Source organism: Vipera ursinii, assembly GCF_947247035.1.
Source record: "Vipera ursinii genome assembly, chromosome: 2".
Lineage (NCBI taxonomy): Eukaryota > Metazoa > Chordata > Lepidosauria > Squamata > Viperidae > Vipera > Vipera ursinii.
The window spans coordinates 145360193-145432281 of record NC_139513.1 but is presented as its reverse complement, the minus strand read 5'-3'; the positions used below and the strand labels follow the sequence as shown (position 1 = coordinate 145432281).

General features: G+C 43.1%; 1 protein-coding gene across 1 annotated transcript; it reads right to left on the bottom strand.

The window, feature by feature from the left end:
- Positions 1 to 19032: 19032 nt before the first annotated feature.
- Positions 19033 to 52910, bottom strand: C1QL4 (complement C1q like 4; the record flags this gene model as incomplete). Its single annotated transcript, XM_083351540.1, has 2 exons — positions 19033 to 19212; positions 52347 to 52910. The coding sequence occupies 2 exons, from the start codon at positions 52908 to 52910 to the stop codon at positions 19033 to 19035; spliced, it is 744 nt and encodes a 247-aa protein (XP_083207666.1).
- Positions 52911 to 72089: the final 19179 nt, after the last annotated feature.

The window sequence follows — 72089 nt, the reverse complement described above, 5'->3', positions numbered from 1 at the left end:
AAATTTGGCAACTCTGACAGGTGTGGACTTCAACTCCCATGCTGGCTGAGGAAGTCTGTGAGTCGAGGCCCATGCCTGTTAAAGTTCCCAAGTTTTAAAACACAGATCTAGAATTAATCGGAATGAAACTTTGCGGATCAGCTTTTAGCGCTGAAGTTAAGAATCCCTGCTAGTAAAACTAGGAATTAATGTGGTGTGTGCTTTTGTTAATAAAGAGTGATATTATGGATGAGGTGGCTGTGGAGCTTGACTGGCTTGTGGTGCTGCAGGGACCCTTTAAAATCACCTGAAGACAAGACGTGTAGGCAGTGCTTTTTTTGTAAAAGAAAAAGGTGCCAGAACTCACACATGTCATACAACCTGTCTTGCTACCCTACAAGGTTCCATCCCAAAAAGGTGCCGGAACTCCGTTCTGAGCGTTCTATGACAAAAAAAGCCCTGCGTGTAGGCCTCATCAGAGAAATAAGTAACTTTCCCGTGTGACTGCAGAGGAAAATGGCTCTGTGCTCTTCAGAGTCCACGACAGCCTCAACACCTCAAAGTGGGGCATCTTTCGGGTGGCTTTATTTTATTTATTTTATTTTTTATTTTATTTTTATTACATTTATATCCCGCCCTTCTCTGAAGACTCAGGGCAGCTTACAAGCTTAGCAGTAGCCTTCACTCTATGTATATGCCTGCTTGTTAGGGCTTTCACACACACCCCAAGCGGCATTATTACAAAGTCAGCTTAATTGCCCCCAACAATCTGGCTTTGTGGCTCTCCAGATCAGTCCCTTCTTTTTAGAGAAAAGCATTCAGTGGCAAATCTGTCTGCAAAGAGGGTTCAAGGGAAGCCATTAGGCGGGGGGGGGGGCTTAACAGGCAGGACACTCTTGCCTCCTAGGGGGAGGTGAAGAGAGCTGGAAGGCTTCATCTCAAGGGGTGGCTCTGATAGGCACTTGCTCCAGATAGTAGATAGTACAGTTTAGTCCTCTACCTATGACCGCAATTGTAAGTAGCCCAAAATTTCCATGGCTAAGCAAGACAGTTGCTAGGTGAGTTTTGCCCTATTTTACAATCTTTCTTGTCACAGTTGTTAAGTGAATCACTGCAGCTGTTATACTAGTAATGTGGTTGTAAAGTAAATCTGACTTCCCCATTGACTTTGCTTGTCAGAAGGTCCCAAAAGATGATCACATGACCCCAGGACACTGCAACCGTCACGAATAAGAGTCAGTCGCAAGTGTCCGAATTTGATCATGTGACCATGGGGATGCTGCAACAGGCATGAATGTGAAAACAGCCCTAAGACATTTTTTTCCAGAGCCATTTTAACTTCATTGTAAAATTACAGGTTAAGGCCTACCTGTAGTACATAGTATGGAAATAGTCTTCCACACCTCAAAAGAGTTTTGGGCCCTTCCAAATGTTGTCTGCTTGGTAGGGCAGGAAAATGGTAGGCTGGGGGCTGACCCTGATCTACCACTCTGCAACATGAGTACTGATTATTAGCCTTCTACCCTCAAATGCTTATGGAATAGGCAAGGCTAGGCAACTTTGGCTGTTTTATGACTCGTGGACTTCAACTCCCAGAATTCCTGAGCTAGCGGGCTCAGGAATTCTGGGAGTTGAAGTCCACGAGTCATAAAAGAGCCAAGGTTGCCTACCCCTGGATAGGTAGTCCTCAATTTACAACTGAGCCTAGAATTTTAGTTGCAAATAGTTGTGGTTGTGAGTCGAGTCACTGCATGACCAGATTTATTTTTACCATCGTTGTCATCATGGTCATTAAGCAAATTGCATGGTCATCAATCTCAATCCAGTTTTTCTTCCAATGGATGGGGTTGTTTTTGCTGTTTTGGGCTGGAAAATGGGGTGGGGGATGGGGGAAATCACAAAATATGATCACCTGGTGCAGGATGCTGCAACCAATTCTAAATGCAAACCAGTTGTCAAGTGCCTGAAATGCAATCACGTGACCATAGTGTATAGGGACGTGGTGGCTCAGTGGGTTAGGACGCTGAGCCTGTCGATCAGAAGGTCGGCAGTTTGGCGGGTCAAATCCCGAGTGCCGCGTAGCAGAGTGAGCGCCTGTTACTCGTCCCAGCTTCTGCCAACCTAGCAGTTCGAAAGCACGTAAAAATGCAAGTAGAAAAATAGGGACCACTCCGGTGGGAAGGTAACAGCGCTCCGTGCGCCTTTGGCGTCTAGTCATGCCGGCCACATGATCACGGAGATGTCCTCGGACAAGCGCTGGCTCTTTGGCTTTGAAACGGAGATGAGCACCGGCCCCTAGAGTCGGAAACGACTAGCACGCATGTGCGGTGGAACCTTTACCTTTACCTTTACCTGACCATAGTGCAGCAGGTATAACTTTGAGGATGGGTCATAAATAACTTTTTTTGAGCCTGCTGTAACTCTGAACACTTGTTGAGCAACCAGTTTGAAGCTGAGGACTGTCTATACATCTTTGCTGCTGCTAGCCTTTTTTGTGTAAATATAGTTTACTTCAAACTTTTTGTAAAGAAAAAGTTTCTGCTACTTTTTGGCATTCCTATGGTGTTTCCAAATTGCAAAGACACAGGGAAAAGACACTGGCGTTATTCCTTAGCTCTTTCATTAAATCTACTTGAGGGCATTGAATTTTCTTCTTGAGGCCTTCCCAAACGCCAAGAATGAATGAGCAATTAAATATATAATATTTATGCTGATTCCTCCAAATATATAAAACTGAATAAACACTCTACCTCAATCGGATGCCCCTGGAATTATTTACAACAACAACAACAACAGCAACAACAATAAAGTTGGAAAGGACCTTGGAGGTCATCTAGCCCAACCCCCTGCTCAGGCAGGAAACCCTATACCATTTCAGACAAATGGCTGTCCAGTCTCTTCTTAAAAACTTCCAGTGTTGGAGCATTCACAGCTTCTGGAGGCAGGTTGTTCCACTGGTTAATTGTTCTAACTATCAGGAAGTTTCTCCTTAGTTCTAGGTTGCTTCTCTCCTTGACTAGTTTCCATCCGTTGCTTCTTGTCCTGCTTTCAGGTGCTTTGGAGAATAGCTTGACTCCCTCTTCTTTGTGGCAATCCCTGAGATATTGGAACACCGCTATCATGTCACCCCCCCCCGTCCTTCTTTTCATTAAACTAGATATACCCAATTCTAGCAACCGTTCCTGATTTGAATCACGATGCCTAACAATAATTCTGATTGGCTGTTCTGGGAGTTGAACTATAATCCCCATAGATGTGGAAGTTGGGAAAAGTAGAAAAAAGGAGATTAAGAGTATATCAAGGCAAACTTTTTGTAGACCATTCCCATAACAAGCCATAATTTCCTGCACAATTGTGTAATAAATTTACCTGCATGGCCAGTGTAGTGGAGTATTATAATTAAAATAATGCTAAAACATTGGTAAAAGTTAATTCCAGTCTTCAATTAAAATTAATGTTAATTTTAGTAATTACATCAAAGAATTAGCAGTTGGTTATGAGAGGTCCTTGAATGAAACAATCTCTCTGGAGAATTACTCAGTAATCCCTTACTCTGTTTACTTAGCAGTAAGTACGTTTTACTTCAATGGGACTTATTCATATGTAAAAATTAATAGGATTGCAGCTGTAGATATAATTCACCATTTCCCAACCTGTTGCTCTTCAGATAAGTTGAATTTCAAGTTTTCTGTTTGCTTTTAAGTAGTCTGATGAGGAAGGAGCTGGCTGCAAGCGGAGCTTTAAACCTGAGAATTAATTCAAGCAACACAGATTATTTTATTTGATCTATTTATTAATATATTTTTAAGAATAGAATTGCCACCTTAACCAGAAGTGATACACTTAAATGTGCTTATTTTGAATTCATAAGCTATGTCTTGTTTGAGATTGAATGAAAAATGGAGTAGCAGCCTCTAGAACTTTTCCAACTTTAAAAGTTTGTTTTAATAAATAGAATGTAAATTAAACCCTGAAACTTTGGCAAGAAGGCAAGGGTTGGGTGTAGAGTGACAAAGGAAATGTAGTGTTTGGTGATAATAATTTGTGTTGAATGGAGAAATAATTCACAGACATACTCTAGGCTCCTGTATATTCTGATAAGAGACCAACGTGTGCGAAACAAGTGTTGAATATAGATTGGGAATATGTTAATACAATTACTTTAACTTTCACAGAACAAGAAGTATCAGTGTTAATTAATGTAATTAACGCTATCCTACAACTGAGCTGCATTTATTTCAATCCTTTTTCTCAGAGTGTTTTCTCACTCTGCATGTAGACATACATGCCTCAAAACTGCTTTACTTTGCTATCTTGTAGCCTTGATCCAGTACATCTGAATTAAATTAAACCTGACTGTGCAATTGTTCTTTATAGACCCCATGCCTCAATCTAAGGAAAGAAAACCATCTAGAATGGGCAAAAGTTATTAAATATATAACTTAAATGGGGGGTCTCTCCCTCTCTGTTGTGTGCTTAACGAAGAGGAGTTTCAAAAATACCGGTAATTTGTTGCAGAAGACTCCTGTTTATCTCAAGACATTGTAAGACTATTCACTCTTAAATAAAAGAAAAAAGAATAAATTTAACATGACATCTTATATTTTGGTCTGCAAGACTTCCAGTGAACTTTAATCCTAAATGGTACAACCAAGATCATTGACTGGTTTTTCTGCAGAATTCTTTCTCACCAAAACCCATTTAATATGGTAGCATCTTTTCTGCCAGCCCAAGAAGATGGATCTGAGAAAGTACGACAGAAAACATAGTATTTTACCTGCTAAGTAGCTATGTTTTTTTTTTTACAAATAAGTAGCAAACCTACACTGAAGTAACACACCTTATACGGTTTAAAAACCAAGGCCGCACACTCCTTGATCTTATTTTATTAGCTTGACATAAACGGTTGTACGCAGAGGCTATAGCAAAGTTAATGTTCTGGAAAGCCTTTTCAGCTTTATAATTGGGTCAGCCAACCCAACCTGGTGCTCTCCAGCTGTGTGAGCTATACAGTAGTTATCTTTATTCTTCACAGCATGAGAATTGTGAATGTAGTAGTTCAAAATATCGTAAGGGCAGCTGGTTAGGCAAGGCGAGCGATTGGCAGCAGCCATGAATTACAGACGGTAAAGTTGCAAGTTTTTGTGCAAAGGGTTGGGGTTTAACCCCAGAGTTCAGTTTGCAGGGAGGGGATAGCATTTGCCAAGTTGGTTTTGTGTGTAAAAAAAACAAAAATGAGCCCAACCTTGCAGTGGAATCCCCACCTCTCTAAATGTCAGTTGCAGATGCAACACATAAAAAAGTAGGACATTGTACAGTTATAGCCACTGTTATATAGCTAGTCTGGACCGCGTGGACCACATGGACGACTCGGACAACTGGTTACAGCATCAGATCACTCTTTATTGAATGGACACACCGGACTGAGACAAAGAGCACTCAGGGTCCTTCATATACACTAGCCAGGTGAACCTGGGACCAATCTGCTCGTCTGGATTTCCCGCCATGGACTATCCAGCTAATCTGGATAGTGTACGTCGCCACCTGGTGGAGTCATTGGCTCCATGCTGTTAAACTCTATATACATAACACCCCTTCCCCCCATATGTAATAAACACAACAATTAACAACACACAGTGTATATCTGATTATTGGACACTACTAGACCCTAAAATACCCCTGTCTCAAAACCTTCACAAACTCCTCTAGATATGTCGGTGACCTATTAGTCCTTGCGGACTGTTTCGGTGTTTGTTCCTCATTCATCTCACACAGGTCTGCAATTTGGTTATCTGTTTCACCCTGATCCCATGCCCTATTGACCCCCTCGTCATTTTGGACATGGCTGTGTTGTTGCTCGCCCCCACCAACGCTTCTGGGTAAATGACTACTATCCGCATGTTTTTCCACCTCCCCTGACCCGAAGGAAATGAGGAAGATGAAGATGGTAGGTCATGTTGAGGTGCCTGTGCTTTTTCTGGGGCCCGCCTCCTCAATTGATCCAGATGTCTCCTGACCTGGTGGCCCTCCTCCACCTTTACAATATATGATACAGGGCCCGTTTTATCAACCACCTCCTCTTGAATCCACACATGGCCAGGACCATAGTTCCTGACCCAAACCATATCACCAATGTGCAGTTGTCTTGGAGTGTTGGGTTGCTCCGTTTGTGCAGCCACTCTGTCTGGGTGCAGTCTGTCCAACTTAGTGATGAGGCAACATCCCCAACGTAACTCAGCAGGACTCTTGCCCGTAGATGTGCACGGTGTGGTGTGTTGTGCTAAGAGGAATTGAGCCAACCTTTGGTGCCAGTCTCCACTAATGATGCGCCTCAATGCGTCCTTAGTCGTTCTCACCATTCATTCTGCAAGACCATTAGACGACGGGTGGAAGGGCGCGGAGGTGACATGCCTAATCAAGTTGGCCCTGGTGAATGCCTGGAAATCAGCAGATGTGAATTGTGGGCCATTGTCAGAGACCAACACATCAGGTAACCCATGAGTTGCAAATAGTCCCCTGAGCACCTGGATAGTCTTAGCCATAGTCATGCTAGTGACAGGGACTACTTCAAGCCATTTAGAATGACTGTCCACAACTACCAAAAACAGCTGACCCTGAAAAGGACCCGCATAATCAATGTGTACCCTTGACCACGGAGTATGAGTTGTTTCCCACTTGGGTACTGGTGCTTGCGGCTGTTCCAGCCTTGACCTTTGACATGTATAGCACCCGGCTACCTGCTCTTCTATGGCTTTGTCAAGACCTGGCCACCACAAGTAACTTCGAGCTAGTGCCTTCATCCTGACTATGCCAGGGTGACCCTCATGTAACGACTGCAAAACTCTCCCGCAGTTTCTCCGGGATGATAACTCTGCTACCCCACAACAAGCATCCTTTATGAGAAGACAACTCATGCCTTCTCATGAAATATGCCTGAAACTCTGGGCCAGGACTCTTTTCTTGCCACCCAGATGCCACCCATGTGAGGACTCTGCACAGTACCTTGTCTGTCCTGGTGCCCACAGCAATGTCCTTCACCTGAAGTGGACAATCTGGTAGATCTTGGATGGCTAGGATCTGCTTCGCTGGTGCTGGGTCCGGATCTGTGGTCATTAATGGTAATCTGCTTAATGCATCAGCATGGCCCATGTCCTTCCCTGGTCTGTGGACCAGTTTGCAAGTATAGGCAGATAAGAATATAGACCACCTTAGCATTCTTGGGGACAGAATTTGAGGTGTTTGTTTATCAGTGGTGAACAGCCCCAACAATGGTTTGTGATCTGTAAAAATAGTGAATTCTCTGCCATACAGATAATCATGGAATTTCTTGACTCCCGTCACGATTGCTAAGGCCTCCTTGTCAATTTGGGCATAATTCCTCTCTGCCCTTGACAGAGTTCTGGAATAATATGCAATGGCCCTTTGCTCCCCATTTGCTTCTATGTGGCTCAATACAGCGCCCACACCATAAGTGGATGCATCACAAGCAATGCATATGGGCTTATTTTCCATAAAATGCATAACAGTTGAATCACTGGACAAAAGCTGTTTAAGATTCCTGAAACTCTGTTCATGGATTGATGTCCAGTTCCATGGGGATTTCTTATCTAATAATCTATGTAAAGGCTCCGCAATTGCTGCTTTGTGGGGCAAAAATGCATGATAGAAATTAAGTAACCCCAGGGATGCTTGCAATTCAGCCTTATTCATTGGGGTTGGAGCCATTTTAATTGCTCTCACTTTAGAGTCTGTAGGGTGTATTCCCTTGGCATCAATCCTGAACCCTAAAAATTCAGTGGATGCCACTCCTATACTGCACTTACCTCTTTTTAGTTTGAGCCCAGCAGAGCGAAATCTGCTTAACACAGCCTGCAGCCTGTCAGCCAAGATCTCCTCAGACTCTCCAGCAATCAGAACATCATCAAAATAAGGACATACCCCAGGAATTCCCTTCAGAGTCCTTTCCATCACTTCTTGGAATATCCCAGGTGCTACAGAGATGCCAAACTGCAAGCGCTTGACTCTAAACACTCCTCTATGTGTCACTATAGTTTGAGCATCCGCTGTTTCCTTGGTAATGGGGAGCTGCTGATACGCTTGTGCCAAATCTAACTTAGCAAAGATGGCGCCGCCCTGGACTGCAAAGAGGACATGTCGGACCATCGGGACCGGGTAAGCGTGCAGATTCAAGGCCCGGTTTACCGTGGCCTTATAATCTGCACATATTCTTACCTCTCCATTTGCCTTTAGTGGGGTTGCAATAGGGGTCTCCCATTCTCCCCCTTCCACGGGCTCTAGCACCCCTTGTTCTATGAGCCTGTCCAATTTGCTCTCAATTTTATGTTTGGGGCTTGATTCGGACCAGTAATACACTGGGGTTTAGCTTGAAATTAATAGGGGGGGCCATTGTATTTTCCCAGCTTTTCCTCGAATACATCTGCAAACGTTTTGCTGACGGATTCGAGACCTTTAGTCTGTATGCTATTTACACCCCCCAGCCAAATACCCAGAGCATCGAACCAATCCAGCCCCACTAGACTAGTCATTTTCCTTTCTGTTACCAGGATGTCCAAAGGACCCTGGAACTCCTTGAACCCCACTAGTAAGTTGGCCATTCCCCTGAGTTTAATGGGTGTGTGCTGAAAATCCGATAACTGTACGTTTGTGGGCTTTAAAAGAACTCTCCGCTTGCTCCGGCTGCAAATGCTTTTAAAAGTCTCATAAGAGATTATGGAAACAGTGGAGCCAGAGTCGAGCTCCATTGTGCAAGGAACACCTTGCAGATGGATCTCTAACATGATTTTGGGTTTAAGCAATTTATGGCTGTCTGTGTGCAACACGGTTACTCGGCTCCCCCGACTTTGGTGACCTGTGCCGCGGGGGCCCAGTACCTTCTAATGCCGATGCCATGGCTTGGAGTTCGTTCAGGCTGTCCCTGTTGCGATTCCGGCAGACGGCTGCAATATGCCCTGTCTTGCCACAGGAGCGACAGTTCACGGAGCGGAATCTGCATGTTGCTCAATGATGGTTCCCTCCGCAGCTGGCACATTTTTGGTTGGATGCGCTGGACGGTCTTTGTTCTCTGCAGCTGCAGCTGCATCTGCATGCGGTGTTTTTGCTGGCCGCTGGGGTTTTCCGATGGCTTCCTTTGTAGTCCCGCTGCGTTGGTTGTCTTCCTGGTTTATGATGCATGGCATCTACTTCTACTTCTTCATCCATCTGTCTGCTTCCGCCGAACGCCACGGACTCCCAATGGACTGTTCCCCCAGGGCTGCTGCTGGAATGGTGTGTTGGTTTGCTGGGGCTAGTGGCCGCTTCATGAGCCATAACTTGGTCTAGGACCTCTCGCAGGTCCATTGGAGGTTTTGCTAGGATTTTCTAACGGAGCTGATGATCTCTTAGCCCGAATATGACCTGATCTCGAATTCTTTCTTTGAGATCGGTGAATTTGCAAGAATGGGCAGCCTGTCTCAGCGCCGCTACATATTGTGCTGTTGTCTCCCCCGGACGTTGGATACGTTGGTTAACCTGGAATCACCAGTAGATTGGAGCCCTCGTTGGCATGAAATGACTCACCAGTTTTTCTTTGATTTCCACGTATGGGATGGTCACGATGGGAGTTGGAGCGCACAATCCGACGGCTATATCATAAACATCCTGGCCACTGAGGCACAACAGAGCTGCCGCTTTCATCCGGTCCTCTGTGACCTGGTTGATCAGCAGGAACCCTTCGATCCGACCCAGGTGCGCTTCCCATCTTTCTGGCTCATTGATGTTGAAGCAGAATTCACTTGTTTGTCCGAATTTTGCCATGATGCGTCCGGTCCAGCAGTGCTACCTCGTAGAGATGATTACTTCTGTTATAGAGTCAGCGCAGATGGGAACGGCATCCCACCTTCGTTGCCACTGTTATATAGCTAGTCTGGACTGTGTGGACCACATGGATGACTCAGACAACTGGTTACAGCATCAGATCACTCTTTATTGAATGGACACACCGGACTGAGACAAAGAGCACTCAGGGTCCTTCATATACACCTAGCCAGGTGAACCTGGGACCAATCTGCTCGTCTGGATTTCCCGCCATGGACTATCCAGCCAATCCGGATAGAGTACGTAGCCACCTGGTGGAGCCATTGGCTCTATGCTGTAAAACTCTATATACATAACAGCCACCATCTTGACTTTTTTTGTTTGACTCTGCGGCAGAGGGCCCCTCAGCTAGGAAGCAGATAAAGCTGGGATAAAGAGCCCAAAGTACAAAGCCAAGCCCTTTGATAGCATCTTTTCTTCTGCTGAAGGTAGAAAAAAATTAGGGATAGTTGACCACATGGCTATTATACTCATTTGGCTTTCAGTGTTTGAAAATAAGTTTTTGCAAACCAGGAATACGATATTTTATGACATTTTCTGATATTCCCAAATAGCGGCATTTACATTATGAAGGTTGCCTGTTCCTAAGCATACTGTGCAGCAGTCTTCTGTATTGGTATGGGCAACAGCTTGGGGTTTTGAGGGCCACAGCAGGTATCAGTGTAAGCTTTGGGGGCTGTAGCAATACACAACATGCATTTATCTGTCCCCTGCTCTCTTCTTTCACTGCGACTATTTTTTTGGTCTTCTACAGTAGGGGAGTGAAGAAACAAGAGTTTGATCTCCTCTACTAGGAAGAGATTTTGATCACATGATCACGGGGATGCTGCAACACTTGTAAGTGTGAAAAATGCTCATAAATCACTAATTTCAGTGCCGTTTTGGTCACTAAATGAATGATTGTAAGTCGAGAACTACCTGTAATTTAATGTGGCTCTCAGTTGGAATTGTCATTGCAAAAGTTACGCATATCGATTTCATCTGTAAGGCTACTTCTTGAAAATAAATCTTCCTGATGGAGGCTTCCATATCAGGACTAGGACAAGGATTCAAACAGGTCTGAGAACTGAAGACCTTTCTCTCCAGCCACCCTTGCATACTGATGAAAAGTCAAACTACATGCCTACCCTTGACATTTCCCCAAGAACGACTTTTCCAATGGAATGTCTGAGGGAACAAAACAGAGTTGATGTTTTTGTTTTGGGTAATGGGCTCAACAAAGAGACAAGGATTTGCCAAGCATCCTTTTGCCTGTCTTAATTTGGCAATTCTAAATAGGTGCTCACAATTACGCATTTGCAGAAGTGATCAGTAATCCACAAAATCTTCTGCTATGCTACTCCAGTTTTTCCCCCCTTTCTTTCCTACAGTGTCACACTTGTTTCGCCTGCAGGAGATGATCAGAGCCTCCCTTCTGGAAACCTTCATGGCCAAAAGCTGACCATGACAGGGAACCCATCGGCCCCAGCAAAACACCTCTCAATCTATGTGTTGAGCCCCACAGGCCCGACATTCAGCAAGGGGCGGTATTCCACACCCCTCCAGCACCGATGCTCCTCCCGGCCAGCTGGCTGGTGGCTCCGACGGCCGGGGAGGTGGTCCGGCGGTCGCTGGCACCCACGAGCGACCTACCGGCTCCCGGTCATGCCAAAATGAATGCCAGCCTTCCAGATCGCCTTCGGAGGCCGCGCCGATGCAGAGGGACCCGGCAGCCTGGCAAGACACACAGCCTGCCGCCATTGCCACGGCTGCGCAGAACAGCTCTGCTGGAACGGCCAGTGCCATTCGCCTCGCAAGCGGCCTACCTGGCGGGGGCTGCTGACGTACAGGCGACAAACTGGGAGCCCCTTCTCTGCCAACGGATGGATGTCCTACCTGGGCAGAGGGAGGGGGCCTGCCGCTGGACAAACAACGGGGGGAAGGCGCACGCAACCCAGGCATGCGCGTGGTGGGCCGCTGGGGCCTTCTGGCTGAGTTGGAGTGAAAAGACAATGACGGACTGTGAGGGGGTCGGGGCCATGGGGAAGACGGCTGCCGGGGGTGGGGGAACAGCTGGCGGGAGGGGAGGGCTTTCAGGGTAGGGAACGGGATGAGGGGGAGGTACCTGGGAGGGCGGAACATCCTGGCAGAAGAGGGCATGCTGTGGGACGCCGGGCTGGATCACAGAAAGGAACGGGCGGGGGGGGGGGGGAAACGGGACACTTATAGGGAGGCGGGCGGATGCTGGCTTGAGGGACGTGGTGATAATTACTGTGTTGGTTAAGTATATAAGCAGCGTTGGATGCCCCGAGCAGCCAACGCTGACTTTTTTCCTGCTTTGGTTTGCTGTAGTGAAAAAATAAATCGCTTTTCCTTTGTGGGTCGTCTCTTGTTCCTGCTGCAAGAACTGTTGCTCCACTTACTACAGGACGAGCATTTGACACTATGCAGTATATAGCTGCATCTGTCTACTTAACTGCACCGCAACACCTGGTACACACCGTAGCACTTTGCCTAGAGGAGAATCTGTTTTGCTGTTTGCTCACCTGGGCCTCTATTGCACTCATGTGTGGCTGCCTCAGATGTGTGCACCCTTTTGCTTTCTCAGCCCCCTTTAACTTGTCCTATTTGCACTTCCAAGATTAGCTCCAGCAGGCACAACTGTTCTTTAAAGCCTTGCTCTCACCTCTGTGCACTCTCCCTTTACAAGCTGTCATCAGAGTAGTGAACTCCCAAGCTTACATTTGACTTAATGAAGATTCTTGCTGGGAATGGGGGTCGAGAAGGGACGGGGGTGGGTGGTCAGATTTGGAGAGAGCTCTTGACCCATTTCCTCCCAAGCGGTGATTTAATCATCTCAACAGGCAGCTCACAATCCTCAGCCCCCTTGGCTCCTTCTCAGAGCTGCTTTCCCAGTCTGAGAAGTCAAGAAGTTTAAATCCCTGGTTTCCCACCTCAGCCAGGCTGGAGAGCTCATTAAGTGGGGCAAAGGTATCTCTCATCCCAGCTGGGTACCATGTCAGGGGCAGGGCACAGTGCCAAAATTTATCGTGTTTGCCTCAGACATGAAGTATAGCTGGCCAGTCCCTCCCTCTCTCTGCCTAGCTCACCTCACAGGGTTGTTGTGGTGAGTAAAAGGAGGCGGAGGAGAAAGGAGCATTAGATATGTTCACTAACTTGAGTTGTTCATAAAAATAATAAAGGCTGGATGTAAATAAATGAAAAATCGGTGTGGGGGGAATGTATAGAGGGCCTCAGCATATGTGGAGGGGGTATATTTTCTTCCACATGCAGCAGTTCTTCAGCGAACGTCTCCTGCACTCTTAACATGTTGTTTGGGTGAGCTGATGCACAAGGGTTAATATTTCTACAAGGGTACACAAGACTCCGGCACCGCTGCACCCTCCCGAGGCTGCCCATGGGAGTCGGTGTGCATTAGAGCAGAGGTTTGTTGGGCACGTTGGGAGACGTGGTGTCTGAGATGATGAAGCTCGCGTGATGAATTTGGGGTGACGTGTTTCCATTCTTGTGACTTTCTAGTCTGAGGAAACTGGATGGGGAGGCGTGACAGCCACCCCACAAAGCCCGCACTGTGAAGCCCTTTTACCAACACTGACAGCTTCTAAGCTGAAGAGAGGAGAATAACTGTGAGTGGCAGGGAAAGGAAGAAAATGCCCAGAGAAGACGCTACCCTGTAGAGGCATTTTCAGTATTGGAACCTACCTGTGTCAGTTAAAAGGAGGCTGGGTGAAGGGCTACTATGAGCAAGATAAAATTCAGGTATGCTCTGCCTGCAAACTATGCACACCCTAGCCCCGTTCTATGCAGGTGGTCCTCATTTAGCAAGTGCCTTGAACAGTGACCATTGATGGAAAATATTTTTATGAAGATCCTTGCATTTACAGCCTTTGCAAGTCTGCAAAGCAAAGGAAAGCTGAATTAAGATCATAAACACAGTTGCAGTTTCATTTAGCAGCCGCTTCGCTTAACAACCACTTTGCCAGTCCCAATTGTGGTTGCTAAATGCAGTTATTGTAAACCACTCAGAGTCATTAGGTGAGATGGGTGGGATAGATAGATAGATAGATAGATAGATAGATAGATAGATAGATAGATAAAGGAGTTCAGCCAGTTTCTCCCATGATGGATGTTGTCCTTGTAGAGTCAATGCTGAGATCTGGTTGATTATAGCAACCCCTAACACAGAGGCCCCCAACCTTTTGGGTACCAAGGACCGGTTACGTGGAGAGAGGTTTTTCCATGGACCGGAGGGGGCGTGGTTTTGTGTGCTGCCTGCATCCCGCGGATGGGGCTTTCCTTGTTCGTGCGCCCCGGTTGCTGGCATGCTGTGGCCTGGTACTGGTCCACAGACCGGGGGTTGGAGACCCCTGCCCTAACAGATCCTATCAATCCCGAGATCCATTTTTCCTTCCTTCTTGTCACCCAAAACTACTCAACCAGGGTCTGCTTCTGCCATCACTGGGGGTTGGAGGTAGGATGGAATCATGCACAGCACCTAGATTATAGCTCCCTGTGGGCTTAAGTTTAGTGCTATTGCAGCTTCTTTTTTATTTAAAAATAGTATCCTCATTACAGCATTGTTATCATCCTACCAAATTGTTTCCTGGGGGTATATTTGTGTATGTATTGAATGTGTATTGTATTGAAGAAAAGAAAAGGAAGTATAGGAACACACACACAGACACAGACACACAGACACAGACACACCCACACATTTATATATAAATACATAATTCTTTCTCCCCTATATATATATATATATATATATATATATATATATATATATATATATATATATATATATGTTTGTTGATATGACTTTCTTAAAAAGAAAATGCCAAACTTTTCAAAAAGAGACAGCTGAGATTATCAGGAAGTAAAATTCTTTTTCTGAGCTTAATTTTCAAGAGCGAGAAGGTGTTCTGATGCTGCTGAAAAGTGGTTTGTAGATGTTTCTTTAAAAGAGTTATCCGGTGTGGCATGGGAAAACAAACGAGTGTGCTTCAAACGTGTGTCTTCTATACAGGGCTTAGCTTGCGTGGGTGCGACCCTATAAAGCATGTAGATGCTTCTGGGATCACCCATCCCCATGCAAATGAATGTGCTAAAGACAAGGCACAAGTCAAAAAGAAAATATCTTTATTAACTGATAAAACACAGATTCTGATAATTCAATGACATAGAGCTGATTGGGCCCAATGGGATTTACAGTATATTCTTGGCTGCAAAGCTGGGCTGATACTGAGGTTATACTGTGCCCTGGAGACCTTCTGTCAGGTTTCTTCTTCCCAGGCAGCGTTTCTCAACCTTGGCCCCTTAAAGATGTGTGGACATCAACTCCCAGAATTCTCCAGCCAGCATGTGTGGTTGAGAAACACTATCCTAGAGCATGTACTGAGTGCCCTCCGAATTCTCCCTAGGTCTGTTATTGGGCAGGTCTGGCCCAATAACAGGGCTGCACTGAGAACGGCAGCCCTTGGGGGCAGATGGCTCTTTCTCTGACCCCAAAAAGATGAGGAACGAGAAGGCTCAGAGGCGAAAAGCAGAAAAGACCTTGATAGCTGAGAGGAAACTGAAATGGTGATCCTTAATCTGCAAGACATGCCTATGGCTGAATAATAATATATGTACTCACGGGTGTGTACTAGAATAAGTGTGGTGGATGTGCATTCTTTAAGCAACAGTGACATGGCCGTGCCTCTCACAATTGTAGACCATTTGCCACCTACAACTTTGGATGTGCAGTCGGTGTGTGCTTATTCATGAATTCCCTTTCATAGCTTCCTTTCTAGTCTTCCAACCTAGGCTACCATGTTCGTCCTCAAATAAACATCCATAAATGCCCGAAAGCGACGGATGTCCTGTAGATACAGTGGAAAGATGCATGCATTTGTGAGCACTACCACAAGTAGGCACAAGTACATATATTCACTGGGCTTAGCCTGTATATATCTCAAAGCAGCATGAGAACTCTCAAGATCTTTTTCACTTTTGGTACTTGAAAATGTAACAGTGCTTCATGAGTCACTCCAGCTAATTCTGATTTTTTTGGGGGGGGGGGGCTCTGAGGCTATTGAACTTCTCTTCCCCCTCCTTTCAAATTTTGCATAAATAGACCTGTACATAAACATAAATATACAATATATTTACAATTTCATTTGTAATTTGGCACATGCATGAACAGCTATGCTATTTGTGGGGTCATCTGAACAATTTTTGACAACAGGTGAGAGCTACAAAGATGTCAAAATATACAAGTGCAAGTGCACACATTTCATATTTCAGTGCAGGTATGACACCTAGAAAGAGTTGTTGGCCTTGCTGCCCGCCATGTAGAGGCATGTGGAGTGAAGAACGCTTTTTGTTTGTGGTGAGAAGAAGAGGAGGACGAGCCCAGGGTGAAGCCAACTTAGAGCATTGACTATCTTGTCTCCTTGTCTTGATCAAAGTTCTAGATGCCAAAGCAATGTAAAGGCAGCATGCACTTGGATGCAGAAGCTCAGGAATTATTATGGGCATGCCAGTGGACTGGGGGAGAAATAGTCTGAAATGATTGCATGGTTTTGGCTTGATGGGAATGCAGTTTTAATTGATAAGGCCCTGTTGGACTTAGGTCAGGATTGCAATATCAGGCTAAGAGATGTTCTGTCTGAAGAACAGTCAACAAGAGGTGTCCTCCACCAGTTTGGCCCTTCATTAAGGTACCAGTTCTCTTGCTTTCTTCCATCTCATTCCCCCCGCCGTGCTACTTGAAGCCAGTTGCTTCATTGCTTCAACCTGTTCTATCCTTATTAAAGTCTATGGATGGAGCATGACTTTGTTTGCATCTGGAAGTTGTTCTAGTACATATTGACCTGTGTTGGGGATGTAGTTGGAATAGGATTCCATAGATCTGCAAATGAAGGAGGCAAATGCTAGAACGAATGTGCAGATGTTGCTATGGATGTCTTACTGGCAAGTGTACATACCTGAAGCAAGATAAGAGCGATGTAGTCTTTGGTGGATAGGTCAAGGAGAAAGTGAGGTCAGAATGAGACATCTAGAGCTTCTATTGCTGCCTATTGGGCTGGCTGTGCTGTTTCTGAGGAACATGACAAAAACCATCCATCAGCCCTTTGGCTGATTCCAGGAGGGCAGCCAAAGAGAACATTTGCTGCTCTTCTTGTTCTGTAGTAGAGTCATCATTTGATGTGAAGATCTGTGATCCAGGATAGTATAAGTTTCATTTCTGAGTTCAAAAGGACTATGTGGAAAGTGGAAAAGACTCCAACTCTTTTATGTCTAAAGTCTATTTTCATATTATGTATATATCTTCATGCAAAGATTGTCCCCTGGAGCAGCTGCCTCCACAATCCGTGAATAAGTGTACAAAGCTAGATTGGAATTGAGGTTGAGCTGTCTAATGTCTGTTGAAAAGCAAGGTAGGAGGCAGGATTGATGAATGGAAAAGGATTTTTTCCCCATTGCTTTCAACAGAACAATCTCCTTTTGGAAAATTTCAGCCTCATATGCACAGTTTTACCTGAATGTTTTCTCATGCAGATATATTTCAGATTCTATGGAGGCCAACACACATTTCTGTGGACATTAGGACTGCGGAAACTAAAACTTGCTTGAAGTGCTCCATCCCACAAATAACTTCACATTGGCTATTCTACCTGGAAAATCATGGTCTATTTTTGCTAGTCATCAGCTGAGATCCTTAATGAGGATTATGTGTCTCTTCACCAGCACTTGAACATGTAGGTGGGATGGGTGAGGAGGACAGTGTGTATGTGTGAGACAGAAGGGGGAAGGGTCAGACAAAAAATATTATTGTGGTGTTGGATAAAGAGAGGTGGATGGTCCCACACCTTTTCAGCTTTGGCCCTGCCCGTCGTTTCTTCAGCCCTGCCCACCATTGGCATTCAGTGCAACTCTGCAACAGATTATTCTTGTAGAAATGTAACCCCTTCACACACACACACAAAAAGCAGCTCACTCTAATCAATATAGTTTTAAAGAAGGCAGGGAGATTGAAAATATCTGTAGCATCTAGAGCCAGCATAGCTCCATGAAATGATACTGCTCTCAGTTAAGATACCCAAATTAAATTGCCATTTAGCCATGACGCTGGCTGGGTGATCTTAAACCGGCCACTCTGAAACTGAAATCTCTCCTAGGATAATTGTAAGGTTATAAGTTATCCTGAGCTTCTTGGAGGAAAGAAGGGGCATCAATGCAATAACTTCTATTTGGTGAAAGATGAAACAGAGTGCTGATAAAACTCCCCCCACTTTTATTTAGGGAAGGATTACTGTATATATTTAGAGAGAATGAATTTTGTAGAATTTGCCAGGGGTTTGGTTCCATCCTTTAATTAGGTTTTTTTCACCCCAAAGTAACCCAAGTTCCCAAATTAGAAGTTATCTCTCTTAGGGACACTCCTTTTATTGACCAAGGTCTGATGATGATGATGATGATGATGATGATGATGATGATGATGATGATGATGATGATAATAATAATAATAATAATAATAATAATAATAATAATAATAATAATAATAATAATATAGGTGCCTTAGGTGCAATCCCAAAACAACTGGCACACCACTTGAACACCATTGGCATTGACAAATGCGCTATTATCAGTTGCGGCCTTACTAGGAACTGCTTCCATCCTGCGACAATATCTGTAATACCATCAATTCAAACATCCACATCTGCTTATCCCAGGTCCTTGGTAAGGACTTGACAGGTAGACAAAAACAACATCTGGCTGACTGTGCGATGAATAATAATAATAATAATAATAATAATAATAATAATAATAATAATAATAATAATAATAATAATAATAATAATAATAATAAATGACAAACCCAATCTAAACCTCTGGTTGATTGGGCCACCAACCATAATATAATAATAGTTTACCCTGTTTCCACCCCCTCCCTGATTTTCCCCATGCAGAGAAAGTCCCATCTCACCCACCCTCCTTCCATGGGAGAGACCGGATGGGGAGGGTAGAATCACCGTGTCTCCAGGTTTTTCTGATTCATCCTCCATTGACCATAGCTTACAGGAGGAGCCTCTGGGAATCCACAGAGATGGTAAAGGCAAGAAGAATAAAAGCTGACTCACAGGGAAAGGATTTGGGGAGGGAAAACAGGGAGGGAAAAACTGGAGCAAGGAAAGCTCAGTCCGGGTAGATGATGAATCCGGAGAATGTGCTGTACTTGTTGGTGTTTCCACCGTGAACCTTCCCGCCGTCAAGCTTGATGAAGACTTCATCACCTACATCCAGGTGCAGGATCACGCTGTTGCTGGCGTAGTCATAGTTCTGGTCAGCATCTTGTGCAATAGCGCTGGCACGGACCTAGTTAAAGAAACAACAACGTTGGTTCTGCCTCTTCTGCTTTCACAAACAATGAGAATCCAACAACTAGATAGAACCTCTAGCCTCAGCTCCCCAGCTGAGGTGGGATGAATGACAAAAGGCAAGTGACAAAATGTGTACAGGGAGTCCTCTGTTCAGGACCACAACTGAGTTCAACATTTCGGTTGCTAAACAAGACAGCTGCTAAGTGAGTTTTGCTCCATTTTGCAACCTTTCTTGCCACAGTTGTTAAGTGAATCGCTGCAGCTGTTAAGTTAGTTTCAAGTTTCAAGTTTCAAGTTTTATTTAATTTGTATACCGCCCTTCTCCTTGGTAGGGACTCAGGGCGGTTCACAGGGTAACAAAGATGTTGAGTGAATCTGGCTTCCCCATTGACTTTGCCTGTCGGAAGGTCACAAAAGGTGATCACGTGGCACTGCAACTATCTTAAATGCATGCCAGTTGCCGAGTGCCCAGATTTTGATCACATGACCATGGCAATGCTGCAAAGGCCCTTAATTATGAAAAATGATCATGTCACTTTTTTTTCTGTGCCTTTCTAACCTTGAACAATCACTAAATGAGTGGTTATAAGTCAAGGACTACTTATATGTGGTCTTATGATGCAAGCTCCATTGTCTTCATACTGTAGTTGTGCGAAAGGGTAGAGTTTGCATTGTGACTCATAACATATGGGGTTTTTTTTCCATGTTGGTATCATTGTGCTCAGATATGAATGCATATATTCTTATCAATAGGTTTTGAAGTGGATATGAAAACCTGTAAGGCTGTTCATTGAAAAGAAGATGTACAGGGTAAATTTATTTAATATAAATAGTCCTTCACTTGCATTTAGCTTGATCCCCATCCCTACTCTGTTTCATCTTTCACCTTGAGTGGTGAAACTATATACATCAGGCACCTACTCTTTGAGAATGATCGGCACCCTTATCCTGGAGCCAACGTAATATAATTTCTATCAGGAGAGTCTCCAAGACCATAGGTGGTTGCCCCGGCAAAAAAAACCCTGTTCAATATAGCAAATCCTGCCTATGTTATCACCAAACTAATTTTTAAACTGTGAAGAAATTTCATTCTGTTCATTCTAAATTGAATCAAATGCCTGGCCTTGCTGTCAGCCCAAGTAGGTAAACCAGATTAGGAAACTACATAGAAAAACTAGAATTGCTTTTAATGACAATGACAGAATTGTCTTTGTCTTCCCCCTTCTTATATATACACTCAGTAAAGTAGGGAGGTCTTTTCCTAAGCTGCTTCTAAATGTTATCTAGTTTCTCAGGTTTTAGAAGGCATATTTGGTAAAGATGTTGAATATCTGAGGTTGGCTTATGCCTTGCCATTTTTTCCTCTTTACACATAACATTTTATGATGTCTTGATTGTTATGTCTTGTTTAGGCAAGACAAAAACCAAACACACAGGTCTAGTATAGGTGGTACCTGGCTCAAAATTAATAATTGTGACAGGGATCTTGAAGTCCTAGTGGACAATCACTTAAATATGAGCCAGCAGTGTGCTGCAGCTGCCAAAAAACCCAATGAAGTCCTAGGCTGCATTAACAGAGGGATAGAATCAAGATCACATGAAGTGCTGATATCACTTTATAATGCCTTGGTAAGACCACACTTGGAATACTGCCTCCAGTTTTGGATGCCACAATGTAAAAAAAGATGTTGAGACTCTAGAAAGAGTGCAGAGAAGAACAACAAAGATGATTAGGGACTGGAGGTTAAAACATTTGAAGAATAGTTGCTTAATGAAAAGAAGGACTGGAGATGACATAGCAGTGATCCAGTATCTCTGGGGTTGCCACAAAGAAAAGGGAGTCAACCTATTCTCTAAAACAACTGAAGACCGGACAAGAAGCAATAGGTGGAAAGAAGCAACCTAGAACTAAGGAGAAATTTCCTGACAGAACAATTAATCAGCGGAACAATTTGCCTCCAGAAATTGTGACTGCTCCAACACTGGAAGTTTTTAAGAAGAGATTGGACAACCGTTTGTCTGAAAGGGCATAGGGCAGGAGTCGCAAACTGCCAGCCTGAGGGCCAGATGCGTCATGCCAAAACCGTGCCCACCCCGTTGCCGGCAATGGGAAAAAAGTCATGATATGTCAAGACACGTCACATGACGTTGTGAGTTTGACACCCCTGGCATAGGGTTTCCTGCCTGAGCAGGGGGTTGGACTAGAAGATCTCCAAGTTCCCCTCCAACTCTGTCATTCTGGTATTCCTGTTATACTAGTTGACTATGGGTGCTCCTAAAAAGTACCTTCTATTTTGTTATCAAAACCATCTGGACATGGCTTTGTAGTCACCAGGAACTGAGCCTAATCCGAAGGTCTCCCTACTTTTATTGAGTAGCTACAAGGGTGGCTGCTCTCCTCAAATGCAGATTTTCTTCAGGAGAAGAAGTGTTTGAACTGAGTGCCTTCATTCTGTGAATCAGTTCTCTAGATTCTGAGAGCTATAGAGAAAATATAGATTATAGATGAAGATGAGAAGGCCCAAAGAAAGAAAACAAAAACCGTAACATTTGCAACAGCCAGGGAGCTTTCCTTTGAATAACAATTGAATTGTTTAGGAGTCCACAAAATAAGACAGACAAAAGGATTAGGCCACAGCAATAATTCTATCTTCTACTGTTAAATCCCATGAAAGATCGGATAGCTGGCAGTTTTGTGAAATAGCTCCTATCTAATCACTGTCTTCAAATGACAAGGCTGGGTTTACAGATTATGCTGTCGTGATTTTGTTAAACTTGGTTTCTTGAACAAAGCATGATTGATTGGGTTGGCACAACATGCAGAATTGAAACCAAAGAAACTGCATTTATGGCTGAGCACGTACCGTATTGTGAACCCTCTCTAGGAGGTTTTTAGTGTTGTTATGTTGTCCTTCATCACAGCCCAGGAATGGATTAAGATATGAGTGAGTGGGTAAATAAGAAGGTAGTGGGATGCCAAATCAAATAATATCCTTCGGTCTTCTGCCTCAAGTAAGACTTTGGCATTTGTATTCCTGCCTGGTATGGAAAGGTAAAAAGGGTAAAAAGGTAAAAAGGGATGCGGTGGCTCAGTGGGTTGGGACGCTGAGCTTGTCGATCAGAAGGTCGGCAGTTTGGCAGGTCGAATCCCAAGTGCCGCATAGCAGAGTGAGCACCTGTTACTTGTCCCAGCTTCTGCCAACCTAGCAGTTCGAAAGCACGTAAAAATGCAAGTAGAAAAATAGGGACCACTACGGTGAGAAGGTAACAGCGCTCTGTGCGCCTTTGGCATCTAGTCATGACGGCCACATGACCACAGAGACGTCTTTGGACTAGCGCTGGCTCTTCGGCTTTGAAATGGAGATGAGCACCAGCCCCTAGAGTTGGAAACTACTAGCACGCATGTGCGGGGGAAACTTTACCTTTACCTTTTACCTGGTATGGAAAAAAAATGGAAGTCCTACTTAACACACTTTCACAGAAAGGAAGTAGGGCAGTGATGGTGAACCTTTTAGAAACCGAGTGCCCAAACGGCAACCCAAAACCCACTTATGTATTGTCGGGTGCTGGGTGGGCGTGGCCAATTGGGTGGGCATGGCTGCAGTGGTAACGGCAGACTGGGTGGGACTAAAAAGTTCAATCAATCAATTCCAACTTTGTGAGATCTTTTTTTTCCCCACGAGAAGTTGAAATTGATTGATTGAACCTTTTCTTTTCTTTTTTTCAACACAGTGGTGGAGGCCTAAAACAAAAAGGTTTTATAAAACTTAGCTGAAGGCCTAAGACTGGGGTGATAGTATGCGTGCCCACAGAAAGCGCTCTGCGTGCCACCTGTGGCACGCATGCCATAGGTTTGCCACCACGGAGATAGGGAAATGTGTGAATTTGTGTGTGTGGTTCAAATCTGGGAGATATTAATTCCCAGTTAAACCTATTGGATGCTTGGATGCTTCTGGATAAATAACTTCTAGTGTTATCATTCAAAAGAGGACGACACATTATTCTTTTTCCGACCTCTGTTAGCACATATTCTATGAAGAGGAAAAAAATGGAAGAAATAGATGAAAGCACAAGGGCTTATAAGGGGATGTGCAATCCAACTTCCTCCTAGTTCCCTTTTAAAAATCCCATGAATGAAGCATGTTACTATACAATAAAAGCCTGTTTTGCAAGCAGTCCTGGAGTTGTATCCAGGGAGCCACAATACCTATTTCTGAATGTGCAATTTAGTTGAGGGCGTAGAGGCATAGCTAAGGGAGCTGAATAATGAATAATCCCATGACTGTAAGATATTTTCCTACCGCAGAATATTCTGCACATGAAATTTAGTAAGGAATACAGAGCTGACCATCACAAGAGTTTTCTATGAATATGCCTATTCTTGCAGTTCACCTGCTGTTTCTGAACCTTCGTTGTTAATATTGTTGTTGCCTTACAACCATGTATATAAATAGATGGATCGCAAGGTTTGCTTGAGTGAAAGAGCTCTGGTTAGGATGACTCCTGTTTTGAAAAATGACAGAAATTTACAAATGCTGGGATGATTTCATCTTCAAATTATTCTTTTGTTGCTCATATATTTTCCACTGTTTTATATGCAAGGTGACAGGAATTATAGACATCTGATTGAAATAATAGACCCATCACTTTCAGCTTCTGTTAGGAAGAAACAGTTGCTTTGAGCGATGCTCCCCTTCATCCAGGGAACACTTCTGCACCGCCAGTGGTGGGATTCAGCCGGTTCGCACCAATTCGGCAGAACCGGTAGCTAATTTTTTGTGGCACAGACCCAGAATGGACTTCTGGAAGTGGCATCCGCATGGAGAACCAGTTGTTCACATATTTGAATCCCACCACTGTGCATCGCTGTTTTAAATGCTCAGAAGCAGTTTTGTATCAATCTGTGATTGTCTGCAGCACAACTGGATAGTACTCTTCAGAGTCAGGTGGCATACAACTTCAAATAACAACAATAACAATAATAATATCCTAGCTATGGACTCTCCCTCAGCACATCCTTTCCTCCCAAGGTTTGCCGCTCTTTGGGGGGGGAAATGGGAGGAGGTAGTCCTTGAGTTACGACAGTAATTGAGCCTGTAATTATGGTCACAAATTGTGAGACTCATAAAGTGGGTCACCGTATGACAGGATTAGATTTTTTGATATATTGTGGTAATGGTTAAGTGAACACATTGTTCACTCTGGGGTGGTTTTTGCTGGAAATCAGAAGTAAACGTCAGTTTCCTGCAAAAATATAAATTGTGGTCACAGTTTATTGTGGGGCATTGCAAATGTGGGGCTGTTGCTGAGCACGGAAAATGTAGGCATATGACTGCGGAGGGGCAAGCACCAAACATTGGAACTTAGAAACTAGATGTAAGTAGCTTTTGGGGGGTCAGTCATAAATTTGAAGGGATGCGGTGGCTCAGTGGGTTAGGACACTGAGCTTGTCGATCAGAAGGTTGGCAGTTTGGCAGGTCGAATCCCGAGTGCCACGTAACAGAGTGAGCACCTGTTACTCGTCCCAGCTTCTGCCAACTTAGCGGTTCGAAAGCACGTAAAAATGCAAGTAGAAAAATAGGGACCACTACGGTGGGAAGGTAACAGCGTTCTGTGCGCCTTTGGCGTCTAGTCATGCTGGCCACATGACCACGGAGACGTCCTTGGACAAGCACTGGCTCTTCGGTTTTGAAACGGAGATGAGCACCGGTCCCTAGAGTCGGAAACGACTAGCACGCATGTGCGGGGGAACCTTTACCTTTACCGTAAGTTTGAATCTTCACTAAGTGACCAGTTCTAAGTTGAGGACAACTTGTATTTCACCCTGAGCTCTTAGAGGAAAGGTGGATTACAAGTCTAACAAATAAACTTCTTTTAATTAAAAAAATCTGTTTAATGGACTTAAAGAAAAACAAAGAAGTTGCATTACTGTTAGATGAGTTGAAAACCAGCTCCTTTTAGTGAGCAACGTTTGTTTTAGTTTGAGACCATTGACAGTTGGATTCCCATTTTTTACATGGTGTCATCTTTTCAGTGGAGAGTTGAATCATTACTTTTATATTGCTTTCCTTATTTGTTTCTTTTAATCTGAGTTATATAGGTTAACATTGGTCGCTGCTCAAATGGCTGCAATTGGAATGACTCATGTGCCTTGTCAAATAAATGGAGCAAAATAAAATTTCCCTCTTGGCTCACTCAAAACAATAATGAGTGGATGGTGTGGTATATGGAGAGGAATCGAACCCAGGAGCTGGGAGGTAGGAGAGTAGCCTCAGTGAAACACTGGCTCTGTGCTCCAGATATTTTTGTTGCAAAACTATCTTTCTGCAGGGTTTCTTCTTATGCCACAATAGGGCAAGCTAAAAGCTCCACTATCCATATAGGGTCTGGCATGTGATAACATGGGCACTGAGCCAACCCAGAAGCAGCGCATCGGTCACCTGCAGAAGTGTCCAAAACTTATCAAATCAAATAATTTGATTGCAGTTGTTAACCAGCAGTACCAAAACCTCTCCTTGAGCCAGGAGGCTGCTGATATTGGGTGCTGATGGTAACTTAATAAATTGTCCACGTAGTTAGCAGGAGTCAACAGCGACCTGAATGAAGTCTGTAAATTCAGATTTCTATTTCCATCCTCTGCATTTATTGTGTTACTGTATTATGTTAAATAGTCAAGGGACCTGTTGTGAAGTTGTGGACCCGGAATGAGGTAGCTGAAAATAAAAGCTTAGAAACAGACTGGAAACTAATCCAATAAACTCTCTTCAAGTTTTCTCAGGCCTGAGAGACATCGCACAGGGTCCACATCTCTCAGGTCCATCTTGAAAAAGGGTTTTCCAGTGCACAGGTCTGCACTGGACCATTTTTGTGAGCTAGTGTGTAATCCTATCAATAAACCTATACTGGCAGTTTTTCATCCTATCCCAGCTCCAAGTTGTTTTACCAAAGGCTCCAAGGATTCTTAATCTAGGTCCATCCAAGTATGACACCGAGATTTCAAAACATTCCCCTTTGATGCTGACAATGTCACTTGATTCTCCAAGCGTAATGTTTCTATTAGTCTTTGGAGAAATGTATTACACAGGGTGCACATATCAGCTTCTACAAAAAGTGTCATAGGTGGGACAGACCTGACAGCAGAAAGGGCACTTTCTGAAAACCAATACAGTATATAAAAATTTCACCATCCCCTAGATATTTTTTCCAGATTTCAAATTCGCTATTCTTGAACCAAAGAATTTTCCAAATAGAGGATAGGGTTTTCTTCATTTTGTTATATTACATTTTCTCTTTCTACAGATACTATGGAATTGGGAGAGAAATCCTACGAAGATTTATTTATTTATTTATTTTTATTTTATTAAATTTATATACCGCCCTATTCCTGTAGGACTCAGGGCAGTTTACAGGGAAAATTAAAAGCATAACATACAAAAATTAAAATCAGTTAAAACAATTAATTAATTCAAGTCCCCGAAATTTAAAACTAAAACCCAATAAAAATTAAAACCCCTCAGTCTGGGCCAGACAGCTCGAAGAGCCAAGTTTTCAGGTCCCGGAGAAATGAGCGAAGATCGGGGGCAGTCCTAAGTTCTGTGGGAAGTTGGTTCCATAGGGCCGGCGTGCCCACTTCCCCTGGGAATAACCCGTTGGCATTCCTTAACCAGCGGTATCCTGAAAAGGCCCTCCCTGTGGGAGCGCACAGGACGATGGGACGTTTATGAACAACCTATGAATGATGGGACGTTTTTGAACAACCTATGAACGTTTAAAAATGTAATAGATAAACAAACAAACAAATACGATGTTGAAGAAACCCAGCCTTTAGTAGCTGGTTAAACTGCTACACAGGCTAATCGGTCATGTTTCTCCCTTCCCCTTCTTTGTTATTACATTATATGAAATGCAATTAGTGCATGTTATGTTAATTCTGTTTAATTAAATTAATTTGCATTGTTAATTTCAGCACTAGAACATATGCTACTTTCAATTTTTCCACACCTCTGTGAATACCACAACTGAAAGTGTCATCCAGAAGAGATGTGAATTGCCGTGTGAAGGGAAGAAGGCAGGTCTTGTTCCCTTTTATCGTTGTCGGAATCCTTGTGGTTTGCTATTCTACAGGAATATATAACCTATATAATTGTGGGCGTGTGGGCGTGCATGCATGTCCCTTTGTGTCAGTCTTGACTCACTGGACAAATCCTTGCAGTTTTCTTGGGAAGACTTCAGAAGTTGTCTGCAATTGCCTTCTTCCTTGGGCTGAGTGACTGCCCAAGGTCACACAGCTGGCTAATACAGGACTAGAACTAGCCTACACCAAACAGTCTCTTTATAATCAAGGATAGGATGGGTTAACTTTAATCAAAAAATCCCCCCCAAGGTCATTCAGACCCATTTAAATAAATGTTATGTTTACATCATTCCCCTTAATTATTTAATTTAATAATTGAATATTTGAGTTGATTAAATTAAATTATGTAAAATAATTAGTAGTTTCCTAAGTTGAACTTTTGAACAAAGACAAATCTTCCTTGGTAGCTGCTGCAATTAAAGTACCCTGGATTGCAATTAAGTAGAAAGGGAGTGTACCAATTCAAAACGTTTAGACAATAATTGAGTAACTCTTTGCATTCCGCTATTATCTGACTAGAAATACAGATGGTAATGAACTTTGCTTAGGTTTTCTATGTAATTGTGTTGTGGATATTAACGCATGCTCTTTTCTCAGTATTTAAATATGCAATATCTTCCTGACTAAATAATTTAACATGGGAACAAGAACATAATTCAGCTCAGTTTGAAGGTTTTCTACTCCCACTGATTTTTATGGGAAATTAAATGTCAGCCAAACACCCTGCCGTTGAAGTTAACATCATGGTCCACATATCATGCTTTAATTGTCTGAGTTAATATCACCAATTGCTGGATTTCTATTATATATTGTACTTAGGAGTAACCAAACCAAATACGTTATTAAATAGTGCAAATATAGGCAACATGTTTGTGTGCATGGGCCACAGTTTTATAAATTTTTGGCTTACAACTAATGCAGGACACATCTCAAATTATGTATATATGTGTGTGTGTGTGTGTGTAAATTTTTTGGATTGCTAACAAAGAATTAAAGGGAGACTGATATGCATTTCAAACTTATTTGTTTTCATCAGTCAGCCATACCCTTCTGAGATTCGAACCTGGGATGATTGCACATTAGGCAGTTGTTTTTACCTCTAGGCCACAAGCTCTATCTCACTTTGTTAGCTGAGAAGCAAGGGGGATATGTGTTAAATGCTTGTTAACTATTTAGATTACCTTGCTAGGCCCCAAACATGGGACAAATCTTTATTTCCTGTTTCAGCCTAACCGAAGGCCATCGACAGGCAGTAGTCACAACAGTGACAGCTCATATTTGTGTAAATTTTTTTTTAGATTGCTAAAGCTGATGTTGCAGCTGTAGTTAGGTTTCTGTTTTGTGGTTGTGTGTCGTTATCGTGGGTTTGGATTTGCTTTTTGAATGGTTGTGTGGTGGTGATGTCATGTGATGTTATCATGAGTTTGGGTCTGGTATCATTCTTGGTGGTTGGGACTCATCTGTCAATCAAGGCGGGTTTCCAAATGGCTGGTAGGCGAGAGGTATCATCTCGTTTGTTCATGCTGTGGGGGCGTTTTTCTATCTCGATGGCTTCTCTGATTATTCTGTTGTTAAAATGTTCAATTTTGGCGATAGAAACCTAACTACAGCTGCAACATCAGCCACTTTAAACCCCTCCAAACCACACAATAAGCAAACTGACACCCACTATAAAAACATGGCACCACCACAAACATGGAGCCGAACAAAAGCAGCACAACTCACCAGTTCAGGTCTAAGGCTGGCAGCTGAGACCAGCCCATCCACTCAAAACACATCCCCACCCAATCAGAACATAGCCCCCATTCAAAACACATCCCCACCGAATCAGAACACAGCCCCCATTCAAAACACACTCCCACCCAATCAGAACACAGCTAACCCCCCACCCAATCAGAGCACACCTCCACCCACAGACCACACCCCCTCTGGCAGTTTAAAAAAGAAGAAAAAACAGCCACTACCACACACTTCTCCCAGAAGAACGAAGCTGAAGCCACCAGCCTGAGGATGAAGGATGAGATTTCATCAAAACGTTGCCCTGATACCTCCAATTCTACGTGGGGAAAAACCCGAATGACCAAAGATATATATATCTCAGAAGGGTATGGCTGACTGATGAAAACTAATAAGTTTGAAATGCATATCAGTCTCCCTTAATTCTTTGTTAGCAATTTAAAATTTACACAAATATGAGCTGTCACCGGTGTGACTACTGCCTGTCGATGGCCTTCAGGTTAGGCTGACACAGGAAATAAAGATTTGTCCCATGTTTGGGGCCTAGCAAGGTAATCTAAAATAGTTAACAAGCATTTGACACATATCTCCCCTTGCTTCTCAGCTAACAAAGCGAGAGAGAGCCTGTGGCCTAGAGGTGAAAACAACTGCCTAATGTGCAATCATCCCAGGTTCGAATCTCAGAAGGGTATGGCTGACTGATGAAAACTAATAAGTTTGAAATGCATATCAGTCTCCCTTAATTCTTTGTTAGCAATTTAAAATTTACACAAATATGAGCTGTCACCGGTGTGACTGCTGCCTGTTGATGGCCTTCAGGTTAGGCTGACACAGGAAATAAAGATTTGTCCCATGTTTGGGGCCTAGCAAGGTAATCTAAAATAGTTAACAAGCATTTGACACATATCTCCCCTTGCTTCTCAGCTAACAAAGCGAGAGAGAGCCTGTGGCCTAGAGGTGAAAACAACTGCCTAATGTGCAATCATCCCAGGTTTGAATCTCAGAAGGGTATGGCTGACTGATGAAAACTAATAAGTTTGAAATGCATATCAGTCTCCCTTAATTCTTTTTTAGCAATTTAAAATTTACACAAATATGAGCTGTCACCGGTGTGACTGCTGCCTGTCGATGGCCTTCAGGTTAGGCTGACACAGGAAATAAAGATTTGTCCCATGTTTGGGGCCTAGCAAGGTAATCTAAAATAGTTAACAAGCATTTCACACACACACACACACACACACACACAGAATCAGATATTTACCATCCAATATAAGCAGCAGCTTAGTGCATTTGTGAATCCAGTCAGTGAGAAATAGCATTGTTCAGTTTACAAACAGATACAATGCGGATTTATTCAAGCATGTTATTTCTTAAATAAGAGTAGCTCTTTGCACTTATGAATATATTCAGATTGACACTTAATTATGCCTTGACCGGTTGTCCAACTTAGTCAATGTTCACAAATGCTAATAATTGCCACAATAATTTTACAAGACTTCATCACAAGATACATTTCTTTTACATTCAAACAGATGCTTGAGTTTCATAATCATCAAGTATTTAGTTATTTGTATAGATTTATATATACATGTATAGATATTCATTATGTTATTACCTTTGCGAGATTATGCAAAATGCAGAAAAGGACAAACAACTTGTAAATCTAAGGCATACTGGTCATTCCATATCTTCCTGTCTTTGCAAACCACTGATGCTTCCACCATACTGATGCATCGCTTTGTACATTGTCTTCTGTTGTTTAACCTTCTCACTTCTTTCTTTTTGAGATTCTCATCAACTCCATACTTTTTGACCCATTTACTCTGCCTTTACATTTTTGCAACTGGATCCTTCTTCACTGTCTATTTCACCAAACCACATCATCACACTTTCTGTAGTCACTCATTTTTGTAGTCCACCTACTCTAATCCAGCAGCTGTTCATTTTGAATCTTAGTTCCTCTTAATTTGCCTCACTCTTCCTAAGTAACCCATATTTTTAACACCTTCAACTTATTTTATATCTCTTCCAAAAAAACCCAAATTTAATTTCCCAATAGCAAAGTTGACAAAAGTGTGCAAATATGCACAGGCATTTTTTGTTTATTTTGACAAATTTGATTATTGTTTCACAAATGATTTTATGTACCTTTCTACAGCTTTCACACATCTTATGTTTGATTCATTCTCACTTAATTAAGCTTCACAAAGTTGCTTACTTGCTCTAACTTTTCATCATGTATGTATAGTGTGCATTTTAAAATTCGGTTTTCTCTGTCAAATCTGACTGTTTTGCTTTTTGATAAGAAATTGTTCATTGCATCTACAGTATATCTAATATTCACTGCAAACCATTAAGGTTTTCATTCAACAACATAGCATTGCCTCACACAAATGTATGCTCGGGCGCTGGGCAGCCACCGCCTAGTCCATCGTACGGCCCCTTCCCGGCCTGTAAGCAGCTTCTGGGAGCCGGCTGGCTGGTCCGCGGCCTCCCCAGCTGACAGGCGGCCCGCCGCTGCGCCGTTCTTCTAGCTGACCCATTCCCCGGCCCGTCGGAGTGGTGTGGGCGTGGCCAGCCGTTTCCGGAACCCGGCAGCATGGCGAGGAGGCGAGGAGGCCGGGGAACGACCCTGCGGCCTGGTAAGTTGCTCCGGGCGGTTACCAGGATGCTGGGGAGGGCCGTATGCTGACCCGGCCCTCCGGGAGTCGACGGGCGCCGGCGGGAGGCTTCGGGGCCTGGTGGGTTGCTCCGGTTACCGGAGCGCTGGGGAGGGCCGTATGCCGTCCTGGCCCTCTGGGAGACGACGGGCGCCGGCGGGAGGCTTCGGGGCCTGACGGGGTGCTCTGCGGGAGCCTGGCGGTCTGGTGAGTCACCCCGCGGCCCGTCCGAATGTCGGGCGTGCCCGGCCCGACAGACCGTACACAGGGCATCCCGGTCCAGATAGGGCCGCAACTGGAGCACCAGGCGAACCTGGGCGAAAGCCCCCCTAGTCACGACCACTATATGATCTTCCAGAGTAAGCCGTGAATCTAGGAGGACTCCCAAGTTGCGAGCCCTATCCATGGGGGGTAAGAGCTCACCCCCCATAGAAAGAGATGGAACATTTTGAATGTCCCGGGATGCCGGAATGTACAGCCACTCAGTCTTGTCAGGGTTGAGTTGAAGTCTGTTCCTCCCCATCCAGACCCGAACCGCCTCCAGGCAACGGGACATCACAGCGAGGGCATCACTGGGGTGGTTTGGGGTCGAAAAGAAAAGTTGGGTATCATCGGCATATTGATGATACCCAACTCCAAAACCACGAATGATCTCACCCAGCGGTTTCATGTAGATGTTGAACAGGAGAGGGGAGAGAACCGACCACTGAGGAACTCCACAAACGAGAGACATAGGGGCCGATCTCTGCCCCCCTGCCAACACCCACTGCGAGCGTCCCAGGAGATAGGAGGAGAACCACTGAAGAACTGTGCCTCCCACTCCCAATCCCCTGAGGCGCCGCAGCAAGATACCATGGTCGATGGTATCGAAAGCCGCCGAGAGGTCTAATAGGACTAGGACAGAGGAATATCCCCTATCCCGAGCCCTCCAGAGATCATTCACCAAAGCGACCAATGCCGTCTCCGTGCTGTACCCGGGCCTGAAACCCGATTGGTAAGGGTCCAAATAATCCGCTTCATCCAGGACCAGAGGGAGCTGATGCGCCACCACACTCTCAACAACCTTCGCAAGAAAGCGAAGGTTGGAGACTGGACGAAAGTTGTTCAATACAGCTGGGTCCAAGGCAGGCTTCTTGAGGAGAGGTCTCACCACCGCCTCCTTCAAGACGGTGGGGAAATAACCCTCACTCAAAGAAGCAGATTTAACCTCCTGGAGCCAGCCTCGTGTCCTCTCCCTAGCTGCATAAACCAGCCAGGAAGGGCACGGGTCCAATAAACATGTGGTGGAGCTCAGCCTTCCCATAATCCTGTCCACTTCATCAGGGGTCACAGAATCAAACTCTTCCCAGATAACATTGACAAGACCGCCCGTGTCCTGATCGCCAGACTCTGCCCAGCTGGAGTCCAAACCGGTCCGAATCCGAGCGATTTTATCCGACAGATGTTGACTAAATTCCTCGGCACGACCCTGCAAGGGATCCTCCCTCACCTCCTGATTAAGAAGTGAGCGAGTCACCCTAAACAGGGCGGCCGGGCGATTATCTGCGGACGCGATGAGGGTGGAGAAGTAATTACACCTCGCCACCCTCATCGCTGCGAGTTAAGACCTAATATGGATTCTTAACCGCAACCGGTCGGGTTCGGATCGGCTAGACCTCCAACAGCTCTCTAGGCCCCGTTTCCGACGCTTCATCTCCCGGAGCTCCGCGGAGAACCATGGAGCTCGCTGGGATCTGCGAGGGGCCGCAAGGGTACAACCCGGTCAAGTGCCTCAGTGGCTGCCCTTTCCCAGGCTTCCACTAAGGCATCCGCCGAGTTGTGAGCAATGGAGGCAGGTGGGGACCCCAGCGCCGCTTGGAATCTATCAGGATCCATTAAGCGTCTGGGGCGGTACCATCTAATTGGCTCCGTACCCCCACGGCGGGGGGTGGCAAAACAGAAGACCAGCCACAGGAGGTGACGATCGGTCCATGACAGGGGCATAATAAATGGAAAGCCCCCACCAAGATCATCCAACCACCGTCTAGATAAAAAAATCAGGTCAAGGGTGTGGCCTCCCTCATGAGTTGGTTCAGAAATTACTTGCGTCAGGTCCATGGCCGTCATGGAAGCCATGAACTCCCGAGCTAGCTCAGATGAACCTCCCAGGGATGGTAGATTGAAGTCTCCCAAAACTATAAGTTTGGGAAACTCAACCACCTGAGCTTCAACTTCAGGGTTCAAGAAGAGTCAGGGTTGATTTCCTTTAGGATTGACTCATTTGATCTCCCTGCAGTCCAAGCAACTCTCAACAAGTCTTCTCCAGCACCACAATTCGAAAACATCAATTCTTCAGTGCTCAGCCTTCCTTATGGTTCAATTCACAGCCATAGGGGAAAACCTAAGCTTTGACTATATGGACCTTTGTCAGCAAGGTGATGCCTCTGCTTTTTAGTATGCTGCTTAACTGAGCTTTTCAACTTTTTCACCCATTGTATCACTTTTAGGATATGACAACATTTCAGTACCACCAGTCGCCTAGCAAGGTGTCAAAAATGTGATGACCAAAAAAAAAAGAAGGAAAAAAGTGATGAAATACAGGTAGAAGTAACAGTTCACTTAATGACTGTTCGAAGTTACAATGGCACTGAAAAAAGTGCCCCCCAAGCCACAGCCAAGCAAGTCACCTGCCTGCCCGCCTGGTGGCACTCTTCCTCCTGTCCGAGGTTTTTATTGTTGTGAACATTTCTGTAGAGGATTGGCAGTGGGGCTAGGGTGGGGGGTGTTTGGTTTTTATTCCACCACCCCACCCCGTCTGCTGGGTGGTTGCAGCAGGTTTTGGTCACTTCACATGACCAAATATATGAATCATAAATATGAATCTGTTGCCAAGCATCTGAATGTAAATCACAAGACCCTGGAGATGCTGCAACATTCCAGCTGATTGGCGCTTCTTCTGGGCTCAGCAGAAGCGCCAGGATCCAGCTGGAGCCTGGTGCTGATCCTAGTGCTTCTGCTGAGCCCTGACAGCCCTGCAGCTCCAGCCATCTCTTGCTCAGGCTTGTGTGGTGCTACCACCGGTTCAGCTCATTCCCCTCCCCTGCTACTACTTTTCTAGGATGGTCGCATACCACCTGCTAGGTGCTAATGTACCACAAGTGGTACGCGTACCACTGGTTGAAAAGCCCTGGTCTAGACCAGGGGTCTGCAACCTTGAAAACTTTAAGACTTGTGGACTTCAGCTCCCAGAATTCCTCAGCCAGATGGTCTAGACTAGTCCCTGCAATTTTTGGCAAGATCTTTAAAAGGGATTTTTTGCCTTTGCTTCTTCTTGGGGTTGAGAAAAAGAGTCTGGCTCACGGTTACCCAGCTGGCTTTGTGTCCAGCACAGGACTAGAACTCACAGAATCCTGACTTCTCTCCTGGTCCCTTAACCACCTCACAAACTGGCTGTTCTTTCGTCCCATTATATATTTTTTTGTATAATTCACCCTCCTTCCTTATTTGTGAGAACTTCCTTTGTATCTCAACTACTGGGTAAATCTGTTAACCCCCCACCTTATTTTTCCCCCATCCCTTTTTTTTCTTTAACTCACTGTACTGTATTTAAACTCCTATAATGGTGATGTGTATGTGATGAAGTGAAGTGCGATTCACAAAAGCCTTAATACAGTTGCTTACTCTCAAAAATGCCTAATACACACCATACCCAGGGTTATTTGGAAAAAACAACAACCCAGAAAAAGATTATTTTATCTTAAAGGAACCACTAAAGAGAATCAGAAGCAAAGTAGCCCAGGGTCAGAAATCTGAAGTTTTAGTTTTTCAGTTGTACCCCAAAGTACACAAAATAATTTGAAGTGGTTCTAAAAGGGTCTTTTTCTTGATGTAGAATTGCTTGCTTCCTGCTACCAAACAATGTATACAATACATGTCAAGCTATTCTTTTTATGTTATCTATATACTGCTCTCCCCAAAGAATACTTTCAATACTTGGAGGCAATGTACATAATTCCACATAACTTAGGCATCTCAGTTTGTACTTTCTTTAAATGTGGTAGCATTGAAAATAAAATACTTTGGAGAGGCAACATTGGACTAGTGTGGGGTGATCAATGTTCCTAGATAATTTTTCACCCATGAAAAGAATATGCACGTGATCCTGATTCTAAAACTCACAAAGGCTAGTCATCCTAAACTAGCCGACTCAAAGCAGGGAAGCAGATATGAATGGTACTTCCCTAAAGTAACTCTTGGAATGTTTCTGAGCCCTGCAAATGTGTTAAAATGTGGCAAGACCTCATTTAAAGCTCTCTGTATCACTCTGCCTTTGGAGAAACCAGATTTCACTTTTTTGCTCTACCACCGGCGCTCAGATTCACCTTGGGCAATTTAATCCAGCAGCGTGCTTAGTGCTCCAGAGAAACCAAGAGATGCACCTGCACACCCACATTTTGGTGCATATGTCTAAGGACAGATATATCACTCATGCGAAAAGCTCAGATGCTCTAGTGACAGTGTCCAGGTAATAAATCTCTTGGATAGACAGATCAAAAGAGGCCAGCATCAGGCTTTGCCAAACAAATCTCTGACACAGAGTGAGCTCTTACATGGATCAAGCTGTCACCAAGGGAGATGAAAGCCTGCCTGTATCAGCAAAGGAGGGATAAACTTGCCATGTGGAGCTTATGTCTGAGCCATTGACATAGGGCAACTGCCATGGGGCCGCAGACAGGATTTAATGGGGAATTGGTCATATCTAGGGTTGCTGGTTCAAACTGGGCTCAAGATATTTGCTTTCTCTCTGCTTTGTAGATGAGTCCATGAAAAGGACACCATCAAAGATATATCTTGTTTATTTTTTCCTGATTCCCAAAATCACAGGTATGCTGATCTCTGTAAAACAGGGCTTGAATTCTCCAAATTAAAAACAGAATAAGCCTGAAAGGTTTAAAAACTGTTGTAAAACAGTCAACCTTATTTACTGTGAGGCATAGTGCATGCCTTAGAAATAATACAATAATGTTTGGAAAGGGATTTCTGTGTTGAATCATACAACTTATTTTTTCTGGATCAACTGCAGATGAGTGGGATTCAGACACCCAATTCAGTTGTGGCTTGGAAATATATTGCACACTATACACACATTCTGGGAGCAGCAACATGCCGTTCCCGAAATATGTGTGAAAATGCATAGAATTAATACAGGCAGGCAAAAGATCACATGCATTACTTCCTGAGACTGAAATCTCATTTTCAAATAAGACTAAGCACAGTTAATTGAAACAGTAACAATAATTGTTTAATAATTAATGCTGTTGTTTGCATTTATTTAACAGAATAACAGAATACAGATATCCTCAACTTACAACAGTTTGTTTAGTGACCATTCAAAGTTACAAGAGCACTGAAAAAAGTGACTTATGACCGTTTTTCACACTTAAGACAGTTGCAGCATCCCCATGGTCAAGTGATTAAAATTCAGGTGCTTGGCAACTGACTCAAATTTCTGACAGTTGCAGTGTCTCAGGGATCATGTGATCACCTTTTGAGACCTTCTGATAAGCAAAATCAATGGGGAAGTCATATTCACTTAACAATCGTGCTACTAACCTAACAACTGCAGTGATTTGCTTAATAACTGTGGCACAAAAGGTGTTAAATGGGGCAAAACATACTTAACAAATGTCTTAGCCTCAGAAAAGTTGGGCTCAATTGTGGTCAGAAGTTGAGGACTACCTGTAAGAGAATTGGAAGGGACCTTGGAGTTCTTCTAGTCCAACCCCCTGTTCTAACAGGAAGCCCCATGTCAAACTTGCGACATCACATGATGTTGCACAACGTATCAGAGCTTTTTTGCCATTGCCGGCAATGGGGTAGGCGTGGCTTCCCATTGACGCGTCCGGCTCGCGGGCTGGCAGTTTGACACCCCTGCCCTATACCATTTCAGACAAATGGCTGTCCAGTCTCTTCTTAAAAACTTCCAGTTTTGGAGCATTCACAACTTCTGGAGGCAGGTTGTTCCACTGATTAATTGTTCTGTCAGGAAATTTCTCCTTAGTTCTAGTTGCTTCTCTCCCTGATTAGTTTCCATCCGTTGCTTCTTGTCCTGCCCTCAGGTGTTTTGGAAAATAGGTTGAAACCCCCCCCACCACCTTTTCTTTATGGTAACCCCTCAAATATTGAAACATTGCTATCATGTCACCCCTAGTCCTTCTTTTCACTAGGCCAGATGATTTCAGGGTGTTTTTATTGTTTTTTATTGTTTTATAATTTTAGAATTATAACCTGATCTGTGTCACTTGATTGATTTGGGAGGGTATAAGAATAATACGAATTAATTAATAAACTAAAAAAATTGTTCTCTTGCTTATTCTTCCTACATGTCCCTTCTGTTCTCCAGCTGTCTCTCTTGCTTTTCTTACCTTTTTTTTTTAGTAAAGTAGCATGCACATGGATGGTGCCAAATAAATAAATTGCTAATTGCAGTAATTCACCCTATGAGCCAATTCATTAATTAACAAGTGTGGTAATGTGTTACACACAAGAGGTAGAGAGACAGAAGCTGCTCTAAGAAAACCATTCCAGACCACTGACCACCTCCAAGGCATTGTTTCAGCCAACACAGAGGAAATTACAAAAAGTCTTAAACAGAATAATAAATGGATTTTTGGTTAATTAGTTTTTCAGAGCCAATGAGGAAACTGAGTGAATGGACATGAGGCAAATGGAGAACAGATATTTATCTATGTCTTCCTAAAGCAAGTTTAATTCTCCTGTTGAGTCAGCTCGTTTTCCCCTGACATAATACTGTATTAGAGCAGGGCTTTTCAGCCTTGTCACCCATTGTACCACTTTTAGGATATGGCAACATCCGAGTACCACCAGTCGCCTAGCAAGGTGTCAAAAACTTAATGACCAAAAAAAAAGGAAAAAACTGATGAAGTACAGGTAGTCCTCGACTTACAATAGTTCGCTTAGTGACTGTTCGAAGTTACAATGGCACTGAAAAAAGTGCCCCTCAAGCCACAGCCAAGCAAGACACCTGTCTGCCCGCCCGCCCGGTGGTGCTCTTCCTCCTGTCCGAGGTTTTCATTGTTGTGAGCATTTCTGTTTGAGGATTGGCAGCTGGGGTGGGGTGGGGGTGTTTAGTTTTTATTCCCCCCGCCGTCTGCTGGGTGGTTGCAGCAGGTTTGGGTCACTTCACATGACCCTGGGACACTGTGACTGTCATAAATATGAATCAGTTGCCAAGCATCTGAATGTAAATCAAGACCCTGGAGATGCTGCAACATTCCAGGTGATTGGCGCTTCTTCTAAGCTCAGCAGAAGTGGCAGGATCAGCGCCGAGCTCCAGCTGGAGCCTGGCACTGATCCTGGTGCTTCCACTGAGCCCTGACAGCCCCGAAGAAGCGTTGATCCTGGCACTTCCACTGAGCCCTGACAGCCCTGCAGCTCCAGCCATCTCTCACTCAGCCTTGTGCGGTGCTGCCTCTGGTTCAGCTCATTCCCCTCCCCCGCTACCACTTTTCTAGGATGGTCACGTACCACCTGCCAGATGCCAATGTACCACAGGTGGTACCCGTACCACTGGTTGAAAAGCCCTGCATTAGAGAACCAGTTTATGTAGTGATGAAGTCACCAGGCTAAAATATGGGAGCCTGTGAGTTCTAGTCCTGCCTCTGGTGCAAAGCTAGCTGGGGAAGCTTGGGTCAGTGATTTTATCTCAGACCTAGGAAAATGGCAAGGGCAAACCACTCCTGAAAAAACCTTGCCAAGAAAACTGCAGGGACTTGTGTCCAGATAGTCTCCAAATATCAGACACAATTGAATGGAAGAAAAAAAAACGGTATATTTTTTTCACTTGAAGAGACAGCCTTGCTTCCCGCATAGTTATCACTCTTTCAGCAGAAAAAGGTGAATTCCACTAAGAATGAAGAAGGAAAGTTTACAGGAAATGCAAATCCAAGCTATGATCAAATGTTGCAATATATTCTTACCTAAAAATGATTTTTTCTCCTACGTAATATCTACCAGTACCTAGTCAGCCATGCATACCCCTCACACCTAGAGAGTCATTCCAACCTCTGTCTTCCAGGTATTAGATTTTTCTTTTCCCCCAAATCCTCAACATTGTGTGGCGATGAGCACGCTCACTTTTCGAGAGTGCCTTGGTTTTTGTTTCTCCGGGGTTCAGTTGTGGATTTCAGCAGTCAGAACCTGTGTTTGCTGTTAAGAGGGAATGGCTGCAGATGGCCACTGTGATTGCACTACAGGGCTGCAAAAAGTGAAGATACTTCATAGAAGAGCTAGTTCAGTCTTACTCTTGCCTCAGCTCTGAGCTACAATTGTTGGAAGCCATAGCCCACGCTGCTTTACTTTGTTATAAAGCAGTGTTTTTCAACCTTGGCAACTTTAAGATGAGTGGACTTCAATTCCCAGAATTCATGCTGGCTGGGGAATTCTAGTAGCTGAAGTCCACATATCTTAAAGTTGCCAAAGCTGAAACACATGGCTGTAGAGGGAGAGGTGGAAAGGCTCTGGGCTGGCACTACACACAAATGGGCACCCAGAGACAACAATAGAAGAGGGAACAGAGGAAGGAGAGGCATAATGAGATTGAAAATGGTAGGTCTGAAGTGGTACGAAGGTTGGGAGGACCTGCTTTGAGGCCTGTTAAAGGTGTGTGTGTGGGGGGGGGGGAGGTGTTAGTATTTGGCACTATAGGCAATTTCAGCTCCTGATCTCCGAAAAGGAAAAGAAAATTCTTTCGCCTAGGAAGTTTGAGAGTGGCAAATCTGTGCAATGAGTCGGTAAATTAATGCGGCCTGGGAGAAAAGACTGTCATGTAATTGAAGGCTACTGAATTAAAGCAAAAAAACCAAACAAACAAACCTTAAAATCTCAATAAGGGTCAAAAAAACCCCCTATTCAGCTTTATTTGTTATTAGATTTTTATTCTGCCTTTATTACTTTATTAGTAACTTAAGGCGGAGAACCTACTTATTACTCCTTGCTCCTCCTATTTTTCCCACAACAACCTTGTGAGGTGGGGTGGGATAAGAGAGAGTGACTGGCAACTGGCCCAAAATCACTCAGCTGGCTTTCATGCCTAAGGCAAGATTAGAACTTGGCATCTTCTGGTTTCTAGGTCAGCACCTTAACCACTACACCAAACTGTAGGTAGTCCTCAGTGTGCAAACGTTTGTTTAGTGACCACTCGAAGTTAACTACATCACTGAAATAAAGTGACATATGACCATTTTTCACACTTAGAACCACTGCAGCATCCCTGTGGTCATGTGATCAAAATATGGGCACTTGGCAACTGATTCACATTTATGACAGTTGCAGTGTCTTGGGTCATGTGATCACCTTTTGAGACCTTCTGACCAGCAAAGTTAATGAGGAAGCCAGATTCACTTAGCAGCCGTATTACTAACTTTAGTGATTCACTTAACAGCAAGAAAGGTCATAAAATGGGGCAAAACTACCGTAACTTAACAACCATCTGGCTTAGTAAGAGAAATATGGGGCTCAATTGTGGCCGTAAATCTAGGACTACCTGTATTACTTTCCACAGAAGGTGCGAAGTTGTACATGGAAAAATGGCTTTTTTAAAAAAAGCGAATCTGGATATGGAGAAGTATTGATAAAGGCGTTCATGGCTGGTATCAGTGAAGCAGTGATGAGCCTTTGGGCTGAATGGCTGTGGTCTAAATTTATTTATGTATGATGCCATAAAGCGGCTTACCCTGCTTCTGGAGGTGTCAACCACCAGTTGCTGGTGAAATAAAACTAGACTACGGCTATTCAGTCCGAAAGCTCATCACTGCTTCATGGAAAAGTACAATGTTCTCTGGCCCTTATATGGAGCAGTATTGTTTGATCTCTGCCCTGGGCCTACTGCTAAGGAGAGCCTTCTGCCTCGGTGATTGCTTTTCATGCAGAGAAATTCTCCAGTGTTGACTGGAGTGATCATGAGGAGCAATTATCATTGCCAGTTCTTTCACACGCTGGTTTCTGGGCTGAAGTGGTGACTGGACTTGGGTACGGAGGGATCTGGGGATCATTGGTGAGACAGAGATGGACCGTCTCACTTACTTGAGAAAGTAATTCAGCTACCGTAGGTGCTGCATTTCAGTTGATATGAGGTTGCGTGAAGAGTCTGGGGTTTGATGGGTGATGAGCAGTCATTGCTGCCTGATCCCGCAACACCTGAATCTTCGAAACAGCCCTTCTGATATGACACATTTATTGACTATGCTCCCTCTTGGATAGAGATGATAAATGGAGGCATTAGAAATGCTTCTGCTGTTTATTGGTGACTGTAATGATCTCTGCAGTTGCCACCTTTCTTTGTTAGTTCATTTATTTTACAGTCCTTGTAACGTGCCCCAGTTCCAAGAGACTCTGGGTAGCATACAACATCAAAACAAAAAGGGAGAAAAAATTGGAGGTTCATGACATGATATGACAATGGGTACTTTCTCTGGGCAGGCATATAGCATATATGTTGTGTCTGTGCATGTGTGTGTTTCTGCTCCTCCCTTGCATATGTTTGTGTGTGTGTGGTTTACAAGCATGAGGTAGGCTGCATATTTACATATGGGTCATGTGAACAGGATGTGGACAAAGACTTAGAATGGAGGATGCTGCAATATTCCATGCCCTTCCCCAATTCCTGTCCCATAGAGATACTTTAAGAAAGGTTTTTATTTTTCTCTGAACCCCTGCCCAGAATCTGCCCATTTTTTTGAGCTCAAGCTTTCATTTGCTAGCTTCTCTCACTGTACCAGAGTCCTGGCACCAGAGTCCAGTGTTCTGGTTTTGGAGAGCAATCCTGCTGAAGGACAGCTAGAGAGAAAGTCAGAATCTTTCCACAATTTCTTTCCAATCTTCCAGTCACTGGAAAGACTAAAATGAGACAAAGGAGAACTGAGCTACAGCACATTGAGTGAAAATGAAAAAAGAAAATGGAGCAAGTGAGAGTACAATGGAATGGCCTCTGGTATGGCCCTCCTATGGGAAGATCAGAATATATCACATTTTGCTGCAGGTCTCACTTGTTCGGTATGCTTTTTGCACAAGGTGATTTACTATGCCAATGAGATTTTGTAGGAGTGCACAGTGTAGAGGTCAGTTGTAACAAATTAGTGTTGTTTAAAAAAGTGAAAATGGCCAGGTATAGAAGCAGTTTGTTCACTTTTGAGAGTTGGGTACGTCAGGAAAAAGCAAAGGTGGGTGTGGTAAAACAAGAAGAGAGAGCTTCAAGAAAGTCTCTGGGCTAAAAGGATGCGGACCGAATATCAAAATGGCCAGTTCAAAAGAAGTGTGTTGATGTCATAGGGAGAATGAATATAGATTAAATTGCAAAACAAATCTAAGAAGGAAGAGTGAATGGATCAAGAGGAGGGGAAAGTTGTGTTTAGAGAGAGGTGAGATCCTCAAAAAGAAAGAGGTTTAAAGAACAAAAAACATTATCTGAAGAGAAGATTGTCAAGGGAAGAAAGGCAAGGTGAGATACTGTGAATGGTACTGGGGTAGTTACAGTGGTGGGATTCAGCCGGTTCGGACCACTTCAGCAGAACCAGCAGCTAATTTTTTGTTGCTCAGGCCCAGAATGGACTTTCGGAAGTGGCATCCACGCACAGAACCGGTTGTTTACATATTTGAATTCCACCACTGGTTAGTTAGGTTTCTTTAATTCCCTCTCAGCTCCTTCCTTTAATGTCTTCTGACAACTAGTCTCCCCCTTTTCCTGCCTAGTGCTTAGAACTGCACTGTGAAAGAGATTAGTGGGTGGGTTATATGAATGGACATATCTCTTCCTATTTTGGTTAGTCTTCAATACAGGTAGTCCTTAAATTACAACTACAATTGAGCCCCAAATTTCTGTTGATAAGTGAAACATTTGTTAAGTGAATTAAGCCCATTTGACGACTTTTCTTGCCACAGTTGTTAAGTGGATCCCTGCAGCTATTAAGTTAGTAAAAGAATTGTTAAGTGAATTTGGCCTCCCCATTGACTTTATTTATTTTATTTTATTTTAATCCCATTTATATCCCGCCTTTCTCCGAAGACTCAGGGCGGCTTACAATTTAAAGCACAAATCAATGTGCTTAGCAATAGCCTTCATTCTATGTATATGCCTGCTTATTAGGGCTTTCGGGGGGCCCCCAAGCGGCATTATTACAAAGTCAGCTTATTGCCGCCAACAATCTGGGTCCTCATTTTACCTACCTCGGAAGGATGGAAGGCTGAGTGAACCTTGAGCCTGGTGGGACTCGAACCTGCACTAATTGCAGGCAGCTGGTGTTACTTAAGAAGGCATTAGCCCACTGCTCCACCAAGGCTCTTTGCCTGGCAGAAGGTTGCAAAAGGTGATCACATGACCTTGGGGTCATTGCAACCATCATAAATATGAGTTAGTTGCCAGTTTTGATCACGGGGATGCTGCAACGGTTCTAAGTGTGAAAAACGGTCATAAGTCACTTTTTCAGTGCTGTTGTAACTTTGAACAGTCACTAAATGAACCGTTGTAAGTTGAGGACTACTTGTAGTTGAAAGGCCAAGGATTTGGGTCATTTCTCCAGTTCCAATGTTCAAACTGAACCTAGTGGGGGAATCCGTTGTACTGGATGGCTTCTCTGCCTACAGGGCCATCTGAATCTGTAGTGTGAGATGCAATCCAATGCTTTTCAAACAGGGCAAAGATATTACAGCAGAAGACATATTCTGCATGGGTATAATTCCTACCCAGGGAAGCCAAAGAATTAGTCCTGATTCCCAACGTAGAGGAGTAGTACCTTTTTCTGATCTGCTAGAATTTTCCTCAGTGGCTGCCTGTCCAAGGAGCCGAGCTGCTAAGCTAGGATACACTGACAAGATCACAGACGGAGTTGGCAGGACTGCATTCGATGAGGGTATTTATGACAGTGTATCTGAGAATCACGCAGCCCTGGGAATGTATATGTGTTTTAAAAATGACTCTGGAGAGAAGTTGGAAGGAATCGCTGTCTGTCGATGAACTGACCATAATTCCTCCCCTGTTTCCTCAGGCAGGTTGAGTGAAGGCTGAAGGCCTGGGTGTGCTCCTGAGGCCCAGGCTCAGTTAGAATTTAGACATTTAGGATTTGAGGGAGAAGGGAGAGAGTGAAATAGAGAAACTAAAAGGAAGAGGCTTGTCATCCTGCATTTGCTGATGGACAGCGGGGCTTAGTACTTAATTATGGATTTGGCTGTGGATTCCATCATTTACACCAAAGGACAATTCAAGGAGAGAAATTGGGGTGAATAAATCTTTACAGTACTTTCTTTCTGGCATATAAATTAGAAATCAACAGGTAAACAGTAAATCTCCGGAGCCCCCAGTGATGGGAATTAATTTAGTTCTTGAAAAGGTAGAACTGGAGCCTACTTCTCCATTTTTGCTTAAACTAAGGTATGTTGAGCAACAAAGATGTGATGATAATAAACTATATTTAAACTATGTTGCAAAGATGTGACAATAGTAAACTAAGAGGAATGGCTATGGGAAGCCAGGAATTGGAGAAGATTTTTTTTTCTTGCTCTTCAAGAAAACTTTTGACTTGACAATTATTGGCTCCAGTGACTTGAACCACTGCTCTTGCTTTATCACAGTTGCTATTCTTAATTTTATTTTATTGGCCCATGAAGCAAATGTAAGATCTGGTTGAAATATATGCCATTATGAAAAAAATGCCTTTGCACTGGCAATTTGAAAGCATACACTGTACCAACAATTATCAGAAGTGCTACATACGCCAAAACAAAGATTCATAGAATTCCAGCTTCATCTATTATTCAGTAACAGGTGCCATTCAGTATTAACTCTGGCATAATGCAGACAATAATTTGTTGGTGTTCTATTCCTATACAATCCGTGGTTTATGGATTTCTTTGTCCTCCCCCCCTCCATTACTTCATTTCTAGAAATATTTTCCACAACCAGCTGTTTTAACAGTTCTCCTATTCAGTCTTCCTAGCAAGTGAATTTAATTTAATTTTTCATACTAAAACCTAAGACTATGCTCTCTGGATCTCAAAGATGGACACTCCTAATGAGAGATCATAGTTGTGGTGATCAATTTCTAAAGTTTATCCTTCCAGTGCTTGGAGGAAGACGATGTTTTGTGGTAGATTTGAGTGCTGGACCCGGATCATAAATAGAACAAGTTTCAAATCTCAGCAAAGCAATAAAAGTCACTGGAAAATAGATCTCATTATATATTTTACATGGTAATTGTCAGGAGAAATGTGGTAGAGATCTCCTATGCTGTATACCATCCTGAGTTTTGGGTCTATGGTGATAATAGATAAAAAGGGGGCTGTCAGCTTCCCCATACCTGCAACTTTTCTATTTTCCTGGCAGGGCTTCTGTGTGTTACTATCTGCACAATAGGAATCAAAAGCAATAGTCCTTTTCCTGACAGAGACACACCAAAACATTTCAGTGGTGAGTTGGCTTCTCCTGTTGAACTAGTGTCCCTAGAACTGAAAAGCACAGAAACCCATTTAAAAATAAGAAAAGGTGGTGGCCATAATTATTTCCCATTTCCAACTGGACACATAATGTTTTAAGGCTACCTCTTCTGCTCTCTTGTGCAATTTTCTTTGTAGCTTTTTCTTTCCAAGTATAAGAAATCCTTTCTACAAAATGATGTTCGACTGGCAGCTGATTCTTGTTTATTCATACAGTGGACACAACTTTGCCAGCCAGTGGCTTCCATGATCCTGGCCAGGGATCCACCACAAAAGTCTAGGTTCTTCACAGCCTGTTTAACCCACATCTTCCCTCTGCTACAGATATCAGTTAATTTAGATACTTGTTTAGCGAAGTGGTATGTGAATCCCAATGAATGGTCTTCAGATGCTGCCTGTCATATGCAGGCATGCTGCTTCTCTAGAAATGAATAGTTTCCTGAATCCTGATCAATAAAATCTGGTCTGTGGGTGCAGGGAACTTCTGCACTGGCAATAAAAGAGGCGTGAGGGAGATATTAAGTTGAACCAGGATGATGCACCATTATTTATTTGCTTATTAGATCTGTGTCTCACTTTTTATACATAGTCTCTCCTCCGATTCTTCCCCAATAACCACAACCCTCTGAGGTAGGTTGGTTTAGAGAGAGTAACTGTCCCAGTGTCACCCAATGAGCCAGCTAAGTGTGGACCAAAACGTCAATCTTTCTTACGCCAGTCCAGTTCGTTAACCATGATAATTCACTGGCTGTCTAGCCTGTCCTTTGAGATAAACCCAAGGAAAATGTTTATCTAGTCATGTGCAAAAGGCTCACATTTAGCCTCTCCATGTATCTTTAATTAGGAAGAAGACTTTGTCGGCTGGAGGTGATAATTTCCAGGCAGATCTAAGCCATAACCATCCCTTGAGGAGCTGGATTGAAGTCATACCTGGGCTGCCCCATTACTAGTGAAATCTCATATCCGAGTCATTGTAGAAGCAATTTTTGAATTATCCGTGAGGCTGAGAAGAAAAGGAAAATTAAATGAAATTCAACCTCTTCAAAACCCAGGGATAGGAGCCAAGAATCTGTCGACTTCCTTGTGAGATTTGGGACTGACAAATGATGAATATTGAAAGAGATTGGCCAAAGAGGGCACAAGACAGTCTGATCTACTTGGGAATGCTCCAGGTTATCACTCCAAGAGAGGTACGCTTGTCAGTCTGCCAGTGAGCTGAACCGTGCCAAGATGGAATAGCTGAACTGAGACAGATTTGGGGTTGGGTGGGGGCTGTTTATGGGTTTGGACTCCTACCAAAAGGAATGGAATTTTGTATCAGCTCCCCCAAATGTCTCCAAGTATCCTCTTGATCTTCTCCCTGTGCATCTGCTTTACAATCTTGGCTGTCATGGCATAGAAAGCAGTTAAAGATGAAGGAAAATTAAAGTGGGCCTGACGAGATGGAGGACAGAAATGAGTTGTTCGAATTCTGATTTTCGGTAATTTCTGAAGTCTCATGCTGAATCAGACCCTTATTAGGCTTGGATCACTCCTGTCTAGGTGGCTTTTCAGATCTTGCTGGAGACGTCAAGCAAGGCTTACGTGTCCATCTTACCATTTCTGCCTTTTGAGAATTGAGAAATGCCTCCTGAATTTAATTTGCCATTCTAATTTTGGAGCTTAGGGTTTAGCAATTAAAAACTGGGGATTGGTAGAGAGAAAAGGTTTTGTATTTAGGTTTAAAAATCACAACTGGGGGAATTGTTATATTTCCCCAACCTCTGGTGCTCTGTCCTGAGGAATCCATTCTGTTTATGCCCTGATTAATTGTGCATTAAGAATGGGATAGAGTGCCATTAAACTTGGAGACTTACAAAGATTAAGTGCTAAAGATTTTATTTGTTATAGGATCCTGCTGTCTATGTGTAGGTAAGCTTTTAAACCTCCCCCTTATTTGTTTGTAAGGTTATTGTTGGATTTATAGGCTACACCTAGATTTCTATTTTGATCCTTTGGTTACAAAAAAAGGTATATAGGACATACAGTAAAGAGAACAGGAGGAGTTGTGTGGAAAAGGGAAGGGAAGTAAGAACATGGCTACTGCTCCCTCCCCGATTTCAACTGACAGGAGGTATTTTGATCTTAAAATTTTTATTATTTTTTTCTAAAATGCCCCTTCCTGACAAATTGACTGCAAACAGGTCTCAGGAGGCGAATTGACTGAACCAATATTACCAGGTGTCCTGTCAGTTTTTATCCTTCCCGCTATTTATTATTTAATAAGCAGGCAATTGTTCCTCTCCACCAGGCACAAATTGTGAAGGTGTTGAAATTTAAACATCTCTCTGAGGGAGGTGAAAAATTAACCCTTTCGTTGCTGCTTTCAATTGCCTGTTGCGATCTATGCTGCTGTTAGAGAAAGAGTAAGGGGGAGAAATTTTTATTTCAAGTTAGGAGTGGGGGCTGGGAGGAAAAAGCAGAAAAAGAACAGAAAACCTCACAGCATCAATCACTTGGAGAAGAGGGCAAGGCAGTAAGTGATCCAGCCTGACGTAAATTATGATCAATAGAGCCAAGTGCCATTTTACTACCTGGGAGGTATGAGTCTCCCAACTTAGGTTTGGCAGCCTTTTGGATGTCTAAATACTGCTGATAATTAATTAACTTTTTTTGGATGAATAAGAGATAAATGGATTGTTAATAAGAGATGAAATGGATTGTGTTCTATTTTTTAAAAAAAAAAAACAATTGACCTGGAATTAAACAATAGAGCCAAGCCCAAGGGCATATTTGGATTGTCCCCAATCTATTTATGCGGCAAGGAAAGTAGGTGGCAGATCTGTACGCTACAGCATTCAAACACACCTGGGCAGGCATTTATTTTGGGGGCCAAAGTGAGGAACCGGACACAACCTGTTTTAATTTATGTGATTATCTTCTAGAAGAATGGTTAGGACTTGTATTTTGGGAATCTCAGGCCCAAATTATTGTCTTAGTTCCACTGAGCTCCCTTTTGCTTGCTACATGCGTTGTTCCTACGTCTTCACACATTGTGGGTTGGGATGTTGCAATAAGGATGTATGTCACATGTCCACTATCGAGATCGAAGTGACTCCACCTGTAGCACCTGAGGGGGTGTTTGCTGCTCTTAATCCACATTTATTTCAGAGGGCACAAACTACCCCCCACCATTCAGTGTGACGTTAGCTCTCATTCACTTTCCAATCCATTTTTTTTAACAAGGAAAGGAAAAAGTGAAAAAAAGGATGCACAAAAAAAGAATGCACAACAATAGAAACAGATACCAACTGAACAGAATAATTCTATCTGGCTGTTAAAAGATTTTTGTTGTTTGTGTCTTTTTACAAAATAAGAAATTATTTTTACATGGTGTGCCTTCCAAACCCTTTTGTTGAAGCTCCCTGTTAGCACATGTAAATATGTTTATTGATTTGTTGAAGGGAGATGACAGATTCCTTCTCTTGAGATGTTGCTTTCATTAGTTCAGGTGGCTTGCTGAGGTATAAAGGAATGAATTTTTAAATTTCAGATCGATGTCTTCTTTCTATTTAATAAATGGAAAGAGTTGGAAATGAGACTCTCTAATTTAACCTAATCAATGTAATAATTTGGTGCCCTAGGTAGATTTTAAAAAAAAACTTTAAACATTTCACTCATAGTTAACTCTCTTAATCTTATGGTACCAAGTTTGGGGACTTATGAAAAGCCATTCAATAAAAAAAGAATTATCTTCAAAATAAATAACTTTTTAAAAGCCCAAGTTGCTTGTAAAGTTTCTATCCACCTGAAGCTTCAGGCAGGCAGTTAATAAATACAGAGAAGAGGGAGAGATCATATAAACTAGTTTTATTGAAAGCTGGTTAAAAGGAGGAGCAATGGTTTTTGATGAATGGAAAAAATGCTTGGCTAGAGAGAAACTAAATAATAAAACATGCAAGAAGATATTGAAGTGATATTGCTCTGTATTTGGCATTCACTTGGCTAAAAAATATTCCAAACCCTACTTTTCTTTTCGGATTCATTAACCCTTACTAATAAAATTATTAGTAAGTTTTGTTGCTGAAATATATGAATACTGAATTTTATACAACTATGTGTACATATAAATGTATGTGCTATTGAATTGGAAAGTATACAAATAATAATTATGTAAACTTACTAATCTTTACATACCTGTATGGGTTACTCTCAAAACCTGAAGTAAAGCTAGATTGTACAACATAGTTCAATACACAGAAATTATTTTATTTTTCTCTGCAATTCAGCATAACTATTTCTTAACTATTTGCATACATCATATAAAATATATATGTATGATAATTCTTAGCATTTAAATTTTATATGTTTTGATGTTTTCAGTACAATACTGACTGTATCTCTTCAATAATAGAACAATGGAATATTGAAGAATACATATTAGACATTATGTTAAAGTGAATACCTTTTTCATGTAGATGAATACTTCTTAACGTTCATTTTTTAAAAATATGAAGATGAATGGTAGCAATTTGTATAAATGATTAATTCATATGCATGCTACAAGTACATTATATATGTATAATTTATCAAACTTACATTTTGTGAATATAGACACAACAATTTTAAGAAATACCTCATTTTGTGTGCAGGACATGTATAATAACCATTTTATTAAAATAAACTTAATTCTTCTGAAACTAGAAGAAAACAATTATCTTACTGATTTGATTGTTTTACTAATTGCTTTCTAAAATCCATTCATTAATTTTTTTTGAAAAACAAATATCCATTTCCTCTGCTTTCAGTTGTAAACTCTATTCATTAACGAGAGATACCTGTTTGGAAGAATGCCCATCAGTGTACAGCTGGTTGCATTCTTATGCAAAGTTTTGATTTCAAATTTTCTACTGTATCAAGAAGCAGAAGGTATTTCTTTAATTATGGCATGGTGAATGAAGTTTCACAGTAGATTAATATAAACAATATTTTTTTAAAAAAATAGAGTCCCTTTCTAGGCTATCTAGAGATGTGTAAATAGAATAAACACAGTATAAACTGTGAATCCTTTTTCAGCTGCTTTTGATCTAAATAGTCTGAGAATCACAGAATAGAATTCTTTTCTCAATAGTATATTGCCTTTTGAAATATATTTCAAAATATATTGAAATTGGCCTTTTATTTTGAAATATATATTTCTTTTAAAAAATCCCACAAAAGAGCCATCTAGGATAGAGAAAAGGAGAAAAAAAGTTGAATTCAAGGGTAATTTCCAATTCAAAAATTTTTACTCAATTGACAGCAACACTGAATTGCAAATCTAGAAATTTTCTTAATGGAAGAATCTCTGTTAAGTGATAAATACCAGAAATATATTTTATGTGTTAAGCCATATTCTTTTTCTTTGAAAATTCCTACGCATAGAACCAACGACCATTTATAAGCACAGACTTATTTTAAACACTGTATAGCATGTCTTACGATTCCTGTAGAGCTTTATAATACTGATGTTGCTGTTCTATTTTAGATCGCTCATTACAAATGTAAAAATGAGTGATAAATGAATATACAGAGCAATGACAATTTTAACTAAAGTTGGAGGAATTAATCCCTTCTTCTAACTCTTTGTGAGAGGACTCATGAATAATAAAACCACTCGTTTGAACTGCAAATTCTACAATGCAATGCTACAGAAATACATATCACAATCCTGAGATGTGAGATGGATTGTGCTCCAAGTAATTGGTTGTGAAGTTTTTGCACTTAAAGTACATTCAGGACTAAGTTTTGAGAACAGGTGCACAGTGTTTATGAGTAAGAAGTAAGGAAAAGGTGAATGTTAGCTTAGGAGGAGTTAGGGTTTAAAAGAGGAGGAGCTATTAACAGTCACTGTGGTTAATTGTTGAACTGGGAGGGTTCCTAAATTTGAACAGGTAGAATGAAGAACAGGTAGGTATAATCGGCTACAACAATCAGTAAAATGGGACTGGGATGTAGATGAAGTTATCTGGGGAAGAGGCAGAGGCAACAGAAAAGGAACTCACATAGATTTGTATACAGAAAAAGAGAGAAAGGTAAAGCAGGAGATCACTGTGGAAAGGAAAGACTTTGGGATAAGAGAGAGCATTGCTTTACCTGCCCGTTCTTCATCAGATCTGCCCACATGCTGGTACCATCACCACCACGCATGAGCACGTGGTAGGTGAAGAAGTAGATGCCAGGTAGAGGGCATGTAAACTTGCCACTTGACGGTTCATAGTAGTTTCCCACATTAGTCACCACATCATCAAAACGAAGGATCTCATACCCTTCGTGTGGTTTCCGCAATCCCGCATAAAAGGCAATTTTAGGATTGTAGAAAGATGGGATGTAACCTCCAGGACCTGGACCCGGTGGGCCCGGGGGACCTGGTCTCCCCGGCTCTCCAGCTGGACCTCGGGGCCCGGGTGGCCCTGGCGGTCCTGGCAGCCCGCGTATTCCAGATTTAGCCTTTCTCCCTGGATCTCCTTTCCCTCCAGACACGTAAGGCGGTGGTGAGATGAGGGCCAGTTCTTGGCTTGCCTCTGCTGAAGATGCCCCATGGGTCTGGGGAGTGTACGGATCACAGACCATGCGACAGCTGCCCAACATCTCATAGTGGGAGGTGGTTTTGGAGCTGTGCACCAGCAACGGGATGGCCACCAAGAGTACCAGCACCATGGCCACCCCAATGGCGGCCCCAATGACCCTTTTTTTGCGGCTCAGCCTGGAGGCGGCCAGGGTTAAAAAATCGTCTTCGCTTTTGGAGGTAATGATGGAAGTTTCTCTGGAGTCAAGAACCAGGCAGATGGAGATGTCCCCCCAAGTGTCCCTCGAGTGATGCTCTCCTCCAAGGTCCTGTCCTTGGCAACGAAGCCCCGGTTTCCTTACAAGGCAAACTCCGTCCCAAGTTGTGCAGCTCTGCTTCTTGGTCTGCCTTTCCTCCACTAGAGAACTGCTCTCTTTCGCAGGAATCACTTTGTCTCGCTCCTACTTCCCGGAGAGCAGCACAGCAGCAGCAGCAGCAGCAGCAGCAGATGTGTTAGGGGGTGGAGATGGAAAGAGAAAGAATGTGTGTGCCAGTGTGTGTGTCAGAGAGTGAGAATATGTAAGCCTCTCTGTGCCTTCCTTTCTCTTCTCCAGTGGAGAACTCAGCTGGTGGCCACGGAGCAGCTCCAGGCTTCCTGTGCCATATCATATGGCCATCAACGGAGAGAGAGAGAGAGAGAGAGAGAGAGAGAGAGAGAGAGAGAGAGAGAGAGAGAGAGAGAGAGCAGGATTTCCTAACAAACAGGTGATCCAGCAACCCTCCCTACCACATGCAAGACTCTTTCCATAAACTCAAAAAAAAGATCAGACTGAGCTGTCCAAGATGCAAAAAGTAGCTTTAAGCCAACCAGAGCGACCTCTGGTGCTTCACAAAGGAGGCTTAGCGGCTCAGCTACGGAGACAAGTCTGTCTGAAGTCTGGAAGTGTCTCCCGCCATCCATGGCAGCTGGGCTTTCTGCTTGCCTTCCCTGAGCCTGGGGCAGACGCTCAGGCATAGGGGAGCAGGAGGCCTCCGTCCTCTGGTGGTAGGAATCCAGATGGACTGGATCCATCCCTGTCCCCTGTCTTGGAAGGAAGAAGGATTCCTGAGGGATGAAGCCTCTCTGCCTTCCTGGCTTGGCCATTTGCATCGCTGAGGGAGGAAGAGACCCCGTAGTTGGTGTCCCCTCTCCTCCATCTCTCCTGGACTCAGCTCACTCTGTCTACATCCTAGCCAACCCCCAACCACCACCCCCCGCTGGCATCCAGAGTCATGTTTAAGGATGTGTTTTATATGCTGGGGTTGTATCAACCCCCCCCCCCCGCAATTAAATACCTTTGTGCCTCCTTTGCCTCTCAATGGAGATTGATTAACAGCTGACAGATCCAGCAGGAATCTCCTAGAGGGGCTGCAAGCCATCCCATTCATTAATTAATCAATTATTCCCCTTTCCCCAAACACCCAACTCTCTCTCTCTCATACACACACACACACACACACACACACACACACACTCACACTGCCCAAAGAGAGGTGCCTTAACACTCTGTTTCAGTTTGCTGAGATGCTATACAAAGCGGGATGGGAGGAGGCAGACTTAAAACTTCAGAGGCAGCAGCTACACATTCAGACGGCTGAGGAAATAGAACAGAACACATGCGTGAGAATGAGTGCATGTTCCAGTCAGACTATTTACTCCTGCTGACATGGAGATTATTCATAAACGTGCATGAAAAAAAGATCCATGCATAAATATAGGTACACATGTGAAAGAGATGATATGGTATCTGCTGGGTAGGCAAATAATATACAGTGATGTGTGCGCGCATGCCTGTATTTACTGAAGTTTGCATTTGGTTTGTAGAAGTGTGTACTAGATGAATATCCTGGAAGATTGAGGATATGTGCATGATCAATACATTTGAAGTGGCAGAGGAGTATCTGTCCCTCTTTATACATTATAGTATACACCTATGTGCTGAAAACAGAAATAGCTTGTTCAGAGGCAGGTTGAATGGTTTGATTAACTATTACTGATATGAAACAAATTTTGGATTTAATTTAATTTAATAATTTAATTTGCATACCGCCCTTCTCCTGAAGGACTCAGGGCGGTGAACAGGGCAATACATAATAAAACCAGGATACAAAAATTAAAAAGTAATTAAACTACAATGCCCGTAATAAATTAATACATATTAAAAGTTAAAACCGATTATAAAACCCAGCCCCAACCCATCAGACCAGGCCAGCTTGTTCAAAAAGAAAAGTTTTGAGATCGCGCCGAAAGGAGCGAAGGTCGGGGGCCATTCGGAGCTCAACCGGCAAGCGGTTCCAAAGGTCTGGCGCGCCCACAGAGAATGCCCTCCCCCTGGGGGCCACCAATCGACATTCTCTGATCGGAGGCACCCTGAGGAGGCCCTCTCTGTGGGAGCGCACTGGACGGAGGGAAGTTGACGCCGGCCGCAGGTGTTGCCGTAGGTAATCCGGACCCATGCCATGTAGGATCAGGATACTAGAGTAGGGCGATATTTTACTAAAGGCAGATACTACAAAAAAGGCCAATCCCTTTCACTTTTCACTATATAGAGTCCTTCGGTCAGTGTGCTATTATGATTTTATTATCCATTGCTCATTCTCTCTTTATGAGCATTAAGAATATTGTATGCCCATTACCTTGTCCTTTCTCTGTCCCTTCACATTCGAATCCACAGGCATACCAATGCAAGGCTTGATTTTTGTTAGATGTTATGGAGGCAGATTTCACCAAGTGAACAGAAAAAAACAAAAACAAAGCAGGCTTTTCTGCACAAGACCTGTGTGTTCAAGAGTCATCAGAAACATGCAGGTATATGTGACCAGCATTAGTTCTGTCTGATTAGAAAGAACTCTGTTTGCATTTATTTCTAAATCTATTACTACACTAATATATGTAGTTCTAGCGGAATGCTTACTTTTGTATACACGCATTCATGAATGCACTTATATTGGGATGTGCAGAATTATATTTGTCTAATGATCAGAAAAATGTGCACATGTACTAAACACATACAGATACACGTGCGCACGCACGCACACACACACACACACACACACCATCTCTATGTCTCTCTGCCTCTCTCTTTCAGTTCATTGGCATCTTCCTTCTGTTGTATCATCAGTGTATGTTGATGTCCTTTGGAAGGGTGACGAATAAAGTGTGTTTTGAAGATGTTATTCTACCTTGTTTGCTTCTGTTCGGGTTTAATCAGTTGCTATAAGCTTGATATTAGGTAAAGAGAATGAGTTTTAAATGGAAATGTTGCAGTTCCTTCTCTGCTCTGCAGCATTCAAAGAAGGAAGGGAAGGAAGGAAGGAAGGAAGGAAGGAAGGAAGGAAGGAAGGAAGGAAGGAAGGAAGGAAGGAAGGAAGGAAGGTTGCTTAAACTGGGTGTGAATCTGGATCTGAAGCACATATACCTGTATATGTTTGGTAAAAAAGCATTAGATAAAAAAGAGAATGTGGCTGGAGATACTAGACTCATATACCAGTGGAATTAATCCCCCCCAGTAGTATGTCCTTGACTTATGACCACAACTGAGCCCAACTTTTATGTGGCTAAGCAAGACAGTTGCTAAGTGACTTTTTGTCAAAAGTCACTTTGTTCCATGCCACTGTAACTTCAAATGGTCGCTAAATGAATGGTTGCAAGGTGAGGACTACCTGCAATAACAAATGCCTGTGTGGCGTTAACAAAGCAGGTGTTCTCTCTGGAGGCTCCTCCTTTGGAACAGCGCCACTGCCTCCCCCTCTGCCCTCACCCCAAGGCAGGAGTGACTCCCATTTTCATAGCCTCCTGGAAACTTGCAAAGACCTGGCCCCTCTGGAAAGCCTTTGGAACCAGATACGATGTAATGACTAAGGATATAATGCAATATTTTGGTTTACTCGATGTACTATTGCTTTGGGTTATGCTGTTGTTGCTTTTATAAACTGCTTAGAGTCCCCTGAAACAGTTTAGTAGTTTCATAATCAATCAATCAATCAATCAATCAATCAATCAATCAATCTCCCTGGTGGTAACACATATATTTTCTTCTTGCAGGAAGAATTCTACTGGAAACTTCCCCTATGGAAAAGCTGATGTAGAAAGGAACAATTTGCTAAAGTGGAGCTGTATGGCTAGTAAATCCCAAAGATGTGTGGTGCAAATGTGTGAGGTCCCCCCCCCCACAACCTAGTGTCTTCCAAGCAGGTTTAACAGAGACTTCCATCAGCCCAAAATAGAAAAGGTTGCCTTATACTGAGCATGCCTTTGTTTAACAAGCACAATTGGGACTGGCGACTCAGTTGTTAAGCAAAGCAGTCATTAATTAAACCTCAGCTTTCCTTTGCTTTGCCAACCTTCGGAGGTCATAAATGTGAGCACTGGTGCAAAGTTACATTTTCATCACCGTCATAACTGCAAACGTTCGCTGTCCGAGGCAGTCGCTAAACAAGGACTCCCTCTGTAGGAATGACTGAACTGTTCTGCCTTTCTCAGTTCTGTCTGGGGGAGTGATGTCATCCCTGCACAGATGATAACAGTTTGGGCTGGGGGATTGATGTAGTGTTAATTCACTTGTATGTGTTTCTCTCTGTGTGTGTGTATAAATATATATTTTAATATGCAGTGTTTAAATCTTTACACTTAATACCTTGTTGCTACTTCCTGGGGTTGTATAGCATACAGTATAAGCTAAGCAGGTGCTAACTTCATCTTAGTATTTCTGCTCACTTGCATTTCTCATACACTTTTTGCATCCATTTCTATCCCCCTTGCTTAATATCTCATGTTTCTCTCCACACAACTTTTAACGTTGATTTGTTCCCTGGCATGTGACAAAACGGAGCTGTATCAGAGGACTCCTTTGCGGTGTTTTCACCCAGAAGGCAACAACGCAGAGACTCCAATACATCTCAATCCTGACATGCCTCTGCCCCTAGCAGCTGTCATTCACTTTCCCATCTCTCCCCAAACTGAAGAAGCCGGCTGATTTATGAGCTGCTCTTTTACCATCTTTCTTGAATTTTAGCATCTTTGCTGAATACCACTTCCTTATGCAAAATTTAGCTTTTGCCCTCAGAATTCCCAGGAGGCTAGATTTCCTTCAGGAGGGATTAGAGTCTGCATTTTTCTAGGCAATTAAAAAGGAAGAGGGGAAAAAAGCCGAGAAAAATGCAAGATTTTATTGTTGTGCACTGTGGGTGGGGCTTGGTGACAGAGAGACATAATTTGTCTGTGTTCGTGAAAGCAGTGCCCACTTATTTTTTTTTTACTGAAATGAGGGGTGGTCCTGTATCTCACATCCCCTCCTGCTCTTTCTTGGCTGGGCCTCCATTGTTGTGCTAGTTTCTGCTGGTGTAGGAAAGAAAAGTGTGGCTCTTTGTCACTAAGGGCTTTGCCACTACTAGCCAGTGTGTGCCAAGTCTGCACACTTGTATCCTGTTGTTATTCTCTATTTTACTCTCTGCTGTCCTTGTGAATCCTACTTTGTCTCAAACTGTGTACATGTAAACAATGCACCTGGTTGAACAGCATTTAATTTCTTATATCTCTGTAGCCTGGGATCCATTTCTGTGCTTCTTGTCAGAATTAAAACTTTTTTCCGGTGAACATTTGGGTGAATTATTTTGTGCAATTGCTTACTTATTGTACAATGTACGATCATTTGTCTTTCTTTCACCTATTGATTGTTTGCTTCATCTCTCTGTAGTTTGTGTGTGTGTGTGTGTGTGTGTGTGTGTGTGTGTGTGTTGGCATCTCTTTCCTGTGCTTTATGTGTGATATTTTCTTACACTTCAACTGGGCATCCTTTATTTGTTTTTGCCCTGCACTGGTTTGCTGTGTTGTTATCACACTGATTCGTTACACGATTTGGGGCATCGGACAGTTCCCGCTCTGAGACTTTGAGTTCCTTGTCCCTCTTTTCTGCTGCTAACCCACCTACAGGAACCCACTTCCTCCCATTTCTGCAACAGTATATATAATTTATTAGTATCATTTTAAAACCTGCAGTCCTGGACAGAGTCTTTTCAAAGGACAATAATCAATCAACTAAGGATATTAGATGGATTTATGGATGCTTTATATACTAGGATCAATGCAATTCTTAAAAGGAAAAAAAACAGCTGGCAATGTTTGTGCAGCAAATTATGCTTGCCACCCGCCCTTATCCTCGGCGCAACGGCTGAGCAGAATATATTTGAGGGGATTGTCATAGGATCGATGCTCTGATCTTCAGCTCCACCTTGGCTAAAGACAATTGCTTTCCCCTCCTCCCCTCTACTCAGCTTTGCTTGATGGGGGGATGGGGAGGGGGGAGGGGGGTAAGGAGGCTCTAACCAGCCAGTCAGGCTGTTTCTTTTGTAGCCCAGAGGCCACTAGAAAGACTGTATTGGAAGACTTCTGCAGGCTGATCCTAATGAACAGCAGAAGTGAATTAATTAGAAGGAAGCCGAACAGTGGGGAGAGGAGAGGCCTGTGGAAGTGGAACCCCTGCTAATTAGCAGGACGGCTGGGTGGGGGGATCCAGGCAATGTGGCAGATAGTCAGAGACCTCAAGGAAAAGGCTCAAGGTAGCTCAAGTGCCAAGGGAATCCTTTCTCTGATCAGAGGGAGGGTGGGCTTTCCTAAGAACTGCCTTTGTTTCATGCATCAGAAAGACCAAGATATATAGGTTGTACTTACCAGCTTCTTCCTATGTGTCCAAGGCTCCGGAATGTGCCTTATGTGCAGCAGACCCAATGATCAACTTGGTGAACTGCAACACAAAAGAGATCCAGTGTATACTTTGATTAAAGTAGTGGATCATGGACCAGGACTGTGGAAAATCAAGTCCAAGCCCACTCTCAACTATAAGAGCCCTAGTCACTGCCTTTCATCCAAAGATACCTACCTCACAGGGACGTTGTGGGAATCAAATGCAAAAAGAAAGCCCTATTGAGTCGTCACCTTGATTTCCTAGAGAACAGGTTGGGTACAGCATGAAATAGCTAAGCTAAGCAACAGGCACAAGTATAACCTGCAACATTGTCTGCAACTTAGATAGGATGTGTCCAGGGATCAGCATGCAGGGACGCAGTTGTGCAATAGGTTCATGATGCAGCTTGCATCGATTACAGTTCTGTATGGCCACTAATATTCATCTTTCTCTCTTGGGTTCCCTACACCCATAACAATTACATGTGGCTGTACGAAATCTATTTCTGTTTTGCCTGGCTGCCCCTCATGTGGGATCAGGATTGGACACAAATTTAAGTTGGTTCCTTTTCATTAGAAATAAGTAAAAAGGATCCTAAATGTCTATGGAGATTCTCAGTCATCCAGTTCATGGGTGTCCCAAGGGTGCTTTTCCAAAAGGAAACTGGACTTTCTTCATTTTTTTCTTTGAAAATGTTTCATTTCTCATCCAAGAAGCTTCTTTAGTTCTAACCGAATGATGAGAAATTAAAGGATTTATATTCTTTCCAAGAATATTCCAAGAATATAAATCCTTCGGCTGAAAGAAAAATCTTCATTAGGGTCCAGTCCAAGTTGGGAATAAACAAAATGGAGACTGCTTTAGAAAGAAAGTTCTTGTTTATTTAGTTGCCAGAAACTTCAGTGACATTAGCATGTTTCTGGGGTGGCTGACCACATGGAGTTGGGAGTGGTGGGTTTTCATACCTTCTTGGCCTTTCGTGTTTGGGGTTGTTCCTGTGGCATGAACTTTGACCTGAGGTTCAGTGTGCCCTTCTGGTATTCTAATGGTGGTGGATTAATCCTATTATGCCCTAAAGGTCATGTCCTACTTCCCTGGGGCTGAGGCTGATGGCTATGTCCTGTGTTGGATTTTTTGGGTGAGGGGTTGTTGGTTCTAGGGATCTTTGTCTTTCTAATCCCATCAGCTCCAAGCTTCCTGGCTCCAGTCTTTCTGAAACCATGATCAAATCTGCATTTCTACAGAGCTAGTTTCTGCTTGGGGCAGAGAAACCTGGGGCCGGTGGTTTCTGACTAAGATTTTCTATTATTCCTTTGGGGAAATATAATACAGGTGAAACTTGAAAAATTAGAATATCGTGCAAAAGTTCATTTATTTCAGTAATGCAACTTAAAAGAGGAAACTAATATATGAGATAGACTCATTACATGCAAAAAAAGATAGTTCAAGCCGTGATTTGTCATAATTGTGATGATTATGGCTTACAGCTCATGAAAACCCCAAATCCACAATCTCAGAAAATTAGAATATTGTGAAAAGGTGCAATATTCTAGGCTCAAAGTATCCCACTCTAATCAGCTAATTAAGCCATAACACCTGCAAAGGGTTCTTGAGCCATTAAATGGTCTCTCAGTCTGGTTCAGTAGGAATCACAATCATGGGGAAGACAGCTGACCTGACAGTTGTGCAGAAAACCATCATTGACACCGTCCATAAGGAAGGAAAGCCTCAAAAGGTAATTGCAAAAGAAGTTGGATGTTCCCAAAGTGCTGTATCAAAGCACATTAATAGAAAGTTAAGTGGAAGGGAAAAGTGTGGAAGAAAAAGGTGCACAAGCAGCAGGGATGACCGCAGCCTGGAGAGGACTGTCAGGAAAAGGCCATTCAAAAATGTTGGGGACTTTCATAAGGAGTGGACTGAGGCTGGAGTCAGTGCATCAAGAGCCACCACACACAGACGGATCCTGGACATGGGCTTCAAATGTCGTATTCCTCTTGTCAAGCCACTCCTGAACAACAAACAATGTCAGAAGCATCTTACCTGGGCTAAAGAAAAACAGACCTGGTCTGTTGCTCAGTGGTCCAAAGTCCTCTTTTCTGATGAGAGCAACTTTTGCATCTCATTTGGAAAGCAAGGACCCAGAGTCTGGAGGAAGAATGGAGAGGCACACACTGCAAGATGCTTGAAGTCCAGTGTGAAGTTTCCACAGTCTGTGTTGATTTGGGGAGCCATGTCATCTGCTGGTGTTGGTCCACTGTGCTTCATTAAGTCCAGGGTCAACACAGCCGTCTACCAGGAGATTTTGGAGCACTTCATGCTTCCTTCTGCAGACGAGCTTTATGGGGATGCTGACTTCATTTTCCAGCAGGACTTGGCACCTGCCCACACTGCCAAAAGCACCAAAACCTGGTTCAATGACAGTGGGATTACTGTGCTTGATTGGCCAGCAAACTCGCTTGACCTGAACCCCATAGAGAATCTATGGGGCATTGCCAAGAGAAAGATGAGAGACATGAGACCGAACAATGCAGAAGAGATGAAGGCCGCTATTGAAGCATCCTGGTCTTCCATAACACCTCAGCAGTGCCACAGGCTGATAGCTTCCGTGCCACGCTGCATTGAGGCAGTAATTGCTGCAAAAGGGGCCCAAACCAAGTACTGAATACATATGCATGCTTATACTTTTCAGAGGTCCGATATTGTTCTATGTACACTCCTTGTTTTATTGATTGCATGTAATATTCTAATTTTCTGAGATTGTGGATTTGGGGTTTTCATGATCTGTAAGCCATAATCATCACAATTATGACAAATCACGGCTTGAACTATCTTGCTTTGCATGTAATGAGTCTATCTCATATATTAGTTTCCCCTTTTAAGTTGCATTACTGAAATAAATGAACTTTTGCATGATATTCTAATTTTTCGAGTTTCACCTGTAAATGGTTAAATCCTAACCCTATGGCTTTTTTGTTTTACAGAAATATTCTTAAAAAACAATGGGACCCACAGTATCTAAGATTCTGCATGAGAAGCAGAACTATTGATACATAATATGATATTAATGACCTTTATACTTCATGTACACAAAGGAATGTAGAAATACATCCCCCCACTCCGGAAAATAGTCATGGGATTGTATTCATTAATGCCATGAAGGCAGTAAGAGAGAGAGAGAGAAACAACAGGGGTGGGATGGGGTGGAGTGGTGTGGAATAATGTCTGTCCAGCAAGATCAATGAAATCAATTTTATCCTTCATCTGGGCTGGGACTTGACCACTATTTAATAAAGATCTAGAATGAAAAGAAGGAATATCCTTGGTTTTATTAGAATGAAATGAACCACTAGTTAGGAGGGACTTGGAGCAGAAGGAAGGGACAAATGAAGGCAAACCTACATGTCCCAGGATAACGTTGCAGGATACAATTTGGGATGTTTAGTCTTCCGAGCTTTCAGTCTCCTGTTGGAGCCCATCCTCAGGGAACTTCTGTCTAATAGAATGTGTGCTTTGGACTACTTATGTGTATTATTGATGTGGTGCCTGGTCTGTGTGGTTTTTTATTTGTTGATTGGAGTGTCGATGGCTGGCTATTTAGTTGTTGGCTGTTGTTTCCTTTTGCTGGCAACTCCTCAGCTCCTAAGTTCCTGATAAGCTGGTGGTAAATCAGCACTCCTGTTGGCTGACAAGGTACCTGTTTCCCAGGCTTCAGTCATTTCCCTGACTACTTTTGTACTTGCTTGGCCAACAATCTGAGTAGCAGTGAAATTGAATGTATGTCCTTGTTCATTGCAATGTGAAGCTACCAATGAGTTTGGGTCTCCTTGTCCGACTGCTTGCTTGTGTTCTTGTAATTGGTGATTGGCTTCTTCCCTGTCGGTCCCTAGTCACAGGGGCAATCCATGCAGGAAATCCAGTAGTTTACATTAGAAGTATCCCCCACCTTCAAGCAATTTTGCAATACATGATTTGTCCTTGTATGGTAGCTTCTGGGCAGTGTTTGATGCCCACTTGCAGATCTTGGAAGCTGAGTTCTACTGCTTCCGATGTATGGCAGAGTGTGCCATATAGTTATACCTCCTTTCTTCCTTTTTCTTCCTTCTGTGTTGCACAAGCATCTTGTAATAAATGCTTGTGGCAGTCTTTCTGCCTGAATGTTCATGTAACTATCTGCTCTCCAGTTGCTTAGCTTGCTGGGTATTACAGTGGATTCTCACCCTGCCATTTAGTGTTCTGAGAAAACTCTTTTTGTGCGGCAGTGGATGGTTTCTGTTGAAACTAAGGACACATGGAGTGTTTGTGGTCTTGTGATAAACCGTGGTTTCCAGGCTTCCATCTTTCTGCCTATTGACAAGCACATATAAAAAAGGTGATTGTCTAATTGTTTCTTCTTCCATTGTGAATTGTATATTTGGGAAGATGGAATTCAGTAGGGTATGGAAGTCTTTCTGTGCATTTCTTTTGATGATGACAAATGTGTTATCCACATAGCAGCACAAAAATTTAGATGTGTATCATGTTTCCCCCAAAATAAGATTGGCTCTTATTTTTTCTTCTTCTTCTTCTTGCCTCCAAAAGAGGCACAGGTCTTATTTTTGGGGTGTGTGTGTGTGTGTGTGTGTGTGTGTGGTGTGTATTGTCTTTTCCACTCATTTCCAGCACCGACAGCCCCACCAAGCCGGCCCACTTCTTTTGCAGCTGAAGGACCAGCTTCATTCTGCAGCTGAGAATGGAGCTCTGGCCTGCATTTCACAGTCAGAAGCCTTTCTGGAAGGCCTCTGCAGCCAAGAGCTGAGCTATAGATTCAATACATAGCTCAGTTCTCAGCTGCAGAGGCCTTGCAGAACCGAGCTATGGACTGAATCCATAGGTCGGTTCTTGGCTGCAGTGGCCTTCCGGAAAGGCCTCTGATGCAAAATGCAGACCTGGGGACACCACAGAAGAAGTGGGCCAAAGAGGAGAGGCCTGGCTGCAAGGTAAGTGGGTGTGGGGTGCAAGGGCAGCTCCACACCCCCACCCCAGCTTGATTTTTAGGTGTGTACCTTGCCCCAAAACTAGGGCTTATTTTTGGGGTAGGGCTTACTTTCGGGAAAACACAGTAGTATAGAAATGCAAGGTGTTCTAGTTCGCACAGGACAGTTTATGCAATGACTCCTGATATTGGGGGGTCCCATGGGCGTCTCTTTTATTTTCTCATACATTTCCTTTTTGAACATGAAGAAGGTATGTTGTCAGTGTTGGTGTAGCTTCATGTTTTGTGTCCTGGTTAGGTTGTTCTGATCTGTGTTGGACTTTTCTTCTCGTTTTCTATCTATTACTTCACATGCAAAGTATCCATCCCTCCCTACTTAGCATACATCCTGCATTATAACTGATGTTATTGTTAAAGTACAGACCAGAAGGCAGAAAGCCCAGGCTCAATGACCTCTCATTGGTGGAATTTCTCATGACGTTAAATGGACTGAGAGCTTCTCCAAAGTTCTCAAAGAGCCCTTACTGATAAGAATCAAGCTCAGGTAGAGTCACCACTTTACTGGCTCTGCATGGACACATTGGTGCAGTTTTCCTGAATGATGTAGAAGTAGCTTTTCCATCATTGCGTTCTTCCAGGATGGTTTTCCCCTTCAGACTCTTGGAGTAGTTGAACAATGACTGGTCCTAGAAAGCAGTCTCTGAAACTTAATTAAATCCTGCTCCCAACATCTCTGGGCTGTGGCAGCTATTATTTTCTTTGTGCATGTTAATAATGTCTCACTGGTATGAGGAACAAATTGTGCTTCCCTACTGCAACAAGGGAAACCCAGGGCTGCTTTAACCTTTATAAAGACACTTGCAAAATGCCCATCATTATGATGGATTATGTGGTGTGTGTATGTGTGTTTGTGTGCCAGTGTGCATGTGCATCGGGAGGAGAGAGAGAGATGGGGAAAGAATGTGCACCACTCTGTATGCACAGACACAGTGTTTCCTTCTGCAGCACTGAGAGTGAGAAATGGCAAGGTGATCTTACCAATGGCAGCAGACCAAGTGTTACAGACAGCGGTAGACCAGGGCCTACAGACGGCAGCAGACCAAGTGCTATGGATAGCGATAGACCAGGGCCTGCAGACAGCAAAATCCATAGAGAGGGATTTTCAAACAACAAACTCACGGAACTGGTGACTGATACTATTGTGGTATGCAATAGTATGTTCCATGTATGTGCTTATGGTATGTTCCATGTATGTGCTTATGCCCAAAGAACACCCAAACTATACATGTATTAGATGTAAACTATGTAAACTACTGGAGGAAAAAGTAAGGAACTTAGAGGCAACTCTAACCAAACCCCAATCTACAAAAGAAAGCTATACCCAAACTGAACCAATTAATGAACAAATAACTCCCAGAGGATTTGATCCTACTGATAAACCCTTCTCCTCCACATTGGGACAAATGACACAACAAAGAACCTGAGTACAATAGTGAGAGATTACAAACAACTAGGCAATAAAGTTAAGACGCTAGGGGCACAAGTAGTGTTCTCATCTGTACTTCCAATGAAAGGCCAACACCCACTGAGGGAAAAAAGAATTCTAGAAATAAACCATTGATTAAATGGTTGGTGTCACCAAGAAAACTTTGGTTTCCTGGATCATGGACTGCATTTCCTACGTGAAGAACTCCTGGCAAGGGATGGGCTGCACCTCACGAAAACAAGGAAAAATGTTCGCAGAAAAAGACTGACCCAACTCATCAGGAGGGCTTTAAAATAAAATTGAGGGGTGAGGGTGACCAATCTTTAGAATCTCTAGAACCCCAAACCAATCATAAATCCCAAGAAATCAAATCAAACACTGAGGTAGGCAGAGATGAGAAAAAAGAAAAACCCAAACAACTATCAGGAGATGCAGGAAACATGCCCACGAACAGGCATAAAAGTCTTAAATGCTTATATACAAATGCTCAAAGCTTGGGGAACAAACAGGGTGAACTAGAAGCAATAGTACACGAGGGAGGGTATGAACAGTACAGAAACCTGGTGGGTTGAAACCATGAATGGAATGGATTGATGGATGGATACAAATTGTTCAAAAGAAACAAGGTCTACAAAAAGAGGAGGGGAGTTGCACTATATGTAAGAGAACACTACATATCTACGGAAATGCACATGATCAAAGTTAAAATCTCTCCAGAATGTATATGGGTCAATATGAAAGAGAAAAAAAGTGACATTACCATAAGTGTATATTACAGGCCACCCAATCAATCAGAAGAAATAGATGAACTGTTTGCCAACCAGCTAACAAATGTATGTAGAATGCATACCGCAGTAGCAATGGGAGACAAACCCATATATCAACTGGGAGACAAACTCTGCAGCAAGCGGGAGATCAAACAGATTCCTAACCAACCTAACCAACAACTTAGTCATCCAAAAGGTGGATGAGGGAACTAGACGTAAACTGGACTTAATTCTAACTAATAGAGAAGAAGTGATAGAGGGAGTTGAAGCTGCTGGAACCTTGGATGAAATTGACCACGTCATACTGGAATTTAATATAATGCAAACACTAGCAACAGAAAACAATCCAACCAGTGTCTTGAACTTCAAAAGAGTGGACTTTAACAAACTCAGAGAGAACCTAGGAAAGTTCCCATGGATGAAAATCCTAAAGGGAAAAACAACCCAAGAAGCATGGGAAACTCTGAAAAATGCAGCCATAAAAGCCCAGACCAGCACAATACCACTGAAAAGGAAAAACAAGAAATTCAAGAAGAAACCAGCATGGCTGAACAAAGATCTCTGACAAACTGAAAGACAAAAAGGATAAATACAAAAAATGGAAAGAGGGGCACATAACTAAGGCCGATTATCAGCAGACAGCCAGAACATGCAAAGATGAAGTCAGGAAAACAAAGGCTTAGAATGAACAAAGACTTGCAACAGAAATCATAGATAATCAAAAAAAGTTTCTTCCAACATATTAACATCAATAAAAAAGTCAAGGAAACTGTAGGTCCACTAAAGAGAAAAGATGGCAGGAAATAACAGGCAACTGGGAGAAAGCAGAGCTGCTTAATTCATACTTTGCATCAGTCTTCACACAAAAAGAAACTGTAGCCCAACATACCAAAAAAAACCACTGCAAAAGACAAATTATAAACAAAAATTAAAATAAGCAAGAAAATGGCAAGAGGACACTTATCCGACCTTGATGAATACAAATCACCAAGGCCTGACAGATTACATCCCAGAGTTCTGAAGGAGCTGGCAGGATGTTATCTCAGAACCATTGCCCCTCATCTTTCAAAAATCCTGGAGCACTGGAGAAGTACCTGAGGATTGGAAAAGGCTAATGTGGTTCCCATCTTCAAGAAAGGGGGGAAAAATGGACCCAGGAAACTACAGACCATTCAATTTAACATCAGTACCTGGGAAGATCCTAGAAAAGATAATAAAAAACAGATCTGCAAACAACTAGTAGCTAGCATGGGTTTGTTAAAAACAGATCATGTGAAACCAATCTTATTTCATTCTTCGACAAAGTAACTAAACTAAAAGACCAGCGAAATACTGTGGACGTAGTATACTTAGACTTCAGTATAAGGCATTTGATAAAGTAGACCACAACCTACTCCTTGATAAGCTAGAAAAATGTGGAATAAACATCACCACCAAATTGATCTGTAGCTGGCTGACAAACTGTACTCAATGAGTAGTCCTCAACAGCAGAGGCCTCCAACCTTTTAGGCACCAGGGACTGGTTCTATGGAGAAAGATTTTTCCACGGACCAGAGGGGGCCTGGTTTTGGGTACTGCCTGTATCCCATGGATGGGGCTTCGCTTGTTTGTGTGCCCTGGTTGCTGGCGTGCTGCAGCCTGGTGCCAGTCCGCGGACTGGGGGTTGGGGACCCTTGCTCAATGGCACTACATCCACATAGAGAGAAGTAAGCAGTGGGGTACCACAAGGTTTCGTCTTAGGCCAAGTACTCTTCAATATCTTCATCAATGACTTAGATGAGGGAATTGACGGGGAACTCATCAAATTCGCAGATGACACCAAACTGGCCAATAACCCAGAACACAAACTCAGGATCCAAAAAAATCTTGACAAACTTGAACAATGGGCCCTATCAAACAAAATGAGTTTCAATGTGGAGAAAAGCAGAGTTTTACATTTGGGCAGGAAAAATCAAAGTTACAAGTACAGATTGGGCAAGACCTGGCTTAAAAACAGTAACTGTGAGAGGGACCTTAACCATGAACCAGCAGTGTGCAGCATTAGCCAAAAAAGCTAATACAATCCTGGGTTGTATAAACAGGGGCATGGAATCAAGATCACGCGAGACATTAGTACCAGTGATGAGATTCAAATATGTTCTCTGTGTGGATGCCACTTCCGGAAGCCCATTCTGGAAGTGGCATCAAAAAATTAGCTACTGGTTCTGCCGAACTGGTGTGAACTGGCTGAATCCCACTACTGATTAGTATCGCTTTATAAAACCCTAGTAAGACCACACCTGGAATACTCCAGCCAAGTTTGATCACCATATCACAAAAAAGATGTTGAGAGTTTGGAAAAAATTCAGAGAAGAGCAACTAAGATGATGAAAAGGCCTGGAGACTAAAACATACAAAGAACAGCTGCAGGACTTGGGTTTGGCTAGTCTAAAGAAAAGATGAAATAGGGGAGACATGATAGCAGTATTTTAGTATTTGAGGGGCTGCCACAAAGAAGAGGGGGTCACGTTATTCTCCAAAGCACCAGAGGGCAGGACAAGAAACAATGGTTGGAAATTGATCAAAGAGAGAAGCAACCTGGAATTAAGGAGAAACTTCCTGACAGTGAGGACAATTAACCAGTGGAACAGCTTGCCCCCAGAAATCGTGGGCACCCCATCACTGGAGATTTTTAAGAAGAGGCTAGACACCCACTTGTCTAAGATGGTATATTTTCTCCTGCTTCAGCAGTGGGCTGGACTAGAAGACCTCCAAGGTCCCTTCCAGCTCTATTCTATTTTTTTTAATTCTATTCCATCCTATAGAGATGCCCCTATGCACAGTGCTGCACAGAACCAAAGGGAACCACCAGTCAGCTACCTGCTTCTGTTTTGAGAAGCCTTCTCTTATATATATGGCTGCATTCTTTCATCTCTGGGGCCCCATCCTGAGATTCAAAGCATTAGGATTTGGTTTTCATGCTGATTTATTGGGTTATTTGTATGCTGATCTTCAATTCCCTAGGCAAATTATAAGAATCCATTTAAAAAAGACAATCTGAGAACAATCCATTTTTAATATATACATGTGAATTTACAACTATATTTAAGTTCAGAGAAACAATAAAAGTTAAAACTGAGCATAATATATTAACATAACATAACACAACACAACACAACGCAACACAATATAACATTACATTTTCCCACGCTGTAAAAAATAGCTTACATAGCATACAGACTATTCCTGTCAGTAGTGAAAGATCAGGTCCACATCATCCCAATTAAACTGATTTATTGCTACTCATACCTATGCACAGGAGTATTCTCAACTAATGGTTAGCACCTGCTTGGACTTAGATAAGGGTCCACAGAGTTCAAGGAAGGCTGGGCTTAGTTTGCTTGTGGCTGTATAGAGATTCTTGGCTGATCCCTCTTTTAACTCTACCCCCAGATTCTGCCACTCTTCCTTCAACTCCACCTATAATAATTATATGGAACTGGGATGAGTAGAAAATAGATCTAAATCTACTATTAGATTTCTGAGGGATTTGTAGGCCACTACAGATTTCAAATCCTAACTGTTTAATTAACACTAGAGAAAAATTACTCTGCTTGTCATCAAATTGTATTATTAGAATAATAAAAGAAAACTTGGCTTGAACAGGTGTCAGTTTTTGCAAGGAAGGAATGCCAGGCTCACAGGCTGCATTAATGTCTTGTTTTTTTAATCATGATTTGTTGAATAAGCCAAATTGGCTTAGTTCACACATCACACTAAGCCATCAGCTCACTGGAACCATTGAGATTACAAAAGTAATTAAGTTAAAACAAAATGCATTCTGGCATCACACATCTCACTAGATCCTACTCATGCAATCTCCTGTCTGTGTAATGTAAATCACATTTATGTGTTTAACATACTAATATTTGAAAATTGCATGCTGGTCAAGTGGGTGAATTGAAACACCAAGTAAAAAATCTAGCTCCTTTGAGGTGGAGCTACAGTACTTGCAAGATATGGACTGCAAAAAGATGGATGACTACTAGAAGGCACCAAAGAGATACAGAAAACTCTTCCTCTTTCTTGTTATCCAGTGGTCATCTGCATTTTTGCAGCCCATCTCTGATAATCAGATATTTCAGTAACATATTCTCTAATCAATGATTATTACTTTGTACAATCTCAGATGCCAAATTCTCAGCCGTATTTTGAATTCTTGTGTCTTCCAGAGGTGTTCATTTCCCATAATCTCCCAATTAATACAGCTCTGACCCAGGCTGAGAATTTTAACTGGGGTTTTATTTTCAGGGATAATTTAAACTTTTAATTCTCTTTTAACTTTGTATTTTATATTGATGTGATTTTAAAATGCCCTGTAAACCGCCCTGAGTCCTTCGGGAAAGGGCGGTATATAAATCTAATAAAATCTAATAAAAAAAAATCTAAAATGTTGGCAAGAAATTCTGAGAGTTGAAAAACAGTAATCCAGGAGACACTTGACCAGGGGTCCCCAAACTTTCTTGGTTGGCAGCCTGGTGCAGGGTGGTGGTGGAGGTGCCTTTATTCACGCTCACATGCGTGCACGAATGGAGCTGCACGCGCATGCACAAACGGGGCCACAATTGCGTGCGCATTGCAAACGGCCATAAGCACTCAAGTGACGGTAGTGTGCACACACCTATGCTATGCTAGCACGAGTGGGGGTGGTGTGCACTTGCAGCAAAGATAGAGGCCATGCACCGCTGTGATGCTAGCGCGAGTGGGGGTGCGCTTGTGGTGACACTAGCTAGCGCCTGTATGATGCTCACAGTATCGCTAGCACTTCCCATGCTACTGCAATGCCAGCACGAATGTGGGTGTGTCTGTGAGCACACATGCATGTGCACTGGCCAGCCACTCAGGTGGCTAGTGGCCAGCAGCCCACAGCCCAGTAGTGGGCTTCCTCTGCACTAGGCTGAGGAAGTCTGGATAAATTGTAGGTGCTAAAACTTCTGAAAACGGGAAGTACTACAATACTGCTTTTGTTAAGTTTCATTTGCACACATCAATGCTGGGCCCTTCACTTACGTTTTAGAGCAGGGGTGTCAAACTCAATTTCATTGAGGGCCACATCAGCATTACAGTTGCCCTCAGGGGGCCGGGTGGGCGTGGCCTACTGGGTGGGTGTGGCTAGAGTGCGTACGGCATACAGGGTGGGCGTGGCCAGCTCTACATCGTTCGCATCAAGGGTGCCTATGGGGGCCTGGGCAGGAGTGGGACAGATCTGAGGGTCTCTGGCAGAAGGAGGGTCTCTGGGCCAGGGCCAAGGCAGTGGGGGCCGTTCCCTCACTGTTTCCAGGATGGCTTTGTGGGCCACATGAAACCACTTCGCAGGCCGGATCTGGCCCCCGGGCCTTGTGTTT